Source organism: Helianthus annuus, chromosome 17, assembly GCF_002127325.2.
Source record: "Helianthus annuus cultivar XRQ/B chromosome 17, HanXRQr2.0-SUNRISE, whole genome shotgun sequence".
NCBI lineage: Eukaryota > Viridiplantae > Streptophyta > Magnoliopsida > Asterales > Asteraceae > Helianthus > Helianthus annuus.
Window position 1 is genome coordinate 117,783,469 of NC_035449.2, and position 72,089 is coordinate 117,855,557.

The 72,089-nt window shown below is 39.1% G+C and overlaps 1 protein-coding gene and 1 long non-coding RNA gene across 2 annotated transcripts; both read left to right on the forward strand.

Annotated features, from left to right (window-relative positions):
- Positions 1-1,016: 1,016 nt before the first annotated feature.
- LOC110939771 (LEAF RUST 10 DISEASE-RESISTANCE LOCUS RECEPTOR-LIKE PROTEIN KINASE-like 2.1) lies at positions 1,017-13,167 on the forward strand. Its single transcript, XM_022181336.2, has 3 exons — positions 1,017-2,451; positions 11,601-11,630; positions 11,725-13,167. The coding sequence occupies exons 1-3, from the start codon at positions 1,566-1,568 to the stop codon at positions 12,861-12,863; spliced, it is 2,055 nt and encodes a 684-aa protein (XP_022037028.2). The 5' UTR covers positions 1,017-1,565; the 3' UTR covers positions 12,864-13,167.
- Positions 13,168-16,295: 3,128 nt separating this feature from the next.
- LOC110939772 lies at positions 16,296-19,374 on the forward strand. The gene is made up of 2 exons (XR_002592480.2): positions 16,296-17,993; positions 18,880-19,374. It is a non-coding gene; the product is annotated as an uncharacterized LOC110939772 (long non-coding RNA).
- Positions 19,375-72,089: the final 52,715 nt, after the last annotated feature.

Genomic DNA, 72,089 nt, shown 5'->3' on the forward strand with positions numbered 1-72,089 from the left:
GTGCTTGCAACAAAATGGTGAAAAGGCGTGTTTGACGAATATTAGTAGCGAGCAATCGGTTTTGGACGAATATTCATGCGATCAGGAAGTGGTAACAACAGTGTTCCGTGATGCCATGGACTTGATCTTTGATGTTACGACTAATTTCAGCAGCGCCTTGGAAAAAGTTTCAGGTTAAGGTGGGAACCGACGGAAGAGTGCAAGAAGTGCGAAGAGTCCCGCGGCCAGTGTGGTTGCCGCAATGAGATAGAATTTATATGTTTTTGCTCCCACGGAACCACCAGCAGGGGCGCCTGCAAAGGTATCTTCATTAAAATAAATTTTAACGACAAACTAACGTGATCCAAATTTCCTTACAACTCTCAAAATACAGTTTTACCCCCTAATTTTAGATTCTTAGTTCTAAGGGTGTAAGGGGCACCTTCGGTGACCCCATTCGGTGACCTCATTCACCTAAGGGGAACACCGCCGTCATCACTTAGGTGAGTGGTTTGGGGGAGTGAAATCGGTGGGAAGTCACCGAAGAGAGGGAGGAGAGAGAGAGGAGTGGACCAATGAAAAGTTTTTTTTTTTTTTTTTAATAAAAAACCAAGTCACCTAAGAGGGGAGTGCCGCCATCAATTTAGGGTGTTAGGGAGTTTAAGAGGGTAGTTGACGTGGCACACGAGGATTGGTTATGTATAAGAGAGGGGACTCCCCTCTTAGAGGAGTGCCCCTTACACCCTAAATACATGGTATAGGCAACACGCTTTATGGTTTATGTTGTGACTTTTGATGTTTTTAGTTAGATTTTAGAAAGAAAAAAAAAACAGTTTGTAAGTCGGACCGTTATCGAACTGGCTGCTTTAGCGGACATGGACCGGCTTTAGTTTAACCGATTGGTCTGGTCTAATATGATTTTAAACACCATAGAAAAATAAAAAAACGAACCACAAAATTGTATTGTGTATTAAATGCAACGTATGAACTACAGAAGTTAGAAGTCTCATTATCAGTCGCATTCAAAGAAACTAGTTCAAATTTAAAATTGTAATTGGATATTCAACAACGGCAACAGTCAAAAGTCAAACTATGTGTTTCTCTCTCTGTTTTTTTTTTTTTTTTAGAAAGTTCAAGCTACCACACATCTTCTTCGCTCTGTTATCCCAAGCTCTAGCGTTTGGGTCAAACGAGTCAATGTAGATCAAACTTGCGGGAATGAGCTTCTTTCACGATTGATTAAGTTTGTTAGGATGCGCCTGTTTTGAGGGAGGTGTTTAAACACAGTGAAGCGAAGCCATTTGAGGTGTTGTTGCACGGTATCTCGATACCATATAGGGCGTAGCTTGTCGGAATTTATTCTTGGAAGTGTTGGTCTACTGAAAATTCCTTCTCATACTTTTATATAACTTTACTTGGTCTCTCATACTTTTATCACTTCAAATATTGAATAGTCAAGTATGATGCTAATTTTTCCAAATTTTTTAGTACGGTCATACTTGTAACATATTCAAATAATTATTTATTATATTTTCAGTATCATACAACACATTATTATATATCATCTCTAATACTAGTAAACGCTTATGATATCACCTAATAAAAAAATTGAAGGCAGAGATATGCATACTGGTTCTATACTTGTATGTTATATATATTCAATAGAGTGGTGGACTTGTTCTTTCAACGTTTCCAAAATCATGTCTCACCACATCTATCCTCATCCCTTCTCCTTCCTTCTTCTCCTCCCCTTCTTCTTCATTGCCATGAATGCAGAATCTGATAATTCGACATACCCGAATTGCCGATTAGACCGCTGCGGTGAGGTCAATATCAGCTACCCGTTTTGGAAGATGGACAGTGAATCGACCTCCCAGTTCTGCGGTTATGAAGGCTTCGGAATCAACTGTTCCCAAAATGGTGATCAAAATATTTCCCAGATTGCTTTAGGTGGCGAGTCTTACTACGTCCGGGGTATAGACTATGTACTCAGAAATATCTTCCTTGCCGATTACAACGTTTTTCAGGTCACCAGTCTCTCCAACAGCTGCCCTCGGGTGCGCCATAACATTACCATTGGAACCTTGCCTCTCTATTTCGCGATGTATAGCGTTAATCTTACTTTTCATTTCGATTGCAATGGATGCCCGTCGTTTGCGACTGAGATACCATGCTTGGAAGGAAATGAGGGAAAGGCGTGCATGGTTGCGAATACGAGTATGGATTCGGATTGGGGTGAATACTCATGTGATCATGAAGTGGTAACAACAGTGACCAAGGAGTTTATGGACACGTTCCCTAATCATTCTGTTGAATTCGGCAGGGTCTTGGAAAAAGGTTTCGGACTCCGATGGGGGCAGGTAGACGGTTGCGAGAAGTGCGAATCGTCTGGCGGCCAGTGCGGTCGCCACATTTCGACAGGGTTAATATGTTTTTGCTCCGATGGCACGACCAGAAGAGGCAATTGCAAAGGTACCTTCATGGTTTCTTTAGAATCTACAACTCTTAAATTCCAGTTCCAAATAGGTGGATATACTCACTGGTTAGATTAGCTGACGTGTAGAGTTTCATTGGCTAATATTCCCAACCCCTTTCTAAAGTCAACACGTTTATGCTTTGACATTCATAGGACAGAAACAGCCGTTTAAAAACTGTACCGAATATTGAACCGGCTGCGCTACGGTTACCAGTTTAAGGACCGGAAATGTCTTTCCAGTCCAATTTTCAATATGATGGAAAATAAAAACAAAATTCAAATGTTTTTTAAATGGTTACTTAGGAAAGATAGAAGTTGAAGTCTCATTCTCAATAACTAATTCAAATTAAATTTGTAATTGAATATTCAACAACCCCAAAAACTCAAAGGTCAAACTAAGGTGTTGTTTGTTTTTTCTGCGGGAAAAGGTCTGCGGACCACATCTACAGGCATCTGCAAGAGAAAAGGTGGACCAAAGGTCTGCAGTCTGTAAGGAAAAGAGGGTTTGTTTTTTTTATTTTATAAAAACATCTTCTCACTTAGAAGACACACACAAACACACTTTCACACACAAACCTCCCTCGATCTCTCTCCTCTCTGCCTTCATCATCACCACCAAGCACCACCGCTAACCCACCGCCACCACCGTCACCACAAACCTCCCCCGTCGCAACCACCCACCCCCGTCACACTCTCCTCCCTCGATCTCTCTCTCTCTGCCTTCATCACCACCACCAAGCACCACCGCAAACCCACCGATCACCGATCTCCGATGATGATGATGGTCTCCTGCCGCTCCCTCTCTCTCTCTCTCTCTCTCTCTCTCTAGTCTCTACGGTATCTCTCTCTCATCGATTTGGGGGATTTGTTCGATTTAGGGTTTCGGTTCAAGCACCACCACCGATCTCCGATCTGGTAGCACCACCACCGATCTCTCTCTCTACGGTATCTCTCTCACTCTCTCTCTCTACGGTATCTCTCTCACCGATATTGATTTGGGGGTTTTGGTTCGATTTGGGGTTTTTGGGCAGGGATGTGGTGGTGGAGGTTTGGGCAGGGATGTGGTGGCGGAGGTGGTGGCGAAGGTGGTGGTGGCAGGGATGTGGTGGTGGAAGAAGAGGTCTGCCAAGAAGAGGTTCCAAGAAGACATGGAATCATGTCTGTGTGGTGAAGAGGTCTCGCAGACTTTTTTTAATGAAAGGTCTGCGAGAAAACAAACAAGCTGCGGACTCCAAACCTCTGCGCGCGTTTGCACGACGCAGACATAAGTGGCCAGAAGTGCTTCTGGCCAAAAAACAAACACCACCTATGTGTTTCTTTGTTCTTGCCTCCCTAGAAACTTCAAGCTACCTCATTTCCATTAACTTTTTATTTTACCATACACTTAAAATCGTTAGGAATTGTTCCTGTTTTGATAGAGCTGTTTGATGTGTGTAAACATAGTGAGCAACCCGATTTGAGGTGTTGTTGCCAGAATTTGTTCCGGGGGAGATGTGATTCGATATCAATTCTTTCGTTCTTTCTCGTCTTTCCCTTAGTGGCATTCTCATCTTTTTACGCCCCGGTTTTAAACTTTTTTTACGCCCCCAGTTTTAAGCTTTTTTTACGCCCCCAGTTTTAAACTTTTTTTACGCCCCGGTTTAAATAAACAAACATCATCATCGACTGAAAAATATGAAAACCAACAACAAAACCCCGATTCTCATAGACATCAGAATCAAACAAACATCAGTATCAAACTCCAACCCGACCCGATTTAACGTTTACGAAATTTCAGAATCTTAACAAACAAACTCAACCAAAATCAGGCCTCAGTTAAGTTAATACTTATCATCATCGACTGAAAAATAAAAAAACCAACAACAAAAATCAAAAACCATCGGTGGATCTTGAAAAAAGAGGGTTTGGCTCAAAGTTTCCAAAAATCATGGCTGCAAGTGGGTTGCAGGTCAAAACCTACCTTCCACTATCCTTGCCTCGCCATCCTCATAAAATTTTTTTTCAACTATCACAGCCAAAGAAAAAAACCGATGACAAAAATTTGGTACTAACCACATGCAATCGGTCACCGTCGCAAAAAAAAAAAAAAAAAAAAAAAAAAAAAAAAAAAAAAAAAAAACTCTCAAAGGATTTGAACCCCGGAGATGCCTCGGGTCACCGGACTCATCAAAATGAGTTGCCGGACATTGGTGAAGGTCATCGGTGAAAGTCACCTCAGGTCGCCGGACAACCCCACCATACTGTCAGCTGTGTAGTCATCTATGTTTTGAAACCAAGAAAAAAAGAAGGGATGTATTGATGGTACCAGATGATTCTTTTCATCTTCATTCCCTTTTTTACTCCTTTTCAGAAATTCCATGTCATTTTGGGTTCTGTGTCTCCAACAATAAAACACCCAAAATCGATGTCTTTGACACCACACAAATTTTGCAATTTTGGGGGGTTGAGGTCCACCGTTTTTAGGGTTCGATGGTGAGAATCATGTCTTCTCAGTTCTTCTTAACATTACATCACCATCGCCGACCTCTACCCCCCAACCCCGAACGCCGCCACCAACCCCAACGCCACCACCACCAACACCGTCACCCCACCTCTGCTCCCACACCATCACTACCAGTCACAAAAATACCACCCCCCCGGTCATAGTTTCACCACACCATCACCCACCTTTACCCACCATCACCACCTAGGGTTCCGGTAAGTGAGCAAGAGAGAAAGATCGGAAATTTGTGATATGAGAGAGAGAGAAACAGATCTGATATATAATAGATATGATTTTTGTTTGAGAGAGAAAAAGAGACCTGATATATAACCCTCATAAATGCATATGTCATTTTTGGTTAAATTACAAAAATACCCCTCAAATATACTCACATTTTTTATAAGGTGTGCACTTTTGATTGGTTAATATTGATTTCTACTGTTCTCACAACTGGGGTGGTTTTCATTTGAACCGATTACTATATATATATAACTAAAATTAATTTAAACTCTAAAATAAATATTAACAAGTTATTACAGAAGAAATCAAACTAATAATAAATAAAATTATATTAAATAAATGAATAAATACTTCAAGATAATAAATTACCATTTATCGTTGGCTTCGGTTTGATTTAGTACAACAGCAACACAATATCCATATTCAATATAACTTATATAGAAATGTTAAAAAAAATAAAAGTATTTATGAAGTTAGATTTTTTAAAGAAGCTATCGAACGCAACTTATTACAAAAAATAAACAAATTAAATCATGAATAAAAGTTCATTAAAAAAGACCGTAAAAAACTAAATGCTAAAAAAACAAATAAATATTAAAAAAATAAACAAATACTGTTCATGAAGACTTTTGATTCATATGTATAATGTATAATGTATAATTGTTACATTAAATTAAAAAAAACCTAAACTTAAAAAGAATTAATTAAAAAAACAACTAGTCTTCATCCAGCATGTCGTCATTAGATTCGTTTTGTGCATTGTTCCAAATGTATTCCACAAAGTCCACTTGAAGGTTTTGGTGTGTGTACTCGTTACGTATGGAGATTCCATTTAAATCTGGTTGTTCTACACTTACCGGAACAGAATTCTCGTTAGCCGTGTTTTCGTCGTACTCACAAATCGCTCTACCTTCGTCTTCGATGAGCATGTTATGCAGCAAGATACAAGCATACATAGAGCATCGCAACGTATGTAGTGTAAAAGCACGTGCTGGATGTTCAAGGATATGCCGTTTTTTTTTGTAGAACCCCAAAACACCGTTCAATGACGTTTCTCGCCGGCTCTTGAAACTTGGCAAATTTCTTTCTTTTATCGTCTGTCGGGTGCAGAATAGTTTTAACGATTGTAGAGTACGTTGGGTATATTCCATCCGCAAGGTAGTAACCACGCCTGTATTCCACCCCGAAACCGTAAAACTGGTGTCTGGACCAGTTCCTTCTATGACAGCCTTAAATATCTCTGATTGGTAGATGATGTTAAGGTCGTTAAGTTAACCAGGAACACCAAACAAAGCATGCCAAATCCAGAGATCCTGTGACACAACAGCCTCAAGTATTATAGTTGGATGACCAGATCGCCTCGAGTATATTGACCTCGCCACGCAGTAGGGCAGTTCTGCCACGGCCAGTGCGTGCAATCAATGCTTCCGAGTATTTCTGGAAAACCATGCCTTTTCTTCGTGCGCTTGATATAATTTTTGGACATCATTTGCGTTTGGTTTCCGCATATATTTCTTGCTATATAGCTTCACCATCCATTCGCAAAACTTGTACAAACATTCTCGTGAAGTTCTTTCAGACATCCTTAAATACTCGTCCAACGAATCGGGTGTCGTCCCGTATGCTAGTTGGCTAATGGCCGCCGTATATTTCTGTAAAGTGGTGAATCCCCTATGGCCCCTAGCGTCATATCGAAGTGTGAAAAACGGATCAGACCGCGCCAAGTCGTCTGCTATACGTAAAAATAGTCGATGACTCATACGGAACCGACGCTTAAACATCGCGGCCGTGTACAAAGGTTCGTCGGCAAAATAATCGGCCACTAATCTATTATGGGCACCTAAATATTAACACCGAAAAATAAATTAAATATATTATTAACACCGAAAAATAAATTAAAGATATTCTTTTCACCGAAAAATAAATATAACATTCTCGGTCTCGGTTTAATGCGGCTGCCCTAGTTCGCGGTTGTGATGACGTTTCTTCCTCTTCCTCCATGATCATCAGTGCTGCAAGCATTACGGCGTTCGCAAAAAACAAATCGCCCTCACCCGAAGATGACGAACACCACGATAAAGAAGAGGACATGCCTAAAACTTTATAAAAATTAGGGTGTTGTATAAAAAAGTTAGAGAGATTGGAAAGATTTGGGTTAAAATGGTGGAACAAAGGGTATATATTTATAAAGTGGAAAAGAAAAAAAATATTTTTTTTTAAATAGACATTTGTAATGGCTATAAAATTTGAAAAGTGAAAATGCTTGAACGTCATGGGGAAGACGGTGAAGACGGGGACGAGCCTAGGGGGCGGTTTGCTAGGGCGTAGTCTAAGAGAATGAAAAGAATTTAATTATAGGATTCAAATATAATTTTATTTTTACATTCTAAAGCGTACGTTAATTATCATTTTTTTATTAATGGTTGTACCACACACAGGAATGTTATCAAATATTTTTTTATAAAACTTTAAATGTTATTTTGAAGTTTTATCAAACATTTTTTTTTATAAAACTTTAAACTTGATATTCGAGCTGACTAGAGAGTGTTTGAGGGTTTGAAAAAGTGAAATGGAGGTGTGGGAGGCTTGGTTATATAGTGGTTGATTAGGGTTAGTGTTTAAATGAGGTTGGTAGGTGATTGGAGAAGAATGGATGTGGAAAACGTGACCAACCCGTATGAAGGAAACAACTTTCTGCGGATTAGAGCTGCTCGCGCCCCACGACAAGGATACCCTAAGTTGCTCGCGGGGAGCCGCGTGCTCAATTTCCAACAAAAGTTTGTTTTCTTTTATTTTGGCCCCTGAACTTTGGTTTGTATGATATATGAGTTACAAACTTGTGTTTTTGCTATTTTTCAAGCATGGTAAGGGTATCAAAGTATGATGCAAGTGTGATGTACGTATAAGTGACATTCCAAGAGTAAAATGAGTCTCGGTTTGCACGTAAATGTGTATTCGATAATTGTTTGTGTATAACACAAGTATAGCATGCGTGAGTATAAAAATGAATTTTCCATTTATGATCAAAATCTCAAATTACAAGTTTGGAAATGAAATACGAATACGATACGAATACAAGTTTCCAAAAATAGCAATGTGACTACACTTTCTAAATAAAGAAAGTACAGAAAAGCGAAACGTTACAGTCTCCCATACTTTAGGAACTTTCTAAATGGTGTTTTTCAGCCCTTTACAACAGCTGTAAAAAGGTGATGGAATAAGCATGACATCACTTTTACAGCATTTACAGTTGTCGTAAATGAAAAAAAAAACTATTTTTTTGGAAAACTTGATTTTTTTTAGAATTTTTGGTAAAATTGTTTCTGAAAAGGGATATTGGCCTCTAATAATCCCTACTAGACATCTCGGCTATTCGCAATCCCTCCTTTTTTTATTCCCCCTGTCAGTCACACCTTTCAACTATTTTTCCTTCACCGGTCCTCAGTTAAAAAAACTTAACGGAGTTAAGTTTTTTTTTTCGAATTATAAACTGACGTTTTAGGGCTTTTGATCAGAATGAGGATACGAGTCTATTGATGTAAAACTTACCTCGAAACGGTGCTCTAAAAGACTTGATTTTTGTTAATTGGAAGTTTAAACAACCGAATTGAAGAACCGTTATCGTCATTTGGAGCACAATTTCAAGGTAAGTTTGTATCATTCAACTCGTATCCTCGTTCTGATCAAAAGCCCTAAAACATCAGTTTGTAATTCGGAAGAAAACTTCACTCCGTTAAGTTTTTTTAACTGAGTACCGGTGGAGGAAAAATAGTTGAAAGGTGGGACTGTCAGGGGGAATAAAAAATGGTGAGACTGCCAATGGACAATAACATCTAGTAGGGATTATTAGAGGGTAATATCCCTTTGAAAAAACCTTTGGTGAGGCCAAATTTTCTAAGTTCTCACAACTCGTATAAGTTTTTATTTTACCCTAACCCTATATATATATACACACACACACACATATATATAAAGAAAAGGGGTCAAACTATTTGACCATAACGTTAATGTGTATAACCAAGTTGCAAATTTAATTTTGTAGGCCTTAATCGGTTGCTTGTATTAAGCCTTCTCAGTTTTGTAAGCCCATATGTAAAAAACATAGCCTATTTACACGTTATGCAACAATCATATAATTACCGAATTTAAATACCAAGCCAATGTACAACAACCAAAACCAAATGTAAATCAACGTGAAACTTGTGATTTAATAAAACGTTGCATATACACACACACACATACCCACATTATCAATTAACAACAAATCTGTCAGACATTATGTAGAAAGAGAAAACACCTAAACACCTATTAATGCTTAGAGGCACGACACGACTGCAACAAACATTGCCAAGTGAGATGACAAGCACCATCATAGCCATTATACCCACGCATTACAATGACTCTCAAATGACCATAAAGTCATCTTCATGGAGACCCAATTTCCAAACAATATGACTGTTCATAAAAACAAAAAACACCACCAAAGCCACATGCACAACAACTAAAATCAACGAAATGTTGCTAACTGATAATATATAAATCACAAAGGCATATGCTCATAGCCTTAACATAGTATACAACTCAAAAGCACCCATACCAAATTAGAAACGCCATCATAGCCACTATTCTCAGATGATCAAGAAGCTATCTTCACCAAGACCGAAACTAACAATTTACCTAGAAAATGAGTATGCATTACAAAAAAATTGTCACATCAATACAAAAAAAGAAATCAAATCTGCATTAATAAATATATCTAGATACGATAGTAAACGGATTAGAAACCAATCACCATAACAGAAAGGGTCAAAGACAGCATCACTGGAAAATGGTTACATATGTTAAACCTGAATAACCGGTATCAAAGACACAATCAAAAACCAACGACAAATAACAGCTTCACCGGAGAATTCCAAATGTCAAACAACAACACCAACAGAACAGAAAGCATAACACCATATCCAAAAACGAGTAACAAGAACACCACGGGGGAGGAAGTTGTAACCCATTTACCGTCAAAATGACAACATGCAATCACAAATCCGTCAACGTAGACCACATAGTACATGAAATACCCAAACAAAACAACCCGCCGAAAAAATCGGCTTAAATAAACCGTCGAAACCCTAGAAGTTTTAGGCTTAAACATATAAGAAGGTAAACATTTACTTAAAGGAAATTAAAGGGATGTCCTCGATCAAAAATAACACCGATCGAACCACCATCGGCCATATGATGCGACGAAGAAGGAGGTGGGCGGTGGTGGTCTGAGAATGGGTTGGCATGAAAATGAAGCTGAACACATAACAAATCAACTTTAAATACTTGAAAATGGTACAAACAAATAAGAAATAGGTACAAGTCAAAGAAACATAAAACACCACCAAATCCTTTTGTACAACAAACTAAAGCTACCAAATGTTGCTACTTGATAATATATCTTATCAAATATTTCACCAAATAATTATACCATAAATCTCAACTTGTGAAACTGCATTTAAATCCTTTTAAATGAAAACTTGGCTAATGTTATTTAGTGTAGGACCATTTATGATCATATGTCGATGCAATGTTGTCGTATGTTGTTTGGTGTATTGATTCTACAATCTTTTTCATTCACATAGTCAATCGTGATAGCTCCCATTAAAATTAGTCATCCTTACGTATTATATTTACATCATATGTGTTTTGATTTGCAATTTTACATTGATTTTTGAGTTCCGTCATTGTCAATAGCTGATTCACTATCATAACGTATATAAAGTGCCGACATTGGCTTTGGCCATCTTTGAATATCTTCTACAAATTGAAGTAGCTACTATGCCTCTTCCCTGGACTTATCCATGGCGATAAACTCACATGTCATTGTGGAACTCGCTATAACATTATGCTTGGATGACTACCAAGATATAGTTGCACCTTCAAATGTGAACGCATAATCACTTATTGATTTGTAATCTTTTCTATTCGATATCTAGTTAGTATCATTGTATCCCTTAATTAATAGCAACCAAATAGGATTAAATGCATTCCATACTCCCATGTGCATCTCAAGTATCGAATCGATCTCTTCATACATGTCTCATGTTCTAAAGGGTTTGAGAATTAAACTTCGATTAAAGAGAAATTTTGGCATTATCAATCAAATGGTTAGTTAAGTGATTTTCCCCTTTCAGTGAATTTGGTATCTAAAAGTTGTTACACTATGTTTCTGATCCATTCAGTTAGAGACTACTATTGATGGAGAAACCCATCAACAACTTCTTGATTTGCCTTAAGTTGGTGTACTGAGAGCCCCCACTAATTCTATGTTCGTGGGGAGGCAATATTCACGCTTTTAATTTTTCATATGATTGTTGTATAGTAGAAATATTTTTATAAGGTTTAACATCTTTTCTGCGTATGTTTCTCTGTAATCTATAGGTACCCGTCAAAATTTGAGGATGAAACTTGGTACGTTTTTCTCAGTTAATTTTTTATATCCTCTACTAATTAATGTTTCCAAGCTGTTTTAACATAATCAGTTCACTTTTTTTCTTGATCACAGTTATAGGAGTTGGATCTGCACTACTAGCAGTTGTGGTTATTTTCATTATATATTGTATTTTTAAATCCCCATCGAGCAATTGGGTAGCTTCATTGAAGCATAAAACCGAGGATGACCGAAATGTCGAGGCCTTTATCATGAAGTATGGAGCCTTAAGTACGAAAAGGTACAAGTATTGTGATATCAAGGAAATGACAAACTCGTTTCAAATTAAATTAGGATATGGTGGTTTTGGAACAGTCTTTAAAGGAAAACTATCTGATGGTCGACTTGTGGCTGTTAAAGTTCTAAACTCCTCTAAAGCAAATGGACAAGAATTCATAAATGAAGTTGCAAGTATTGGTAGGACTGCTCATGTTAACATTGTTACTCTCTTGGGCTTTTGTTTCGAAAATAAAAAAAGAGCTCTGGTATACGAGTACATGCCAAATGGATCATTAGAGAAGTTTATACATAGTCATGAACGTATGGAAACAAGTGAACACATAGGAGTAAAAAGGTTGTATGAGATAGCACTTGGAATAGCGAATGGTCTCGATTATATGTATCGGGGGTGCAACACTCGGATTTTGCATCTTGACATAAAGCCACATAACATCCTCCTCGATGAAGACTTTTGTCCCAAGATAGCAGATTTCGGTCTTGCAAAGCTGTACTCAAGGAAAGAGAGTATTGTTTCTATGTTGGAAGCAAGAGGAACAATCGGTTATATAGCCCCCGAAATTTACAATAAAAACTTTGGAGGCGTCTCTCATAAATCTGATGTGTATAGTTATGGTATGTTGATATTAGAAATGGTAGGTGGAAGAAAAAATATAGATGCTGGTGTAGGTTCTGGGAGAACCAGCGAGATATATTTCCCTGACTGGATTTACAGCCGCCTTAACAAGGATGAATTCTTGTTAGATAGTCTAAAGACACCCGAGGAAAATGATTATGCAAGAAAGATGACGATAGTTGGTTTATGGTGCATACAACCCGCACCAAATCAAAGGCCATCCATTGATAAAGTGATAGAAATGTTAGAGGGAAGCATGGAAGCATTGGAGGTTCCACCAAAACCAATCTTTTCTTCTCCTCCACGATCACCTGCTACCATATATAGCAGAACATCAGAAAGCATCACAGAGATAACATAATACAGATTAGAACATGCAAGAGATACCTTATACAGACATTGAATCTAGTCTGGATTTAACCATTGTGTTGGAAGTTTGCTCGCAATTCCGGTGTTGCTACTTTATTCCAAAACTATCAGATTTTTTATGTATTGTGATTCTTATATATTTACTCAGAGGTAATGTTCACTCGATTCTTCTTTTTGGCATTCCTAAAATGATGCGTGAGACTATGGTGTGATGTATCAGAGGCATGCATGTGCCAAGTGCCATGCGACATGTTGAACTTAATTTTATGTTAAATCCCAATTTTTTTCTTTTCCAATTCTAGGTAGCTATTCATTTATTTATTTATTTATTTTTTCCAATTGCCACGATCATGTCCAATTTACAACTCAGTCAACTTCTTATTTAACATATACTCAAGTTTTCTTAGATATCTAGCTGTTTATTTTATAATTTAAAACTAGTTTAGAATCCCTGTATTATACGGGTTGAATAAATGCAATTGTATATACCAAATAAAAAAAAATATTTTTTTAAAAATCTCGTTTATTACACGGGTTGAATAAATGCAATTTTATATACCAAATAATAAAACAATATATATTTAAAAATCTCGTTTATTACATTGGTTGAATAAATGTAATTTTATATATTAAATAATAAAAAAAGTTATATCTTTAAGAACCCCGTGTATTGTACGGGTTGAGTAAATTTAATTTTATATAATAAATAATAAAAAGTTACATTTTTAAAAACCTCATCGAGCTGAGGAGCGAGACTAAGTTCGACCGTTAGGGAGACTAAAGCGAGAGGTTGTGTTATACGGGTTGAACACATGTAATTTTATATACCAAGCAATAAAAAGTTATATCTTTATAAATCCTATGTATTATAAGTATTGAATAAATCTAATTTTATATACTACATAATAAAAAAAGTTATATTTTTAAAACCCCAAGTATTACACGAGTTGCATAAATGTAATTTTGTATAGTAAAAAATAAAAATGTTATATCTTTAAAAAAACTCGTTTATTACACGGGTTGAATGAATCTAATAAAAAATTATATCTTAAAAAATCTAACGGACATACTCGATATTCGATGGATGGGGTGATTGCGGTGATTGTTCTTATAAATGTCACGTAAACATAGTGATTACCGTATTTGAGTTGAGAATTGAACACGAAAATATAAGTATAAAACCAATAAACACCTTTTAAACATTTTTGAAATAGGTTCTACCCTGAACTATTTTAGTTTAATAAAATAAATAAATCATTTAAATTAACTGAGTTAGGGCTAAAGAACATAACTTGCAAGGGTTTGCAAATATCGAGTACGTTTTCTGTAATTATTGAAGACAAAGGACACAGATTGCAATAAGTGAGATACATAAAGGACGATTTTTGTAATTTACTCTATTTTAAAATATTATATATATTATCTCCTATATGAATTGTTTAAAGTTATATTAAATTTAATTGTATAATTATCTTTTAATTGATATTAATTTTCTATAAAAACAGATGACTTCAATGAATGACACGTGTCTAAAACTTGGTTTCTTTTATTATAGTAGATAGATAATGTTATTCGACTAGTGTTTAACGCCCGCAACAATAAAATGTTATTATTTGCGGGCGTGAGTCCTTTTGTCGTACTAAGTAGTAAGCAAACGACGTAGACAAGACAAACATGAATTATACCGCTGACGTAAGACGTAGATAAACACAAATAATAAAACACAAGGCACAAACAATAAAAACTCAAAAAAAATCGCTACCGGGAAGAAAACTAAATGGTATCGATTTGATGGATTTCCAATTTAATTTGCAATATTTCAAAAGAATAGAGATAAATAGATGGGCTTTGATTCGAAGAAAGTTGACCATCCACTCATACTCATGGGCTTTAATGGAGACATACAGGTTGTGCCGCGGTGATGGTAAACAAAGGCTCATGGCAGTACTTTAAATAGGATTCTAAGATTTTCTAATTACTATACGGTCCATAAGAACTATTTGAATTGTATATAGTATATAATATATATGTCATTACGTAATAACTCATACGAATTCAATAACCTCTATTGACTAAACATAACCTATTAACCATAAACTAGCAGTGGCGAAGCTTGAGATTCCCGACCGTGGGGGGGGGGGGTGCGGAAGTTACCGGACCTAAAAATTTCTATAAAACCGGGGGGTCGAAAACGTATATACCAAAAATTTTCTATACGAAAACTACATACTCTCAACTACTTAGCGAAAAGTTCAGGGGGTTGGCCGCCCCCTCCCGCCCCTTAAAAGCTTCGCCTATGCTAGCATGGAAGTGTGTGACAATTAGGTATTTTAGATAACAACGTATTATTGGTTTTTTTTTTCGAACCATGCTATCGGTAATTTCATGCTAAATTACGATATAAATTAGTAGATGTGAAGTACGTGCATGTATAAATGTCAATTAAACTCTCATACTCTAAAATGCGTCTAAACTAGAACTTTTACCCATGTCGCGCGTTACGGCGGCAACATTGCGTTTGTGACTTCGTTACACGTTTAATGGTGATGACATTAACATGTGGAGCCTGCACATGATGTTAAGTGTTTTTTACTTTGTTACACACATTACGTTCGTGACATTAATGTTATTAAACATAAATAAAAAAAAAGTATAATGTCTTAAACGTTACGGTATAAAGTTGTAATAGTAATTTAGAGATTGGTGTAAAGTCGTAAAAGTAGTTAGACATTAATGTGGTTAGGCATGGATAAAAAAGTATGTCAAAATACTAATATAATATTAAAATTAGGAGAAGAGTTTGAAGCCGACACGTGACAGTTCGTTAGAATCATTAATATAAGAACTATTATCATATAATCAGGGGCGGTTCTTAGAAGAGCCTTGGCAGGGCCACGGCCCGGTCAAGTTTTTCGGCCGTAGTGCTAATTTTCCGCATTTCGATCGAATTTTATATATACTATGTTTGGCCCGGGCTTGTCCGGGCTTTTTTTAGTGCCCGTATCTTTCGGCCCTGGCATGTTCAACGGGCAAGATCCGCCACTGCATATAATTATAAGATTTAAGAGTATAATTATAAAAAAATATCTATAAGATATCAAGCAAAACATTTTGAAAACAAAACAATTTTTTGCTTCTTGAGTACTTTTTGAGTTTTTAGGATTCGTGTGTTCTAACATGACTGTTAAAATGGAAAAAATAGATATAAAAACACTAAACTACGCATGAGAGTCATGACGTGTTAACTCGTTGAATACGAATTGAAACGTAAAATATTCCTAGAATATTTGTTTTCATAAAGCGTTGTTCCAAATTATTAATATCTTATCATAGGGACTTGGATTATATACATTACCTGCTAGACAAATTTTTAAGTCAAGTAAAGAACCATAAACTTATTACATGGACTATTCTGGCCCAATTAATCTCTTTTTCAAGTTTTTAATAAAGTCTGATCCAGTAAGATTTGGTAAGTTGAATTAACAGCTTACAAACAATATTTGTCAGCTTAATTTAGAATGAAATTTTTGGTCTCAGACACCACACCACTTCCCCCACCGCCACCATCGAACTGAGTCGGAGAAAATGGTGGATCCTCTCTCTGTTGCCATCGTCACTCGTCACGACTGTTATCATGAAATCGTCGCCGATTTGTTGCCTCATCGCCGCCTTTTTGATCGCTTTTGACGCGGCAACGGCGGTTTTCCGGCCTACAGATCTTGCGGCGGTGATGGAGTATAGCCGCATCGTCCGGGTACGGGATCTTTCTCTCTGTCTCTCTATTTTTTTTACCATTAAACCCTAAATCATGTAATCCCGATTCGATTGCCGACCCGTATTCGTTAGAGATCCGTGACCGGCAGGATTTCGTTGTGTTTTTGGGTCGCCGCCGACAAGTACCGTATCGGAATCGCAACCTCTACATTAGCCGCCGTCGATCTGATGAGTCCGTCTCAGATCTGGCACATGCATTGCTGGAAGACCGGTTAGCCAACGATTGACCGTAACCCTAGACTGTCGAGCAGCGCAACCACCACACACCGTCAGTTCACGAAGCAGTAACCCTCGTGGTTGTTAGGGTTGAAACCACCTTCACCGGAAAACCATTTTGAGTCCCGGAGTGTTTCATGCGAGAAAGGGCAAACCGGTCAATTCGTAGTCAGTTTGCAAGTTCGTCATTTCACAATATACAAAGGGCATATTGTTAATTTTGTCGGTGCACTGTAGCACCGACTTTCTTCTTTAAGATGTTATAGAATAGAATACCAAGATTGAAGTTTTTGTTTGGTAAAAGGATTGTCACAAGTAACTTCTCACGGTTTGATGTTGTTAGAGACCAATTCGAGATAATCAATCTCCCAAAGGGGAAGGATAAAACAAAAACTCACTTGAGTAAAAAAAAAAACCCATAGAAAACCTTATGTAACATTTTTAATAAAAAAATCTGGGAATGTAATATAAATATTTTTGAACATTTTTATAAAAAACATAAAAAGCGCCGACTAATTTTTTTTAAATGTTCAAAATCTATATGTTATATTTTCTGGACATATATATTATGTAGCATGAAATTCGCAACATGTTTAAATATTATTGTTACATTCCCAGTATCTTTTAAATGTTATATAAGGTTTTTATAAAGATTTTTTGAGTTTTTTTTTTAATTAAAGTGAGTTTTCTTTTTATACTTTACGTATGTATATATATATATATATATATATATATATATATATATATAGGGTAGGGTTCTAGAGTGAACAACCTCCCATTTGTGAACCGTGTGAACTTATCCGGACCCTTGATTTTCATCATCTTGAGATTTTAAAAGAATAGCATGATGGTAATTACTTGGTTAAACATATCCATTTAATTAAATGAATAAGGGTATTTATGTAATTACATATTGAAACATTTCAAATCCCGGAAACCAAACAGTTTCCATACTTCCCCAAATCTATCAACTCCTAAAGTATCGCAATTTTTGTTTTAAGAATCCCTAATCTTCATCTTTTATTCAACTTTCTTTCTATCTCTCTATCAATAACGTTTTCAAGAAAACCCAGAGGAGCCCCGTCGGAGTTCTTGAGATGCCGAAAAAAACATACGATATTTATCAACAAAGGTACACAATGCTCAATTCCAAAAGTTTATATGATTCAGTAAGTTGCTGTGTACGTATGCTAATGCTTTTAAATACATCAAATCGGAACTAGGGTTTCTTTCACCTACTGTAATAGTTGTTTATTCATGGGGTTTTGCTCCGAGGATGTGTTTTGATCCACCATTGTTTGATTAGATGAGTAAATGTTTTGGAGAATAGGCTTAATTTAACAATATTGTTGATTTTACTCTGTTTTTTAGGCATTATATGTGTAGCGATGTTAGGTTGAGAGTTTGGTTAATGTGTTGTAATCTCGGAGATGTACACCTGTGTTTGTCGTTTAATGGAGATTCTAATACATTGGGTGTACACATGTGAAGAGTATTAGTTTGTTTGATATTAAAAAACTTTTGTGTAATGGTTTTGTAAATTGGGTGTACACATGTGTATTTTGGAGATTGTTTAAGATTAGGGTAAACATGTGATTTTTTTGGTTAATAATGATTCGGTACAAGTCATGAGAATGAGAAGTACAACTTCTTTTTAAAACCCAAAAAGAATAAGTTCTGTTTGAGTTGATTAATACACAAGTGTATGTTTTTTTAAACCTGCTTAGAATGTTGTTTTACTTTGTGTTTAATATACACTTGTATATTAATAATGTTTTTTATGAAAAAATTATGGGATAATTTAAGAGGATAGTTGTTTATACTCCGTTTTTAGGCATTATTTGTTACATCTTGCTATTAGGTTTTTGGAAATCTTAAATGATTTATGATTAGTTGATGTACACATGTGTATGCGGTTCATTAGCGTTTCTTGTTCATTTATGTACACATGCGTATTTTGAGAATACAGCTGTGTAATATGGAGAAATATTATGGAACCCTACTTTTTGAAAATGCAGTGCCGCATAGGTTGGACTTTGATTGGAAGACGTACGGAAACAAGGTTGATTGTGGCGTGTTCGTTATGCGTCATATGGAAAGTTGGTTCGACGTAACAGTTGATAAATGGGATAGTGGCTTCCCACTTGCACATTGGCCCAAGAAAGCAACCTTGACACAATTAAGGAAGAAATACACGGTGAAGTTGGTAACTTCAAGTATTAACAAGCGTCGGGATCGCATAATGGCTGAAGTAGTCGAGTACGGGAAGGCTTTCAAATTGGGTTAATTAGTACGTTTGATGAAGTGTTGTTTCGTATTTTGACATTACTTGATATTCGTACTGTTGGTTTCTTTTGGATAGATGTTTCGTTTTGACTTTGGTAACTTAACTTTGTTTCGTTTTGACTGGGACTTTTATTTTGTTTGTAAGCAACATAAACATATGTAAATATGTTTATTGTACACATGTAACTGGTAACATATACATATGTATGCATCATAAACATATGTAACTGGTAGGCGTGTTATACAACCATGTACACATGTGTACAGGTCTGTTCATATTTAGTACATTTGGGTACGTTTCATTAGTTAATATTTTCAATTACATAGTACACCTACTATGTACACGTGTGTACAGTTCAATCAACATATCCGTACATGTATACAAAAAACAATGGTTGATAGTTTTGTTTCAAATTCTGAACGACGACGTTTGCATATTGTCTAATATTATACGCTACATATAACTATGAACACATGAACGAATTAGTTGATGTACAAGTATGGTGACAATATATGGGCAGTTAAAAAAGGTATCAAAATTGAACCTAAAAAATAGTGAATGGAAGGTTCTGCTTGTTGTGTTGCGTCCTGGCAATTATAATCGTTGTTACTGTTATCATCCACCATCCACCATATTGATGGTCGTAATAAGAAAAAATTGGATTATTAACAATAACTTCGAATACACTGTATGAAGATATAATATAATATTTGAAATAATCAATTGAGATATTCTAATTGATCTACGTAGATTAGCAAAAAAATATAAGAAGTTAGTAACAAAAATGTCAAATACACTGGATTGATAGAGATCATATGAAATCTCTTAAAAATTCCAAAAAAACAGGAGATTGTAACTGCTATTCATTAAAGAAATTGAATTTAAAAAAATATGGAATTACGATCATACCCTTTGCATCTTCTAATCAAATGAATGGCTGAGATTGATTCACACAGTTCACAAACAATGATGTTGTTCACTCATGATCCTCATCCTATATATATATATATATATATATATATATAGGTGTGAGATCATATAGGAAGTATGGTTTTGATGAATAGGCTAAGAAGCAATAATAGGGTTACATGTAGCAAACAATACAAAACATAGGGGTAGTCCACCACAAATTAGTCTCCAAAAATCCTAGATCTAGAAAAAACAAGCACCACTCCACCACCACCACCTCCTCACAACCTTTTATGTAAACTCCTCATCATCTCCTGCCACTGATTACCATTATTTTTCATTTCCGTCGCCGTTAATACCACTGTGATCATCACTACCCTTCGTAATCGAGTCCACCACTGTCATCGTGATGCTTCATTGCACAGGTATCAATGTTGTAAGATGAGGTGGCCGGCAAGAGATCATGGCCTATACCTCAGTCGCCATCTATATATCTCTCTAATCTCTAGCTTATTCTCTATATCTCACTCTTTCTCTAGAACCTTTCTGGAAATAGAAAGGATGTTTTTGTGTGTTTATTTTAGAGTGAAACTTATGTGTATTATTTTGGTATGTGTGTTTATGTTTGACATATATATGTGTGTTATGTGTGTGCCAATTGTGCTTAACAATGAAGTACAAAGCCACAATTGTGTTTTGAAAAAACATAATGAAAAATGCAATGAAATAAATCCGTGCACGCCTTTATTTAAAAATCAAAATGGTAAAACGTAATGCTAAAAGACTATGTAATCATGTTTTGGTTTAAAACACAATGCTAAAGCATAATAAACTACGAATGGTAAAACACAATGCTAAAAACCTGTGTAATCAAGCTTTGGTTTAAAACATAATACTAAAATACAATGAAGTAGGGGCGTCCATGAACTGGGCATACCCTAGTTCAGTCCAGTTCATTGTGTTTTATTTAAAAAAAAATACCTTTATATGGTTCAAAATTTTTTAAATAACATTTTATGAAAGAGCTATTAACGTTTAAAAAAATGATGGGAATGGAAGAGAGATAAGATAATCTTGAATGGACCATAACACCCCTTAAAATTGAGTCGCCTCTTTTGCATTTGATTAATTCCAGCTCTTTAATCTTTGTTAGGACCGGTTTTGACTCCGAAACGATTGCGAACCGAACGTGTGACGTGCAGAATCCGTACACGAACGTGACCGAACACACGTGACGTAATACAAACGTGATTCTTTGATTGATTTGATAACGTACAGTACCTGAATCACTTGGAATGAGCTTTCTCTCTCTAGACTCTCTCTCTCTATATCTCAAGCTCTCCAAAACACAAATGAGCCAAAAGTCCCTAAACTAACTATAACTCTCCTATTTATAGGCCAAGGATTATAAGCGCTTTTCCTCTTATTTACAATATTGCCACCTTGCCTTTTCTATCTAATTATAACAAAATAAGCCTAGAATTCTTCTGTTTCTGCTACGAACGAAATTGACGGAGGCGATAGACACAAATGCACCAACAGACTCCCCATTGGATATTGCCGCAGTCAATCCGTAGTCAAACTCGTAGCGTCTTATCTTTCTTTCTCTCTTTGAGTCTTTTTGAAAATTTGACGTCTTCAGCAAACACAGACTCCCTCTTTCTCAAACAGAATCCCGGTGGATCTGTCTTGAGCTTCAGCTCCCCCTTACAGTAGATTCTTTTCTTCATCAGGCTCCCCCTTTTGACAAGCTTCCGTGCTTTTGGGATCGACACCTGGCTTTCCGTATACAAGCTCTTCTGGGATAGTTTCCTGACACCTTGAATGCACGCTTCCTCTTGCGTTGAGCTCGTCTTCAGACTCCCCCTTAGACTCGGCTATCGGGATCGTAGTCTGGAATAACATCTGCAATCACTCAACGTTTATAAGTAACAATGTTTTGAATTTGTCCAGGAATCGTACCCCTGGCTCTATTAAACTTTCTAAATCAAGATTCTGGCTCAAAGATATAATAATATAGATATATCCAGGAATACTTGATTCACTCTCCCTATCAACAATCTTCTTTGATTTGGCAGTATTAAGTATCCAAAATCGAAAACTGGCTCTTTTATAGATTTTAACAATATGAGCATCCAAATCCTTCACGGTTAATCACCCAAGTCCAATTTAATGACCTTGGAGATATCACAAACTGTTTTTGATTTTTGATTAAAACTTCAAGTTTCAAATTAATGAACTTGTTTTATTTTCAGAAACACAATCAGCATACTTATATTTTGAAACTCAGCACTCAGACATCGGTTGTCAAAATAAAGTGGAAATCAAAATCTTTTTGTATTTTTCTTAAGTGTAAAGCAGTAAAGAAATATTTACAAACATATTTACAGACAATATTTTTGTTTGAGTTCGTGTTAGAGGATCATATCAGTTTATGACAAATCACTAGTACCGTGGAGCTTTTAACACTTTAGGTTCTAAACGATTCACTTAGATTGTCAGTATACTGATCCACTTAAATTTTCACACAAACTTCAATTGATTCGAGATACGATTTAGTGATTTAAGAACTTAACTTATTCGCGTGTCCCACCTCAGAATATACTCTCGTATCCAGATCCCAATATTCAGTCTTACAGGTGAGTATACCTAGATGATATCTGTAAAGGGTTAAATGTGAGGGCCATGAGAGCTCAGGTCAGAACTTCCGTTCAACAAAGAGATGATGGCTTCGACTTTAGGTGTGTTCCCTTTAGAGAATCTTTTCTTCAACAACACATGATTAGCATTTTGCAATGTTTCATCATTTTTTATGCTAAGGGCGATGCTATTATTTCAAGCAAGTGAAAAGTATTATACGGGGACTAGGCCATTGCTTCCGTAAAATCAGAAGTCCCAGGATAATACCCCAGATATCACTAAGCATAAAGACCTAGTATCTCAGAAAGAGGGGTCTTTCAAACAAGATTTCGGGGGTTACCCATATATCCAAGAGATGTTCCCCATGAGATAAGTAAGTATTTGATATATAGGTTTATAGCTCGAAAACAATCTACTAAGCGTGTAAAAATCTACTGGCATATCGTCAGTGAGATCGTTTATCACATTTCACTTTTCAAATCTTTAGCGTGCTGTGATTGTCTACTGATGTACTATCATTTCCTCTTTTTACATAAAAACTCAATTTTTGAATTTTATCATGTTTTTGGATTTTTCAAATTTTCTAATGTTTTTGTATTTTCTGAAAATTCCTTACTCCCCCTAAAATGCAAAATCATTTAAAGAAAATTTGACAAATCGACACTGATAGCTTTGTCTCGCCATCCATTTTCTGCTTCACATGCTCTGTTTTACAGAAAACGATAACGTTCCCCCATGATTTACAACACATTGATCTTTTACAGTTTGAAAACCGTTTTTCAATCTTGTGAAATTAATCATGTTTGTTTCGCCGTGAGGGTTTCGGCATATTCAAGTAACAAATATTTTATTTTTAATTTTTTTTTTCGAATTTTTGACAAATTTAAAAACAAACATATTTTTTATTTTTCAAAATTTTGACAAACTAAAAACATATTTTTGGTTTTTAAATTTTCAAATTTTTAGGGTTTTTGAAATATTGTTTATTTATGTACAGAAAAACGATAAACCCCTGTTTAACCAAACCAGGGTTCAGCAGCCTTCTCCTCCTATGCCAGGCTGCTCCGACACTCCTCTCGTTGACATTCAAATTTCTTCGGAAGCACCTGGACATTCAAATTACTCAATTACTTGAACAATTTAGCCCAGGTCTGTTTGACCTTAGGCATTTCAACACAATATGCTTCATTTAATTTCGGAAAATCTTTATCATTCTGAACAAAGACTTTGTCAACTTTGGTTTCAACTTTTTCATCTTTTACCGAAGTCAGTTGTTTTTTAACACTCCATATTTGACCTTTAGGAGTACCTCGTTTGTAAAAATGTGACTCTTTTTGAACATTTTCATTCTGAACAACAGTTGGTTTCCAAAATTGTTGTGGTTTTGTTGCATCGACAATTGTTTTCCAACTTGTGGTGTTCTTAATCTGGGTGTGTGAGAATTCCAGGTCTGTCTTGAATCAAACCTATTCGGGTTTGATTTCCAAGTTTGATTCGAAGCAAACTTGTTTGTGTTGTATCTCCAAGTTTGTTTTGAATCAAATCTGGATGACCTTCGTTTCACATCCTCAGATCTCTGTTTCGCCTCAACCTCATCAGACTTCTTTTTCGTTTCAACATCAACAGGTTTCAGATTTGGACACTTGCGAGCAAGATGTCCAGTTTGATCACATTTGAAACATGTTCTTTTGGACACATCTTTCACCTGTTGTTGTTGCTTTTTCTTTTGAGCACCGAACTCTTCATTAGACTATCGTCTAAATTGGAGTTCTTTCTCTTCTTTTAAACTTATTCCTTGAACAAAATTCATTTTTTCTTGATAATTTGGTGTTTGATTTTTCTTCCAATTTTGTTTATTTTTATAACCCAAACCAGCCTTCATGTTTTTCTTTTTGTAACCAGGTTTGTTATAAAAAGTTTTGTGACCTTTTCCAGCAAACTTTGGAATCTCTGACTTTTCAATTTCAACCATTTTAAAAAATTTATCAATCTTTTCTGAAATCACATTCTGAATCGAGAATACAATATCTAAGAATAATTTGTCTGATCCAGTCATGGTATAAACCAATCATTTTGAATCATCATTCAAATTTTTCTCAAATTTTGAGTTTTTCAGATATTCTTCATGAAAACTACCTTCATTTTCATCCTGCGATTCAGATTTACCTGTATCAACCGACTCTTCTTTCAACACACTTTCAACGACCTTACCTACCACCCCTGAATCACTTGAATCATCAGATTTGGAATAGGTTACGTCAATGTTATCTGGCAATTGAACAACCATGTTGAAAGCTTTTTCGACCTTTTCATCATCATAAAATGCAAACTTTTCTGGTGGTGGAACTTGATGAAACTCTGAGCCAATACCTTTCTTGTTTTTCTCAGAATCATCATCACCCGGTTTTATGTTTGAAGGGGTATGGTCCCAGATCTCGCGTCAGCATGGACCGCGAGTGACCATTACCCTTCAAAACCCCCACTAACTAACAACCTACTTGTGCCCATGCGGGAACGCGTCGACACAAGGGTTGAATCCAATCTATCTAGTAACAAAGAAGGACTTACATGGAACATGAGAACGGTAGAGTGATGCGACATAGCATCACATCTGGTGTATGAAAACGGAAGTATTCACAGCGATGCGGCATCGCACCGCATCCAGTGAACACTTCTATCAATACAGGAAAGCCTTACCTTAGGCATAGAAGAAGATGAACGTAGCGGTACGGCTGACACCGCACCATACGGACATTTTCGTCACGACAAGGGATGCAGGCAAGACGACGATGCGACTAGCACCGCATCTCGCGTATTCCTTGATCACAAGTAGGAGACGCGGTAACTTCAGATGTTACCGCACGTAGCGATGCGGCTTGCACCGCATCCTATGTACTCAAGCAAGTGGTACTGACACCACAGTGCAAGTGGCACCAATGGCAGTTACCTGTCAGAGCTACGTAAGCAATGGACTGACGTGGCGTAACCTCCATAACCGACGAGCCTGACACACCTGAAAGGGTGCAGCACGTCGTCAGTCCATCCATCATCATCCTCCTTCACTCCTCGGCTATAAATACCAACCCCAAACCAGGTTTGAGGTATCTTCTCACAACTCTCTCACTACTACTATCTTACTTTGCTTCCCAAGCAAACTACTGATTCTCACGCCGGAGAGTGGTAACAAGGAGCACCCCCCACCCCATCCTCCTTGTTACGAGTCACGGCTTGTTTCCTTGTGCAGGAGATCAACCACCGGTGATCCAGCCAGCGATCCTCGAGAGGAAGGGATTAACCCTTCTTGACGGGACCAGTGTGTTAACCCTGCCCGGTTAACCATTGTTTCATCATTGGCGCCCACCGCTACTCTTAGCATTTTCTAAACCATCCCTCTTTCCTCTCTCACGATCATGACTGATCACCAAAACAACACTTCGGATAACCAAAATCCTCCAATCCCAAACCCGGTAGGGGTCAATGCCTCGACCTCCCAACCCGGACACATTGGCACGTCCACACAAAGGAGCCCCTCCTTTATGTTCGGACATGACTTATCACAGTTCCCATCTGTGATCCCACCAGGCACGACCATTCATGCCTGGTACGAGCAGCAGGCAGCCACGATGACTGCAGCATACAACCGCGCTTGTACTGAAGCGAATATACGAGCTGGGCTTCCCCCAGCACCGCACACCCCTGTTGAGCGTATTTTACAATACGACGGCAGGATACATTCACGCCCGGCTTCAAGAAGCCGGCGGGAAGAACGGGGATCGTCTTACTGTTCGGTCCACACCCTCAACGAGGATGATTCCTCATACGGGTCCCACACCAGAGGACCGGTACATACCCGCCTTGGCCCCCATGGCGAGGACAGGAGGCGATCAACCTCCAGACGCGGCCCAGGCATTCATAGCCGATTGGGCCCACAACCATACACCGAAGGGTACGGTCATACCGACCCTGACGACCACAGCTACCGCGGTGATTCGCATGACACCAGTAGCAGACTGGGAGGACGCAACTATGTTCCTCCCAGTCATCCCCGCAACACATACCTCAGGGCGGCAAAGCGCCCTGCGAACGAACCATAGAGGCCAAAGGCAGCGGCCGAAAATTCCAAGTTCGGCACGCGGATTGCCAACGCCCATGTCACCACGACAAAGTTCCCATTCAACGTTGGGAAATACAGTGGTTCGACCGACCCGGACGACCACATGAACGTCTTCATGGGCGCGGGCATCAACGGCCAGTGGGATGAACCCACTTGGTGCAATTTTTTCCCCCAGACCCTTACGGGCCTGGCCAGGGCATGGTTCGATTCTTTGCCAGTGGGATCACTGGATTCATTCGAGGACTTGCGTACCAAGTTCCTCGCACATTTTTGCCAGCAGCGACGCCACGAACGAGATTCGTGTGACGTCATGAACATCTGGCGAAGGAACGACGAATCACTCGAAGCATTCGTCGTCCGATATAATAAAGAGTGCCTGGAGATAGGTGACGTGGCAGACCAGATGGCACGAAACCACTTCATCCGGGCCGTTAAAGATAGAGAGATGATCATGACCATCTCTGGCAAAGAGGGCTTGCCCAAAAAATGGGAAGATGTCATGACTGCGGTCAAGAAATACGCCCAGACACAACGGTCACTCGAACCGCATGTGACAAAGGCAAAACCCCAAGCCGAAACATCCCAACAAGGGTCCAAGCGTAACAATAAACGCAACCGGGACGTTGGAAATCGCGATATTTCCAAACCATACTTCCCGCAAACCAACGCGTCCGACCCTAAGAACTACAACCCCGCCCGAGACAGTCGGGCGTCAAAAAAAGAATCTCGGGACCGCAACTGGACCGAGATCACCATGTCGCCAAGTGAGGTCCTCCTTGCAGACCCACAGTTCTTACGACCGGCCCAACCAATGAAGTCCAAGAAAAATCAGGACCTCACACTCTACTGTGAGTACCACAAGGACTCGGGCCACACCACCAACAGCTGCATCAGTCTCCGACTGGAGATTGAGCGCGCCTTAAAGGAGGGGAAACTGCAACATCTTTTGCCAGGTGGGCAAAAACCCACCAAGCGCATTACCCCTCATGGCGAAGGTACCTCCTCCGGGAAGAGAACCATGCACGTGGCTTCCACCCACATGATCCACGGAGGCAAGGGCAGGCCACGAAAAGCGGCAAGAAGGCCGGAATGTGACTGGAAGGACGAGCAAGTCGTCTTTCCAAAAGTCCGAGGCGGACCGCGCGATAGGCGCGCCGTCGTCATTTCAGGCCAACTGGCACACTACTGCACCGAGCGTCTATTCATCGACCCGGGCAGTACATCTGATATAATCTACGAACAATGCTTCAACCAGTTCGACCAGGAGGACAAAGATCGGTTGCAAGCAGTAGATTACCCGTTAACCGGGTTCGCAGGGGAAACTGTCTTTCCCCTAGGCCAGATTACTTTCCCTGTGCGTCTTTCCAGCGGAAACCGCACAAGGACAGAAGAGGTAAACTTCATGGTTTTACCTCACACCTCCAGATATGACGTACTCCTCGGGAGAGAATCCCAAGGAGATTTCAATATGATTACGTCGGTCCCCCACTCTGCGGTTGGTTTCCCAACCGAATCGGGGGTCGCGATAATCTATGCCCGCAGGGACGTCATGATGTCGGACGAAGTACGTCCGACCAAGGTCGCAAGGCCCACCCCCAATGACCAGCCAGAAAAATGGGTTCTCAACGCGAGATACCCAGAACAAAAGGTCACATTGGGTCACGCCTTGTCCCCGACCACCAAAGCGCAACTGAAGCAGCTCCTCTTCAGGAACCAAGACATCTTCGCGTGGACACCCGCAGACATGACCGGGGTCCCACGTGATATTGCGCAACATCACTTGAATATCATGCCAGGTATCAAGCCAGTGATCCAAGGCCAACGCCACCTTGGGTTAGCTAAAAATCAGGCGATGCAAGAGCAGATCGAAGAACTGCTCTCCGCAGGCATCCTGCGGGAAGTTAAATACCAGACTTGGTTGTCCAACCCAGTCATGGTAGAAAAACCGTCCGGGGGCTGGCGCATGTGCGTCGATTACAAAGACCTTAACAAAGCCTGCCCCAAGGATTGTTACGCGCTTCCAGAAATCGACGAAAAGGTCGATAATCTCGCACCATTCAGGTGGAAGTGTTTCCTCGATTGCTACAAAGGATACCATCAAGTACAAATGGCAATCGAGGATGAAGACAAAACGGCATTCCGGACTCCCACCGGAAATTACTGCTATACAAAAATGTCGTTTGGGTTGCGCAACGCGGGCTCAACCTACCAAAAGTTGATGAACGACACTTTCCGCGGCCAAATAAGCAAAAGTGTCGAAATCTACATGGACGACCTGGTCGTCATGAGCATGGAAGAAGATACCATGCTCACAGATATTGAAAGAACATTCCAAACTCTGCGAAGCGTTAACATAAAGCTCAATCCAGGGAAATGCTCGTTTGGAATGGAAGAAGGCAAATTCCTTGGGTTCATCGTGACTAAAGATGGATTTAAGGTAAACCCGGAGAAAGTCCAGGCGATCGAGCGCATGCCATCGCCTTCATCGATGAAGGATATGCAACGGCTAGCCGGCAGGCTAGCGGCACTCAACAGATTCTTAGCCAACCACGCAGCTAAGTCTTATCCGTTCATCAAGACCCTGCGGAGCTGTTCAAAGAAAGAACAATTCCAGTGGACCGCAGAGGCTGAACAGGCCTTCCGGGAAATGAAGGAGTGTTTGATACAACTCCCAACTTTAACCGCACCACGCAAGGATGAGCCACTCATACTATACCTATCCGCCGCGGACAACGCGGTGGGTGCGGTACTAATTGTGGAGCGAAAGGGGGTTCAAACACCCATCTACTACATCAGCAAGATGCTCAACGACCCAGAGACGAGGTACTCAATAATGGAGAAATTGGTGCTAGCATTAGTGCACGCTTCAAGACGGTTGCGACGCTACTTCGTAAACCACGTCATTACAGTGCTAACCAATTACAGGATCGGCCCGATCCTCTCCAAACCCGACATCTCTGGGCGATTAGCGAAATGGGCCATCGAGCTGGGCGCGCACACGATACATTATAAACCGTGCCCCGCGATTAAAGGCCAGATCTTAGCTGATTTCGCCGCCGAAGTACCGGTGAATCGCATCCAAGAATGCGAAGAAGCACAAACTCCTGCACCAACGCCACCCTCCTCAGAGACATGGGCACTCTTCACAGATGGTGCCTCCAACGACGAAGGGGCGGGTGCAGGTCTGCGAATCGTCAGCCCCGACGGCCAAGAACTTACATATGCAATCCGCCTCGAATTCAAAAGCACAAACAACGAGGCAGAATACGAGGCTCTGTTAGCAGGGCTACGTTTAGCAGTCAAAATCGGCGTGCAACATCTGGAAGCCCACGTCGACTCTTTGTTAGTTGCAGGCCAAGTACGCGGCGACTATGCCGCAAAGGGGGATATCATGATCCTCTACCTCGAGCAAGTCCTGCAACTAAAATCCAAATTCGCTTCGTTCAATATTCGCCATATTAATCGAAGCGAAAACAAGTCCGCAGATGCACTGTCAAAACTTGCATCTACCAGCTTCCAACACTTGGCAAAGGAGATACGCATCGAAATCCTGCAAAATCCTTCGGTACCCCTGCGCCAAGTCAACGTCATTCAATACGGTTCAACATCATGGATGACACCTATTATCGCATATCTACAATCAGGTGTGACTCCCGAAAGCAAATCAGAAGCACGCAAACTACAATACAAAGCGTGCCATTATCAAATGGGAGACGGTATCTTATACCGCAAATCATACCTCGGGCCACTACTACGATGCGTCAACCCCCAGGATGCCACATACCTCATTCGAGAGATACACGAGGGCATATGTGGCATACACGCTGGACCACGCATGGTAGTGGCCAAAATCATGAATGCCGGGTATTACTGGCCCGGCATGCACCTGGACGCCGTCAAAGAGTTGCGCAAGTGCATCGACTGTCAACGTCATGCTCCAAAAACCTTGCGGCCAAAAAACAACTTAGTCCCCGTCACAACCGCATGGCCCTTTCAGAAATGGGCAATTGACGTTGTGGGACCTTTCCCTGACGCTCTAGGTGCGGTTAAATTTATCATAGTGGCGGTTGATTACTTCACCAAATGGGTAGAAGCAAAACCACTCGCCTCAACCACTGCTATGATAACAAGAAAGTTCATTTGGGAACACATCATCTGCCGTTTCGGATTACCAATGTGCATTGTCACCGATAACGGCACCAACTTCGCTGCCGACGAATTTCAAAAATGGCTAGAAGAACTACATATTGAGCACATATTCTCATCAGTCGCACACCCGCAAGGGAACGGCCAAGTCGAGAGTATCAATAAAAGCCTAGTCGAAGGGATCAAGGCACGGTTGGGAACGGCCAGGCGTGGTTGGGTCGATGAACTCCCAAGTATCTTATGGGCTCACCGCACAAGCCCAAAAACAAGCAATGGGGAAACACCCTTCAGCCTAGTCTACGGTTCAGAAGCGGTGATCCCCGCAGAAGTAGGTCTCCCCTCTCCTAGAATGTTGGCTATTGAAAAACTAGACAACAACATGGAACGCAGGATCGATTTGGACCTCTTGGAAGAAAGGCGCGAAAACGCTGCCATCAATGAGGCCAAATATAAATCCAAACTTGAAAAGTACTACAACGCGCGCGTCCACGTTTGTACTTTCAACCCAGGAGACTACGTCCTACGCGACAATGAGGCATCTAATGCCGAGCGCCCAGGCAAACTCGCCCCCAAGTGGGAAGGACCCTACCTCATCAAAGAGGTCTTAGGGAAAGGCGCGTACAGATTGCAAACACTAGAAGGCGAACCTATCGCACGCACATGGAATGCACAACAGCTTCGACGTTGTTATATGTAAGCCATGTTCTTACATTTCTCTATGTAACCTATCGGGCCGCAGGCCATTTGCAAATAAATAAATAAGCAATTTTATACATTATTGTTTGTTATTACTATTACAAATGCGTGTTCCACTTTACGGTATCCCAAAAACAGATTGGCAAAATCTTTATTCGAGATACCCATACAAAGTGGTAACCACACACAAATATTGTAATAGGCCAGCAAAAGGCAAAAAGACTTGCATGTTCATCCGGCCGGATAAACAAGTTTTTGTTAAACACTTGACACAATTCCTGAGCCCAAAAAGGCAAACAGTGGAATTGACGCGGACTCATACGACAAAGGTATGGAGTACACTTGACCCCATTCACAAATGGGTAGAGTTCCGGTAATATAAGCTTTCACAAAGCTTAAGCAATTCTAAAACCCTCACCCGGTAAATAACAGAATTGATGCATACTCATACAACAAAAGTATGGAGTATACTTGACCCCGTTCATAAATGGGTAAAGTTACGCATACATACGTTCAGACATGCAAGAATTAAAAACACTTGTACAAACTGAACAAAGAAACTTTATATCAAAAAAATTCAAGTATCCACACGATGCTTAGTAAATTTACATAAAGTTCCTATTCTATACAAGAGGAATACAAAAAGGAGGCACACTCGCCAACCTAAACCCTATTTTGTACCGCTGGTCCCCGCATCTCCTCCGGCACCACCAGCGGGTTCTTCCTCTTCCACATCAGGATAAAGCATCCGCAAGCGGTCAACATAGTCCGCAACCTCCAAACAATCGTCCAGCTCCCCTACACAGGAAAGGGGCGTATCATAAAAGGAGGTTACGGCCGCTTTCAGCCGACCTTCGGTATCCACATCACGGAACCCGGAGGCCTGATCAGTATAACCGCCTGTGGACAATACATTGATATGCCCAATGCAGCGGTTATAACCAACCTTGAAGCCAGCATCGCGCGCACGTTCCTTAACCAGGTCCAAACCAGATGCGGTCTCAGGGGCATTCATTATAGCCTCAACAATCTGCAATAAAGGGATCATAAGTCTTGGATACTAACCCAAGCAAATGCAAAGACAACGGATTCTTACACGCGCGATGCCGTGAGTCCGCAACCACTCACGGTCAGCTTCCAGCTGGTTAAAAGAGGACACCAAGGCATCCTTGGCCTCAGCAGCGGCGTCAGCCCGCTTCTCCGCAGCAGACACGCGGGCAGAAAGGTCTGCAACCGCGACCTCCCGGGCCTGAACCTCAGCCTGTTACAAAAACAGCAAACAGTTCACTCGATAAATATTTTCAAAACAATAAAGGATGAAAGCAACAAAGTTAAAGAAACGTACCTGCAGACTTTCAACAACTTTGCCTAAACGAATGCGCTCCGCATTCGCCTCTTCAAGAGCCTTGGAAGAACGGCTCTCCTTCTCTGCGGCCTCTTCAAGGGCCTTTGAGGCACGAACCCCGGCTTCTTTGGCCTCTCCAAGCGCCTTCAGGGCGTCGGCCTTCGCCTGCAGTGCTTTAACAGATATGGCCTCAGCCGCAGCCTTCTCCTGGCTCAAGGTAGCATTCGCTGCCTTGGCATTTGTCAGCTCCTGCCGAGCATGAAACAGAATGTCATTCTGCTTAGCCCACGATGCATTCCACTTCTTGCGCTCATTGGACATTTTTTCATTCCAACTCTTGCGCTCATCAGCAAGAAGTTTAGCAAGGGTACGCACCTGTTTCAGCTGGGCAGCGGCAGCCCATTCAGAAGTCTGCTTCTGCTTCTCAAAAGCAGCCTTGTCCTTCTCGAGCTGCTCCGCACCCGCACGAGCAGCCTTAACCAACTTCTCCGCCTCGGCCCGCATGCGAGCAGTTTCTTCCTCGCGGCGACCCAGCACCTTATAATCTTCCAAAATGGCACTTGCCACAATGGAAGTCCCTACCAGCATTGATGAAAGCTGGTTAATACGCAGCTCTCGGGGCGCGGTGCGGGCTCGCTCAACCTCAAAAGGGGTGCCCAGACCACCCAAAATCTCCCTACATGCCGCAGGGTCGTTAGAAATATCGCCCCCCTGCATAACAGTCCAGGGGGGTCGGTGATACACCATACTGCGACCCGGGGAGTATGTGCGGTAGTAATACTCCAATTCAGACTCCCCAGGCTGAATTGGAGTCCCGTCATAACCCGCGCCACCAGCAGACGAGCCGCTACCCTTCTCCCCAGCAGGAGACTTCTGCGGCTCAGCATCCTGCTGCCGCACCTCTGCATCAGACTTCTGCTTACCGGCATCTGAAAACCTCAAGTTCAATCCATCACCCTCATCAGGAGAGATCAGATTGTCCGAGGAATCCACAGTGTCAAAAATCCGGTCAGCAGTCGTCTCCACCGTCTTCTCCAAGGGGGGATCGCGAACTGGCCCAACAAAAGGGGCCGTAGGCTCCTTGGGCGCAACCGTCTCCTTCGATACACCCGCATCCGCAGCAGCGGTATGCGGAGGAGACGCAGGGAAGTCGAAGAAAGAATACCCCGCATCTCGGGATTCTGCAATACAAAGAGCATTTAATGAGTTTCCCACCCGTTGTACATACAAAACAAGGAAAAGGGATATACTTACCAGCAGCAACGGCAGGTTTCTTCTGCACCGGAGCAACTCTCCTGGTCTGCAGTCTCCGCCTTTTCGGTTCACCACCACCAGCAGCTTTCTGCTCTGGTCCCCTTTTCTCTCCAACAACGGGGGGAACCACAGCAGTTCCACCCGCAGCCGCACCACTACCTATAACACCCAAACCCTCAAGGGTGTCAGATACTACGACGTAATCGGTATATCCCCGAGAACAAGATTGATAGGTACCTGCGGCTTCAAAAACTGAAGAAGGGGCAGCTGCGCCTTCAACACTCCCCTTGCCACGACCCCGCACGGTTTTCTTCACCGTTTTCTTCTCCACAGTCTTTTTGGGGACGCGTTTCTCAAACTTCCCCAAATCCGCAAGGACACCTGGATTAACACAATCAACAGAACCAGTCAAAAAGATAAACTGAAAAAACTAATGCCACGTAAGACGTACCTCTTGCGTCTCCCGGAACCGGGGCATCCAGCACCGCTTTCGACGGCACGCGGAAGTTCTTCAGAATTTCAAGGTTGAAACCTTTCTTCAGCTCAACCGCAATCAGTTCAACCTGGCCCTTGAAATCGGGCTCAAACATCCTCCACAAGCCAACCGCATCCGCTGATACATGCATGCAGGTTATTACAAAGGCTTAGGAAATAAGGAAAATAACAAAGGGTAACGAGCTTACCACCACCCTGTTCCCGCAACACGGGCCTTTCCTTCCTATCCGGTCTGGAGAGCATCATCCGCAATATCCACAGTTGATCATTATCCAACTTCTTGAGTTCAATAGGCCGCAGCCTAGAGAACCAGTCCACGGTCTTTGCGGAAGCAACAGGAATATCTTCATCAGAAACGCCAACGTTGACATTCCTGAAAGACATGCTAGCATAGACCGCACAGGCTTTCACGTAGAAGAACCTCTTCTTCCAGCCTGTCACACCCTTGGGGGGTGTCATCAACTTCAGACTCCCATACCTTTGAGTAAACGAGAAAAAACCGGTGTTCACCGTCAACTGGTAGAACCGCTGGAAATTCTCCACTGTAATTGGCAGGCCATGGGCACGGAATGTGTACTCAAAATTCCGAATTCGGAACATTCCGAAAGGACTAAGTTGGGAGATATGGAGGTGATAATATTCCAATACCTCCGCCACAAACACCGTCACCGGCAACCTAAGGTTGCCGTCGTTGAAAAAATCCGCCCACAGGGTTATATAACCGGCCGGAGCATCGGCACCGGTGTCCCCCACTTGTGGGTAAGTAGCATTCCAGTCTTTGGCCATGCGCACAGTGGCCATCAGGGTTTTAAAACCACCCTTTGACCATTTCAACACCGGTAACCCACCACCGGGAACGTCAACGTCATCATCTTCGTCTTCATCAGCCGATACTACCGGCTGTTCAGGGTTTTCACCCTCCACATTGTGTGGATTTGACGGTTCAGCCATCAGAAAATATCAAAAATATGGAGGAACGTGAGTCGAAAAAACCAAAACCCTCACTGGAACTTCAAGAAATTTCGTCGGAGAAGACAAAGAACAAAGTTTCTCTCACCGGCAAATTTTTGAAAATTTCAAACAAGTGAGGGGAAACCACGAACGGTTTCCCCTTATATACCCATCGCAATTAATGCGGAGGGAGAAATCAAATGATCACGTTCAAAAAGGGCGAATCATATGACACCACGTGTCGAGCGCCGTTTCCGCTGACGGTTATCACGCGCGCGTGGCCGCCCACGCGCCTGACACAAGAGACGTTTACACTCTTCGCTACAGTGCATTTAATGCCTCGGGCAGTGCAAACGTCCTTTCATTTCAGCACATGCCAGGAAGATCTCACCAACTTCCACCAACTCACACGTGCGTCCAGCCACGTATGCAACAAAAAGCGACTACATTATCCAATTATAAGCGGCATGCGGTTTCTCTGGTATACCGCACCATAACCCATACCGCATGTCGTTTTTTAACATACCCCTAAAAATAGGTAAAAATATATATCTCTACACTATAAGGGGGTATAATACCTATCCGCACTACCCACGAGCACACGTGGAATATGCGGACATGCCACACACGAGCCCGTTCAAGTGTGTCAGATGCTCAGAACCAGCGCTGGCCGTTGGACTGAACCGCATCTCAGACACAGGGAAACCGCATTACCTTCATTCTCTTCAAGCTTCAAATCCCTCCTGTCCGGTTCACAACCGCAGAGGGTACATGAACACCTTCTTTAACAAAAGGAAGGAAGGGAATGCACGCGAACGCACATCAGCAACCCTGTCTCCTGAACCTTCAAGAGCTACATCCGAGCCACACCCGCTTTGAGAAAATGTGGTAATGCAAAACCACAGACACTCACGAGGAGCTACGGACATAACCATAGCTTCCGCAGAGTGGTTGCTACGGAAGAGCCAAACTCACTCCACATCACCGAACAATGCTACCACAAAGCAAACTCGGTATTGGAGCGGGAAGGTAAGTGGCTCCAAAACGAACGCAGAACAGCGCTCTAAATAAACCCTCGTCGAACAACAAGCGTCCGAACAGCGGTAACAAGTCTGCTTATGACTTTGTTAGCCCGACTATGGGCCGCATAGAATAAACAATGGTGGGCATACCCTTGCCTATGACCATGTTTATTTACCCATAGTACGAATATACATTGTTCGACCAAACATGGCCAACAATGACGCAACGAGGTAACCGCAAAGAACGTGCGGTTACTAGAGAGCTATGACGATAAACACGAAAACCCAACAAAAAAAGGGATCGTCGTCTCATAACTCGATGCTGAACATAGAGCTTGAGCAAAGCACTTGCAAGCATCAACAACTTTTGATCCCAGTCTCGAAGATTGGTCCAAAAGTTTCTTTTCTTCTTCATGCACCAATTCAACAATTGGTATGAAGAAAAGACCACCTTTAAAGGATGGGAAACCTCCACATACCTTCGAACCACCATCTCAGAGGTTGGTTCGAAGTTTGTGCAGCATTACTAACAAGGTCTCCAAGAGACCTTCGGCACAACAACAGGTGGCAGGCCACCTGGTGACATAAATCGGCTGAGAATCTCGCCTCAGACGAGTTTCCTTCACCGATACGGAAGAGGCGTCAGATGACCCTTCCGGACCTCCAGCTTCATTTACATACAGAAAAGACCACACATGGTCTAGGATCTTCTCCAGACTCCAAACTACCTTCCAAACACCATAGTCCAGTACTCCTCCCACATACACCTTGTATGTGGCAGCAACACTAGACTGGGGGGACTTGAAGGGGTATGGTCCCAGATCTCGCGTCAGCATGGACCGCGAGTGACCATTACCCTTATCAAAACCCCCACTAACTAACAACCTACTTGTGCCCATGCGGGAACGCGTCGACACAAGGGTTGAATCCAATCTATCTAGTAACAAAGAAGGACTTACATGGAACATGAGAACGGTAGAGTGATGCGACATAGCATCACATCTGGTGTATGAAAACGGAAGTATTCACAGCGATGCGGCATCGCACCGCATCCAGTGAACACTTCTATCAATACAGGAAAGCCTTACCTTAGGCATAGAAGAAGATGAACGTAGCGGTACGGCTGACACCGCACCATACGGACATTTTCGTCACGACAAGGGATGCAGGCAAGACGACGATGCGGCTAGCACCGCATCTCGCGTATTCCTTGATCACAAGTAGGAGACGCGGTAACTTCAGATGTTACCGCATGTAGCGATGCGGCTTGCACCGCATCCTATGTACTCAAGCAAGTGGTACTGACACCACAGTGCAAGTGGCACCAATGGCAGTTACCTGTCAGAGCTACGTAAGCAATGGACTGACGTGGCGTAACCTCCATAACCGACGAGCCTGACACACCTGAAAGGGTGCAGCACGTCGTCAGTCCATCCATCATCATCCTCCTTCACTCCTCGGCTATAAATACCAACCCCAAACCAGGTTTGAGGTATCTTCTCACAACTCTCTCACTACTACTATCTTACTTTGCTTCCCAAGCAAACTACTGATTCTCACGCCGGAGAGTGGTAACAAGGAGCACCCCCCACCCCATCCTCCTTGTTACGAGTCACGGCTTGTTTCCTTGTGCAGGAGATCAACCACCGGTGATCCAGCCAGCGATCCTCGAGAGGAAAGGATTAACCCTTCTTGACGAGACCAGTGTGTTAACCCTGCCCGGTTAACCATTGTTTCATCAATGTTGAAAATTCTTTCAAGCACATATGATGATGCATGATAACTATGTAACTTGTTGTTATCCTGTTCTAAATCAGCTATTTGACGCTTTAGCTTAGCAAAATCCTCAATGTAAGAATTGACAACTTGTTGCTTTATTGAATATTGTCGCTTAAGCGTATCAGTTGTTTCAGAACAACATCTCAGTTTGGATTGAACAAGTTTCATTTGATTTTTCACATCTTCATATGACTCTTTTGTAATGTGATAAGCCAATTTTATTGAATCGTATTCCTTTTTCATTTCTTGGCATGCATTTTTTTTGAACACATTCTTCTGTCTTTTTCAAAACATTTTCTTTCAAAGCTTCATTTTCTTTTTCTAACTTTTTACATTTTTCTGAAAGTTTTTCATCATTATCTTTTAAAATCTTCTCATTTTCTAACATTTCTTTGCATTTATTTTTGAAAATTTCTTCAATTTTATTGAATTCAAGATCTCTTGTTCTGAATTTTTCGTCTTTTTCAGTACAAGCACTGCATGTTTCCATGCATTTCTTGCACTGTTCAACAGTTTTTACGATTTCAGATTCAGTTGGAGTATTTACATTAGTGATTGGCACTTCAATTTTCGCTTCCGTCTGTGTCTGATCAGTTTCTTTCTTTTTCTCATCACCAGCACCAGCATCACTCTTCACTTCACCCGAACTTTCTAGCTTCTCCTCAGTTTCTTCAACTTGTTGTTCTTCTGTAACAGCTTCTTTTTCAACAACTCTTTCTTCTACCTTATCTTCCTCTTCTATCTTCGCATCCTCCACTTTCACAGCTTCGTCTTTAGCTTCTTTAGCAACTTTCTTCAAATTGTTCACCATCTCATCAACATTCTTCTTCATTCTCTCTTCATCCCTCTTCCTCAGACTTGAAGTCATAACATCTCTAAGATGTTTTCAAACTTTTTCACATATGTTTTATCCTTTCCAACATTTGTATAGTACTCAACGGATCGAGGGATTGCTAAAAGAACATTCTCAAAAACTATGTCCTTTTTGGGAACAACAGGTTCACCCTCTCTGTTGACATAGCACTCTCGCTTCTTGTCCCATCTTTTATTTCTTATAGCATTTTCATACTCTTCCTACATTTCATTAATTCTGTTTCCTGCAATGTTTCTTTCTCTGTATGTTTTTTTCATTCAGAATTTCTTCTCTGGTTTTCTCCTTGATTTCAGCCATGATGTTGTCTCCTCGAATCACCTGAATCACGCAAACAAATGATCAGTTCAAAAACTTATCAAATAACTTGAATCGGACGGGTATCCGATCTAGTAAGTCAACAAAAATTAATAGTGAAAATAATCAGTGTTGTCTGATCGGGTGGGAAAGCTGGTCGATCGGACGGAAAAGCTGTTTGATCAGGTGGATGTTGATCAATCGGACAGAATGTTGATCGATCGGACATGATGCTGTTCAATCGGACGGGAAAGCTGTTCGATCGGACAGGGTGCTGATCAAGTGAGTTAACAAAAGTCAACTTGTTGTCCGATCGGGTGGTAAAGCTGTCCGATCGGCTGGGATTGTATATTGAATCGGTTGGTTGTCCGTTCGGCCCTCTGTTCGATCGGTTGACACTACACGACAAATATGTTGTCCGATCGGCTAGCTTGTTCAATTGATGGCACAAAATGACAAAAAGCTTGACCGATCAGGTGACGTTTGTCACTTTGACTTAAACAATGAAATTTGACATTCAATGCACAATCACATGCAACATGACAAATGACAAAATGACAATTACAATTAATTGAATCTTGAAATGCCAAAAAAACTTTGAATTGATTGGGCCGCAATAAGATGTAATATATGAATTCAGAGGATCACGTGAATTATTATGCACTAATCAATGTCTGATGTACTTTTATCAATTCATGCAATGTATTAATCAATGGCCGACAATATTAATGCATGACTCAATATTATTGGACCTTTTATAACTAGTGGGCTGAAGCATTACACATGATTGGGCCGATAATCTTTAATGGATCTGATATTCAATCAATTACATCACATGCATACTGTTATTGTTATTAATGAAGACCGTTGATAAAGTTGAATAAATGCTGGTCGATAGGACAGGAGGTTGATCGATCGGACATGATGTTGTTCGATCGGTCAGGGGTGCTATTCGATCGATCAGGGTGCTGTTCGATCGATCGAGTTGACAGTCAACCAAAGTCAACAACTTTAGTGAATGGCAGTAATGTGATTGTAAAGTGATGCAATGATTCGGCTTGCTGACCGATCGGTTGGCAAGTCAACAATAGTCAACTACTTTAAATGAAATGCAAAGTATGGTGCAGTGGATCGGATAGCTGATCGATCGAACAGCTGTTCGATCAAGTGTAATGCTGTTCGATCGGATAACATACATGAACAACCATGACGAACATTTCAGCTAAGTCGGCCAGAAAAACTCAGATTTCTCCCAAACGGCTTGGAATTTTGACCTGAAAATTTGTAGGGTTATAGATCAGTTAATTTCGCACAACATTTCAAAAAATCAGCAATTTTGAACCGTAAAATCTTGTGTAATTTGGCGATTTTCAATTAAAAACGTGAAGATATGAAAAAGTGAAGAAATTTTGACAAATCTGTATAAATTTGACTATGAATCTGATGAATTTCTATGAGGAATTGTGTGTTTGATCCGTGCAATCGAGCTCCTGCTCTGATACCACTTGTTAGGACCGGTTTTGACTCCGAAACGATTGCGAACCGAAAGTGTGACGTGCGGAATCCGTACACGAACGTGACCGAACACACGTGACGTAATACAAATGTGATTCTTTGATTGATTTGATAACGTACAGTACCTGAATCACTTGGAATGAGCTTTCTTTCTCTAGACTCTCTCTCTCTCTCTAGATCTCAAGCTCTCCAAAACACAAATGAGCCAAAAGTCCCTAAACTAACTATAACTCTCCTATTTATAGGCCAAGGCTTATAAGAGCTTTTTCTCTTATTTACAATATTGCGACCTTGCCTTTTCTATCTAATTATAACAAAATAAGTCTAGAATCCTTCTGTTTCTGCTACGAACGGAATTAACGGAGGCGATAGACATAAACGCACCAACAATCTTAACCATTCATTATCCAATCTAGAAGTTAGGATGACTTCTTAGGTTTCTTACCAAAACACAGCTTCTTATTATATATATATATATATATATATATATATATATATATATAGTATTATATGCAAAAGCTCTGAAAGAATATTTTAAATTTGATTTTAACACGTTAAGTTAAATTTTTAACATGTTAAATACACTACTACCCGGTTCCCCACTTTTTTAGTGTTCCCTATTGAACCCCACACTATATATATAAACAAGATCTGGAGAAAACGGTGGAGAGTGTAAAAACGGCGAGAACGATTTCAATTCAAACATGGGTTAGATTCACACTCCATGTTCTGAGAAATATTTACCATCCGAAAAGAGGAAAAAACGGAGTCTTTGTCTAAAGAAATGCGTTGAGAAGGGGAGTGTCAAATTCTTTTATGGTAAAAAATTCATTTATTTCCATTATTTTGAAAGAACAAGAAGAAAACAAAGAAAACAGAGGATCTGTTGAATTTCAAGTAGTAAGTTTCACCAATAAGATACGAAGACTTACTTCACAGTTGGAATTGCACAAAAAAGACTATTTATCTCTGAGAGGTCAGCGGAAAATTCTGGGAAAACGTCAACGGTTGCTGTCTCAGGGTGACACGTGTCCATGGTGCTAAATAATATGTGGGGGTAGGTTTGTCATTCAATGTTAATTTTTGAACATTCCCTTATTTGTCAGGGCGTTTTTATTCCTTTTTGAAACAAAACTCAAAAATTTTCGTGTTAGTTGTTACCGCCTCTCCAAGTTTCCGAGATTTATGGCATTTGATATGGATTGCGAGTTACAGGGTAATCTGTTAGATTTTTGTTTGAGCAAATCAAGTAAAATTGATGGCCTATTTTTATTATTCATCATGTGTTGTTCGAGCAAATCATGCAGAAGCAAATGGCGTTCTGTTTATTGAATATATTATAATGACGTTTATTTTGGTGTTAATATAATTTAAAGTAGCATTGGCGTTTATTTTGTTTCTTTATTCACGTTTTGACATGTTTAATGGCGTTTCAATTCCAATAACATAAAAGTGATGACTTTTTTTTATTATTCGTGTTTGTTTTTTTTTCGAGCTAATCATTTAAATGTTATTGCGTTTTTCGCTTATTGTATGTATTATGATGGCATTTATGTTTGTATTTATATCTTCTTTATTAACCTTGTGTTTATTTTGTATTTTTCATTCATGATTTTTATAGGATCATTGATACGACCAAATAAGTCGATCAGAAGAGTTCTCGATCAAAACGAGAGGCGGAATCAGACGTTTTGATGGTGAATCAGCTTGATTTGCACTAAGAAGTAGTTTAAATGTCTTCTGTATTGATTTGACACGATTACAGACCGTTTGACACCTCGGCAGAGCTTCGCTACCGGAATTACAAAGTTACAAATGAAAGAATCAAGACACCTATTTATAGGCCTGCCACTTCCTATGAACTGGACACGCCACTTCGTATGAACTGGACACGCCACTTCCTATGAACTGGACATCCCAGTTCTTGTGAACTGGCTTGTTTTGACCTTTTTCTCGATTATCTCATACTACGTGTCTTGTTCTATCTAACCTATTACAAGACTCGATACAAGACGAAGTCGACAGACATATGCACCAACAGACTCCCCCTTGGATGTTGACGAAGTCTTCGGTACGAGTCTTCAGTATGTCAAATCTTCAGTCTTTATCAGTTTTCTCGCTCTCTCCAAAGTATCTGACATTGTAAGCATCCTCAATCTCTATCTTTCTCTCGCTCATCAGCATTAGCAGCTTCTATCTGGCTTTTAATGTCTTCAGACTCCCCCTCTCGATAAGCTGCGATCGCAGTCTGGAATTCACAATCTACAGGCTTTGGATCGGAAACCTGGCTCAAACTCTGCTCATGCTTTGCAACTTTCACAGATTCAGGAACGTTGCTTGGCTCTCCGTAGCCACAGGATCTGGAACCTAGCTCAAATCTGCATATTCTCAGGAGTCGAAATCTGGCTGCTTCTGCCTGCACAAACTCTACCCAAAAGTAAATTTTATTTAAAACAATTTTAATCTTTGATTACCACTTGTAAGATCAATTTCAAAATATCAGTTGCTAGATTATGACATTTCTCAACTTATCTCAAACTATTATCTTCATTTTTCATTTCAAACAAACTCTCCCAACCCTATTGTTCATCATGTTTTGCACTCGGAATTTTGAAAACCAGCTTTTCAACATCAGTTGTCGAAAATAAGATGAAATAAATTTTGAATTTTCAAAATTTTTATGCTAAAACACTCCTAAAGTCTTTTTTGGATTTTTATTTTTAATGAAAAACAGTAAAGAAATATTTACAGAAAATATTTTTGCGAGTTTGCGTAAGAGGATCATATCAGTTTATGAGACAAATTGTGACAACTGTGCTCTGTAATCGATGTATAATGTAAAACAATGTTAATTATCAATAAAACAATGTGCTTTGGTGTTATTATATGTGTTTTGGTGTTATTATGTGTGTATTTATGTTTGAGGATTTTTCAATTTGATTCGACTCCGATTTCAAGCTTTAAATCGCTTTCTGGAAGGTTATATGCAAACTGGTGCGTAAACGCAGTCAGTGTAATGCGACAAACACTCCGGAATGGTGACATAGGCTTAACATACCTTAAATAACCTCCACATAACTTAGAAATAAGTTTTGGATGGTTTGGTGTGTTGAAATCAAGTTTGTTCGATTGTAGGGACTATTTGTGTCAAACTGCGAAACTATACCGATTTGTATAGTAACGAACATTCCGGAACTTGATCATAAGTTAAACATACCCTAAATATCCTTTACATAGCTTAGAAATAGGCTTTTAGAGGTTCGGTATGCTAAAATAAACTTTATTGATCAATAGGGACTAAAAGCGTCAAAAAGTGCATAAGTTTGCATTTTCGCCCATATCTTACGTTCTGAATATATCTGGACATCCAAAAATTTATGTAAGCATTAAAATATTTTATTTTAGTGTTTGGCATAAGAAAATTCCACTCGTCGCTTAATTTGGATCGTTTTTGCGTTCGTTACGACTTCCGTCGTAATTAACCGAACAACGCAATCATACAACCAAACGAACCGACATCCGAGATATTTTTTTAACACATTTTAAGTTCCCTATACTTTAACTTCATTTTAGAGCTTTGAAATGGGGTTAACGGGGCTTAAACGTGTCAAAAATGCATCGAAAATCAAGTTTGGAGATGTATGGGCCTATTCTGCCAAAATTCAAAACTTGCTGACCTGCAGGGTCCTTACGGACCATATGCACTTCTCCTTACGGTCCGTAAGCAGGTTCCAGATAGCAGAAACTTGTTTCCAGCTTGTTCCAGCTGTTACACACAATTGCACATGGTTTTGGGCAATCTATGGGCTGGTTTGAAGGCTCCCATGGTATTCAAATCAGTGGGCACGAGGTGTACGACCTAGATTAAAGCTCAATCTTCAAGAAACGATCCTAACGGTTCTTGAATTCCTATAAATACCCAACCCACTTCACTCCTAACCCACATTTGATCTGATTTTGGCCCTCTAAATTGGAGTACACACATCATACCTGAGGGTAAATCGAATTAAAGCTTGCGGGGACCCTTTGTAAGTATTCCTTCGTTCTTTTTATTCGTTTTTATCGTAAAAGTCAAACTACGTTTGACTTTCTGCATTAGCCAGTTTATGGTCAATGCGAAGTTTGTTTGAACTTCATAACATGAGCGTAATCACGATGGCTATAGTCCGTAGTGACTATACCTACTGATTACCACGTTATATAGGCTCAGTGACGAGTCGTAGTTTCGGCCAAAATGCGTATTCTCGCGTATTTTGTAACCAAACTACTCTTGGGGTATCAAAACCATTTGTTTTGATACCAAAACCTGTTTTCTAACTTAACTAAACATGTTTTAGCATGTTTAGCTCGTCACTTTTTAGATTAGTGCTTGTGTAGAGTCGTAAGTCAAGCGGACTAAACACCCGCTTAGACTTTCGAACACGACCCGTTTGGTCGATCATTAGGATCTGACTAAACATGCTTAATGACCATAGTTGCATAAGCAATTAGCTTCCGAGGTTATACCTTATGGTCACTTAGGTTTAATTAGTTGCATGATAGGTAGTTTATATGCCTTTGGTAAATGACCAAAATGCCCTTTTCCTACATAATTGGTAAATAAGCATATGTAACATAAATTTTTGTCACATAACTGATTATGTAACATATCTAAACATGTTTAGGCATATAATACTTGTCATAGGACTAGTTAGACGTCTCGAACGCGCATTTGCGCGCACGACGTGTTAAAGTAGCATAAGCTACCCTAATGGGTCGCAATGGGTCGAAAGCACTTAGGTTAAGTTTCATCTTAGGATGTAGGCTTTGTTAAACCATATCACATGAGTTCCAATACTCATTTGGTTTACAAGACCTCATTCTGTCCGATATTCCGATTTAGTCGTCTATTGTTTGACTAGTGATTCGATTACTAGGTGGTGCTTGACTTCTCTGGTTTACTTGAGTTTGTTGAAGTTTTATTGATTGAGGGTACTTTGCACTTCATGTGAGTACATAGTTCCCCTATTTTACTGTTTTCAATTGTTTTGGGGTGATTCATATGTATAAAATGATTTTCAAGGTTTACACGATGTTTTTTTTTCAAAAACGAATAAGATGGTTTATACTAAATTAATAACAATTTCAATAAAGTGAACAAACTTGTTGGTTGTAGTTACATAACAAATGACATTCATTAGCATTGATCAAGCCGACCAGTATTAGGTTATGGTACCATAGGATCTGACAAATCCCGTTATCTTACTGCACCCATGGTTATGTGTGGGGGTTGTGGGTAACGACTGAATCTGATGATAGTTAACTTACCCTTTGGTGGTTTGTTAAAGCGAGAAGCGAGAAAGTTAGTCGAGTCATGAAGGTTTGAATGTTATTAGCGAGACGACCAAGAATAGTTTTTACAATTAAAATGAGGATGATTTAAACGATTTAAACGAGTTAACGATTTTGAAACGATTTGAACAAGATAAACGAATTGGATAAACGATTGGTTTTTGGTTAAGTGTTTAGATAACGGGACGGGTGTAATGTGGTGAAAACATGGTAGATACGCCGCTGGTACTTCTTATATATAAGTGTTTTCAACATACTACATACCGTGGCGTTATTTAGTTCTCTTGGGTAAACGATTTTGAAACGATGTCACACAACGATGTTTTCTAAAAGATATAAACCATACAAGTTTTATAAACGAGTTTTTACGGGATGTTTTACAAATTGGTTTTCTAAAACAAATGTTTTCTGGTTAAGAATCATGGCTACGAGATTTTATAAACTATAACCAAGTTGATTTGAGTTGATTATGTTATGTTGCGTTACACTTTTCAAAACGTGGTTTGTATTTTGACTTTTGAAGTCTAATAAAGTACTGCAACATATAAACGAGCCATGATTCCAATACTCTTATAAAACCTATATACTCGCCAGCATTTCTTTGCTGACTTTGTTTTTACATATGTTTCAGGTGTTGTTGCTTGATTGATTTCTAGGATGCATGCGTCACATAGGATCTGGACGAGGCCTTGGTGACATAATAACAGTGATAGTCGATATGTAAATTCTTTGTTATGTGTTAAGACAATGTTAATGTTTAATATTATCAATAACACGAAACTCTTTTTGAATCCATTGTTATGAAACAATAATTCTGTTGCAACACTCCCCGACGTTTCCGCCACGATTTGTTGTTTTATGTGGTCGGGGTGTGACAGAAGAAGTTGGTATCAGAGCCAATGGTTATAGGGAATTAGGTTATTAGTAATGCTTTGACCTAGACTATAACTTCTAGGACCCTAACGCAACTTTACTTGTGTTTAGATTTTTAAAACAATACCGTCACCTACCCTTAGGTGATAACCACAATAAGGACACAAATTTCAAAACCGCCTTGAAAACCAATCATCTGCTCTAGGATGATTTATTATAAGGTTTTGAACCCTTTAAGTTTTCAAAATCTCGTCAAAGTTTGGGTCTAAATAGTGTGAACACGTGCAAACTGGAAGGGTGAGTGCCTGTACCCTGAGTTTTCTGTCTAAGGCTAGAGTGTTCGTACAAATCCACATAATCGGACCAGTCACTCTTACCTGGGAACTCTTGGGGTGAGTTGTTGGTGCAGTTGTTTGTCGACTACATCTTAGTTCGAGTCTTAGGCTAGGGCTGATTGTATAGTAAACGGAAATTGAGTAATCATGTAATAGATAGGTCCGCTTATAAGTCATATCAGGAGGTCCGCTTTTTTGTCACCATATAGGTTCGCTTATCTGTCAAGATGAGAGGTCCGCTTATATGGACATGTCCATATAAGCGAACCCATGTGCCTATATATAGGGGTGTCATATGAGCGGTTCAGTAGTTGTGTGTGCATGTAAAGGCGAAGCCCTGCCATTTTGTCTCCGGAGCTTGTATTTTGTCAATAGATCAATAAACGAGATGTTAAATAGTGAAATCAAGCTACACGAAGACAGAATCCATGAATTCCGCCTCTGATTCTGTCTAAGCACTCTTCTGATCGACTCGTCAGGTCGTATAACGATCCTACAAGTGGTATCAGAGCTCAGGAGGAAGAGTTCTTACCGTTTAGCTCGATTTTTGCTCAAAATTCTGATTTCTACACCTTCTTTTATCAGTTCAGGGAGTTTTACCAGTTAAAATTGGATCAAAATCTCACAGGTTGTGTGTTACTGGACATAGACAAACCCTTGAAAGTTTTGGACTAAATTACAGACTAAAAATGGGTGAAAACATGTTCGAAATGAGATCCGCTTGTATGAACAGTCAATAGATTCGCTTATTGGACTGATTCAGGTTCGCTTTTTGAACATATTGTTAGCAGGTTCGCTCCAAATTTCAGTAAAGATCTGCTCTAAACTGCATTTTAGGTTCGCTTTTTGAACAAACAGGTTCGCTTTTGGGTTCATTTAAGTGGTTCGCTCTTAGGATTGTAATCAGGTTCGCTCTTGAGATTGTTTTCTGGTTCGCTCAAAGTGATTAATTCTGGTTCGCTTATTGGGCATTGGTCTGGTTTGCTCATAGTTGTTGATCTGGTCCGCTCATTGGACTAATTGTGTTTTGCTTTTTGAACATAAGTTGGTCCGCTTTTGTTGATTTGACTAGATTCGCTTCTGTGAACAATAAAGACGTGTCGGGATTTTTGTTGACAGATGGACAAAATGTTTGATGAAGAAGAGAATAAGTTTGTTGAAAGTTTAAATAGATTTGGAAGGCATCGTACAAGTCTGTATGATCAAGATGATAAGAGGATTTGGATTCTTAGACTTGAAAACTTTGCTTGTCAACAGAATGAAAGCTTGAAAGAGATGGAAAAAAGATTTGATTACTTGATGGACAAGTTAAAATCGTTTGGAATAAATTTGAGAGATACTGAAAAGATATCAAAGTTGGAAGCTGCTTTATCTGCCGAATGGGATGATGTTCTAAAGAAATTAAAACAAAAGCCTAAATTCTCGAAATTACATCCATCTGATTTCATCAGTAAACTTCAAAAGCGTCATTATGAAAATTTTGAAAAGAAGAAAATATTGATGAATAAAATCAAAGAGAATCTAGATAAACTGAATCTGGGAAATCTGGATAAAATCAACTTGGATGTAATTACTGAGATTAATAAAAGAATTTGTATATGTTTTGGTGCAAAACAAAACATGAAGTATGATTATAAAAGAGGATGTTATATTGATGAAAATTTAAAACCTCTTGACTTTGTTAAAATTGTTTGTGCAGAAACATACAAGGCAGAAATAAATGAAACGTCAATGACTGAAGAATCTGTGAAATATGAAACTTCAAATTCTGCAGCAGTGTGCTTCAAATGTGACAGCTTCAAGACTGATAATGACAAACTCTTGAAGGATGCGGAAAGTTTGACATTGAAAGTTAAGAAGTTGGAAGACGAGAAGCAAGCTGATATTAAACAGATTCTTATGTTGCAGGAAAATTGTGAGAAACTAAAAGCTGAAAATGACAAACTGTTGGATGGTTTGAACAATTTGAAATCTGAAAACAAGTTTTTGAAAGAAAAAGAAAAAGAGTTTGAAAGCAACAAGAAATCCTCAGAAAATGAAGATTTCTGGATAAAGCTTGAGAACAAAAACTTGAAAGCAAATGAAATGAAATTTCAGGAACAGATAAAAGATTTGGAAAGTGAAAAGTCTGTTCTTGAAAACTTGAAGAATGTGAATGAAAAATCAATCAAGTCTCATCTTGAAAGAATATCTCAGCTTGAACATGAAGCTGAGAATGCAAGAAACAAGATAGATGAACTTGAAAAGAAATTGATAGGTTTTGTGACTACATCAGACAGTGTGAATTTTCCCTGTCCAAAACCAATCAATTCAGTTCCAATAAGTGACGATGTCACAAACTTTGACAATGTCAAAGTTGAAGATTGCGATGAAAAATCTGATGATGTAAATGAAAAATTAGAAAAACAAAAATTGTTTTTGAAATTAAAAGAAAAATTTCAGAAAACTGTTCTGCAATCGACTGAAAAGGGAGAATGCTCTAAGCAAAAACCTTTGAAGAAGAAAGTGGAACAAAAACAAAAAATTAAAACTGAGAAAATTGTACAAAAAGAAAATAAAAGTTCATCAGATCGATCATCCAATCGCAATGAAAAATTACAAAAAGTAAAAAATGAAAACTCAAAAATTGTTGGTAATAAGTGGTGCAGGTTGGACCACAGTGCTCAAAAGCAAAATCCAGCAACCATGAGGAAGGAATATCACCAAGCCAGACAATGTTATGATCTGAGCGTTTGGTGTAAAGGTGGTATACGGTACGATAACAGAGTGTGTTACCAATGCGGTTATCAAGGACACATTGCTGTTAACTGCCATAGAAGAAATTTTGAGACGAGAAGATGCTTTAACTGTCAAATTAGAGGTCACATTGCCAGAGAGTGCCCAAGAAGATCGAATGACAGATTGAGGGCTAAATCTCAGAAATTGGCAACAACTCCAGTCAAAGTCAAGCCTCATGAACAGAAGGTTCTGAAACCTAAACTTCAAGATCAGACAAGTCAAGAAAAGAAAGTTAAACTTTCACAGGGGCAAAAAGACAGACTGTGAAAGAAGAGGAAGAAGGCAAGATAGTATCTAGAGAAGATTTTGTCTTCGGGTTCATCCGTTGAAAAGAATAAGAGTTCTGATGAATCAACTTCCTCGACTGCAAAGTCTAGCAAGATGAGTTCATCAGATACAAATCTGAGGACGAAAGAGGAAAAGAGGAAGAAGAAAATGGTCGGCGATGAATCTGACAAGTCAAAGTCAGACAAGCCACCTGCGGGCAATGATTCTGGTTCGTCAAAACCAGAGGAGCCATTGGTTGAGGTAAAAAAGGAGAATTCAGATTTAACAATGGATGATGCAAATTTTCCACCATTGTTGAATAAGACTTCGAAATCACCCAAGGACCGTCAGGCTTGGGTGAATCTGTTCAAATAGAAAAACCTGACTTGCCGGAGTTCCCAGGTTGGTAAGCGTGGAACATGAATCGGCATATTTCTTGAGAAATTTCACAAATGTGGTAAATCAGAGACATTAAGTTGTACTTGATTTTCTACAAATGTTGTTTGGGTTTTGAAACTGAAATTGTAAAATCTGTCATGCGTGTATAGAAAACAATGTGATGAGTAACCCCGAACCTACAAATGTTTGGTAAGCAAACTAATTTTTCCGGAAAAACCATTTTGATTAAAATAAACTTAAGTGTTTTGAGATCATAATGGGAAAATAGTTTGTTGAGAGGGGGAGTTCTGATTGTTTACGTCAAGTGGATGGCGAATCGAAGCAATTCGATATCATGTTGTCAAGCTTTGTATAGTTTGTTTTAAATTTTCCCAGAAAATCAAAATTGAAACATATTTTTGGATTTTAGGGGGAGTAAAATTTAAAAAAAAAATTAGAAAATTTGAAAATGTCAAAAACATTGAAAATTTAAAAATGAGTTTTGGTGCAAATAGGGGAAATGATAGTACATCAGCTAGACTGGCACAGTACGCTAAAGATTTGTAGTGATTAAAATGCAATTAAGCAGTCTCGCTAAAGATGTGCCGGTAGGTTTTCACAGAATTAGTAGATCAGTTTGGGATATAAACATAAATTTCACTTGCGTCTACGTGGGGAACACCTCCAGGATATATAGGTAACCCCTGAAATCCTGTTTGAAGGGTCCCGTATTCTGAGATACTAGGTCTTTATGCTCAGTGATATCTGGGGTATTATCCCGGGACTTCTGCTGTATGGAAATACTGACCTAGTCCCCGGATAATACTTTCTGCAAAAAGATTTGAAATATAAGCTAGCCCTCAGCAATCTGATTAAACAATAAAATTGATAATCTTTGCTGTTGTAATAAAAGATCCTCTAAAGGGGACCCACCTTAAAGTCGAAGCCGTCATCTCTCTGCGTATACGGAAGTATTGACCTGAGCTCTCACGGCCCTCGCACATTACCCCTTAACAGATATCAGCTGTGGTATACTCACCTGTAAGATTGAATACTGGGGTCTGGATACGGGAGTATATACTGAGGTGGGACACATGTAGATGTTTAAGTTCTAAAACACTAAATCTGTATCCCGAACAGGTTGAACATTTTGTGAGAATTTAAGTGGATAAATATATCGACAATCAACGCGAACTGTCTAAAAGCTTAAAATGAATTAACAGCTTAACGGTGCTAGTGTCTAATCGATAGCTGATATGATCTTCTTGCACGAACTCACAAAAATATGTTTGTATATATTTCCTTTCTGCATTTTAATTGATATTATTGCATTTGTGTTTCATATTTGAAAAATCCAAAAAGATTTTCGACAACTGATGTTGGAGAGCTGAAATTCAAAATCTCAAAGGCTAAACAAGATGAACAGTTGGTTTGGTTAAAGTGATTTGAAATGATTAATCAGATTTTGGAAAATTTAATAAATTGTTAAATGTGAAAAATTCTTGAATATTCTTAAATGATTAGTTGATTCATTAAGTTGAATCACAATTGTGTTTGTTTGTGATAGATTGTTTGAGTTGTGCATGTTTCTGATCCTGTTGTTAGGGAAAGCCAGGAGATACATCAGAACCTGAGAAGAAGTTTAAACTGATAAAGCCAGGAGTTGATTTCAATGGGGATAACGTTTTCCAGACGGCGATCCCAGCATGATGATAGGGGGAGTCTGATGAAAGTTAGAGCCAGAGAAAGATTCAGGTACTTTATTCCAGGAAGAGTTCCTTTAGAAGACCGATCAAGATTGAAGAGCTGTCAATGTTTGAAGACTCTCACTGAAGATTCCGTCAACATTCAAGGGGGAGTTTGTTGGTGCAGTTGTCTGTCGACTACATCTTAGTTCGAGTCTTAGGCTAGGGCTGATTGTATAGTAAGCGGAAATTGAGTAATCATGTAATAGATAGGTCCGCTTATAGGTCATATCAGGAGGTCCGCTTATTTGTCACCATATAGGTTCGCTTATCTGTCAAGATGAGAGGTCCGCTTATATGGACATGTCCATATAAGCGAACCCATGTGCCTATATATAGGGGTGTCATATGAGCGGTTCAGTAGTTGTGTGTGCATGTAAAGGTGAAGCCCTGCCATTTTGTCTCCAGAGCTTGTATTTTGTCAATAGATCAATAAACGAGACGTTAAATAGTGAAATCAAGCTACACGAAGACAGAATCAATGAATTCCGCCTTTGATTCTGTCTAAACACTCTTCTGATCGACTCGTCAGGTCGTATAACGATCCTACATGAGTGTTCACTTATAGGCGAGCATGTCTTCGGCGATACATTATAATAACCCATTTACTTTGATTAGTCACTGCGTGTCGATTATTTGTTCGAGGTATCGAACAAATGATCGCCTTTCTTGTGTTTTATCGGTATTTTTAATACCTCTTTTGCTTTTTAACCTCACTTGTTTCCTCTGTTTCCTTGTTAGACAATGCCTCCTCGACGTGAAGCACAATCTTTTACTGCTGAAGAAATCGCAGCCCTTGTCTCTCAGCAAATGGCTGCTCTGCTTCCAGGCGTTGTGACCTAAATCCATGAGTTATACAACAACAACAACAATAACACACCGTGTAATTTCAAGAATTTCAATTCTGCTAAGCCGCTAAAGTTTTCTGGGTCGCAAGGAGCAACTGCGCTCCTGCAATGGTTCGAGAGTATCGAGAGCACATTCAGACATGTGCAGTGTCCGAATGCGTGTAAGGTTGAATTTGCATCAAGCGTGTTTGAGAAGCGAGCGCTTACGTGGTGGAACAGTATTATGCGCGATAGGGGTACCGAAGTGGCATTGGCACAAACATGGGAAGAGCATCGAGCTCTCATGATGAAAGAGTTTTGTCCCCGTCATGAAATTCGAGCTTTGGAACGAGAGTTTGACGATTTAAAGCAAGATGGGGGTGAACACCGTGCGTATACGGATCGTTTTGAGGAACTCAGTTTGTTGTGTCCCACTATGGTTACCCCTCTGGAGAAAGCAATCGAGAGATATATCGATGGTTTACCCGATTCCATACAGGATATTGTGACCGGCGCTAATCCTACTACCGTCCGTCACACAATCGAGTTATCTGCTACCCTGACTGAGTCTCAAGTCAGGAGGGGTAAACTCACCCGCAAGGGTGATAAAAAGAAGTTGACCGATTCTGATAAGGAAAAGGGTAAGGGTAAGAAAGGTGAGTCATCAAAGAAGTCGAGGAAGCGAAAGGGTGCTCAGAATTTTGCTGTTACAACACAGACTGCTTAGAACCCACCGACTCAACCTCCTGCAAAGAAAGCGTATGCTGGTACTGCACCTCATTGTGCTCGCTGCAACGGTCATCATGTTGCACAACAAGCTTGCAAGCAATGCACAACGTGTGGTAAACTTGGGCATTTGGCCAATATTTGTCGTTTGGGATAGAATCAGGTTGCCCAGGTTCAAGCTCCGGTTCAGGGGAATGCTTCGAATTCCCACCGGGTTCATGTTTCAATTGTGGAGAGTTTGGTCACTTCCGCAACAACTGTCCGAGGCTGGTGAATGCAAACGCGAATGCTAATGCAAACCCGAATGTGAATATCAATGCTAATGTGAATCCCGCCCGTGGACGAGTGTATAATCTGAATGCAAATGAAGCGAGGGCTGACAACGAGGTTGTCAATGGTACGTTTCTTGTTAACAATCGACCTGCATCTATTCTTTTTGATTCTGGCGCCGATAGAAGTTTTGTTTCATTATCTTTTGAACCTTTGCTTGCGATACCTAGAACTAAACTGAGGAAACCCTTATCTGTCGAAGTTGCTACTGGTAAACCTCTTATTCTCGATTCTGTTATTCGTGGTTGTCAATTGAACCTTGATAACCATCTTTTTGCTATTGACCTCACACCGATGCAACTTGGGAGCTTCGATATTATCGTTGGAATGGATTGGTTAACCAAACATCATGCTGAGGTGGTTTGTTTTAATACGATTGTTCGTATTCCCTTATCTTCTGGTGATGTTCTGGAAGTTCGTGGTGAGAAACCTTCAGGTGGATTGAAGCTTATGTCGTGTACAAAAGCCCAAAGTTATTTGAGAAAAGGAAATGTTGCTTTTCTAGCACATGTCACCGAGGAGAAAGGCAAGAGTAAGAGTATTCAGGATATCCCGATTGTTCGGGATTATCCAGAGGTGTTTCCTAATGAACTGCCTGGTTTGCCTCCAGTTCATCAAGTCGAGTTTCATATTGACCTTGTACCCAATGCCAACCCGATTGCGAAAGCACCTTATCATCTTGCACCGTCGGACATGCAAGAGTTATCGAAATAGCTTCAAGAGTTATCTGATAAAGGATTTATCCGTCCGAGTCATTCACCCTGGGGAGCTCCTGACCTCTTCGTGAAAAAGAAAGATGGATCTTTTCGAATGTGTATTGATTAGCGTGAGCTTAATAAGCTCACCATCAAGAATCGATATCCCCTACCTCGAATTGATGATCTCTTTGACCAGCTGCAAGGTGCTTCATGCTTTTCCAAGATCGATCTGCGTTCTGGGTATCATCAACTTCGTGTTCTCGAAGAAGATATTCCTAAAACTGCTTTCCGCACAAGATATGGGCATTATGAGTTCACTGTCATGCCTTTTGGTTTGACGAAGGCTCCCACTATCTTTATGGACTTAATGAATAGGGTCTGTAAACCTTATTTGGACAAGTTCATTATTGTGTTCATCGACGATATTCTCATTTATTCAAAGTCTCATGCCGATCACGAGCAACACCTTCGTTTTACTTTGGAACTCCTGAAGAAGGAACAACATTTTGCTAAATTCTCCAAATGTGAATTTTGGCTTAAAGAAGTTCAGTTTCTGGGTCATATAGTCAACAAGCAGGGTATTCATGTGGATCCCTCTAAAATTGCTGCTATTAAGGATTGGAATACACCGACGACACCTACAGAGATTCGATCATTTCTTGGTCTTGCTGGATATTATCGTCGATTCATTTCAAATTTCTCTAAGATTGCGGTTCCACTCACTACTTTGACTCAGAAGAATAAACCTTTTGAGTGGGGACCCAAGCGAAGAAGAAGCGTTCCAAACGCTAAAACAGAAGTTATGTAATGCTCCTGTTCTATCTTTGCCCGAGGGAAATGATGATTTCGTTGTCTATTGTGACGCGTCGAATCTAGGACTTGGTTGCGTTCTTATGCAACGAGGTAAAGTCCTTGCATATGCGTCAAGACAGCTGAAAATTCATGAAAAGAAATACACAACTCATGATCTTGAATTGGGAGCTGTGGTTTTCGCGCTTAAAATCTGGAGACACTACCTCTACGGAACGAAGTGTTTGGTTTTCACAGACCACAAAAGTCTCCAGCATATTCTTAATCAGAAAGAGCTGAACATGAGGCAACGACGTTGGGTTGAGCTCTTAAGTGATTACGATTACGAGATTCGCTACCATCCTGGTAAGGCGAATGTTGTAGCCGATGCGCTTAGTCAAAAAGAGCAAGTCAAGCTTCATTCTGTTCGAACTCTATCTGATCTTCAAACTTGTATCCTTCAAGCTCAACAATTTTGTGTTTCACAAAATTTGATAAGTAAGGAATTACCACGTCAACTTGAGCTTAAACTTGAAGCGAAGGACGATGGGTTGCTCTATTTCAAGGATCGTTTGTGGATTCCGAAACAAGACGATCTTCGCACCTTGGTAATGGACGAATCTCATAAATCTCGATATTCTATCCACCCTGGTGCTGATAAAATGTACAAGGATCTTCGTACTCAGTGTTGGTGGCCTGGTATGAAAAAGGATGTGGCCTTGTATGTATCAAAATGCCTAACTTGTCTCAAGGTCAAGGCTGAACATCAACGACCTTCCGGGTTGCTTGTACAACCAGAGATACCGGTTTGGAAATGGGAGAACATTGCAATGGATCTCATCACTAATTATCGCGTACATCTAAAGGTCATGATGCTATTTGGGTTGTTATCAATCGATTAACGAAATCAGCTCATTTTATTCCGATTCGCGAGTATCCATCTGCTGATAAACTTGCAAAGATTTATGTTGATGAGATTGTATTACAACATGGTGTTCCTTTGGATATCATTTCTGATCGTGATGCTCGATTTTCATCTCATTTCTGGAAGACCATGCAATCTGCTTTGGGAACCCAACTAAATCTAAGCACTGCTTATCATCCCCAAACAGATGGTCAATTTGAGAGGACGATTCAAACTTTGGAGGATATGCTTAGAGCATGCGTGATAGACTTTGGTGGTAATTAGGATTCTCATCTGCCATTGATCGAGTTCTCTTACAACAATAGTTATCATGCTAGTATTAATATGGCACCATTCGAAGCTCTCTACGGTCGAAAATGCCGTTCACCTGATGATGAAACAGTGATTAACCAAGAGAGGTTAATTCACTGGTCTTGTCAAGTAGGGTTAATCCCTTCTTTCCGAGTATCGGTGGCTTGACCGTCAGCTGGGTTGTCTCCTGCACAAGGAAAACACACCGTGACTCGTAACAAGGAGAATGGGGTGGGGGGTGCTCCTTGTTACCACTCTTCGGTGTGAGAATCAGTAATTTGCTTGAGAAGCAAAGTGTGTGATAGTAGTAGTTGTGAGTTTGTTGCGAAGCGATACCTCAAACCTGGTTTGGGATGGGTATTTATAGCCGAGGAGTGAAGGAGGCTGGTTGATGGGACAGACTGACGATGCGCCGCCTTTATGCAGGTGTGTCAGGCTTGTCGGTTGTGGAGGTGAAGCCACGTCCTACTGCGATCTCAATCTATTGCTTACATATGGGTTGACAGGCGACTGTCATTGGTGCCACTTGCTCTGTAATGTCAGTCCCACTTACCTCGTGGGCAGGATGCGGTGCCGCGCCGCATCGCTGCGTGCGGTAACTGCCGTTGTTTCCGCGTTGTTGCTTTGGCAAAGACTGTGGGATGCGGTGCCAGGCCGCATCGCCACTTGTGGTGACTGTCGCTGTTGTCCAGATCCCTTGTATTGATGAAAACGTTCACAGGATGCGGTGCCAAGCCGCATCGCTATGTGTACACCCGTTTTCATACACCAGATGCGGTGCCAAGCCGCATCGCTATACCGTTTTCATAGACCAGGTAAGGAGATATTCATAGGATGCGGTGCCAGGCCGCATCGCTTATGACTATCTTTATTCTCCCATCTTTTGACAGATTGGATTCGACATCTGTGTTCGCGCATGCCCGCACGGACACAGATAAGTTCTTGCTGGTGGGGTTTTTTGATAAGGGTAATGGTCACTCGCGGTCATGCTGAAGCGAGATCTGGGACCATACCCCTTCACCTGTCTGTTGGAATGAGATCGGTGAAGCTCAGCTTACTGGACCTGAGCTCATTCTAGAAACAACAGACAAAATTAAGAAAATTTACGATAATCTTGTGACAGCTCGAAGCCGTCAAAAGAGTTATGAGGATATGCGACGCAAGCCCTTAGAATTTCAAGTTGGAGACCGTGTCCTACTCAAGGTTTCACCTTGGAAAGGAGTGGTGAGATTTGGAAAGAAAGGAAAACATGCACCTCGATATGTGGGACCATTTAAGATTGTGGAAAGAATTGGGAAGGTTTTCACGTGTCCAATTTGCGAAAGTGTTTAGCTGACACTGATCTTCACATTCCTCTCGACGAAATCCGAATCGATGAAACGATGCACTTTGTCGAGAAACCCATGGAGATCGTGGACCGTGCTTTCAAATAGTTGAAGAACAAACGGATTCGATTGGTCAAAGTTCGTTGGGAGTCCAAATGTGGCCCAGAGTTTACTTGGGAACGTGAGGACCAGATGAAGACAAAGTATCCGCATTTGTTTTCACAAGCTTCCTCTAGTTAAAATTTCAGGACGAAATTTCCTGAAGTAGGGGAGACTGTGACAATTGTGTTCTGTAATCGATGTATAATGTAAAACAATGTTAATTATCAATAAAACAATGTGCTTTGGTGTTATTATATGTGTTTTGGTGTTATTATGTGTGTATTTATGTTTGAGGATTTTTCAATTTGATTCGACTCCGATTTCAAGCTTTAAATCGCTTTCTAGAAGGTTATACGTAAACTGGAGCGTAAACGCAGTCAGTGTAATGCGACAAACACTCCGGAATGGTGACATAGGCTTAACATACCTTAAATAACCTCCACATAACTTAGAAATAAGTTTTGGATGGTTTGGTGTGTTGAAATCAAGTTTGTTCGATCGTAGGGATTATTTGTGTCAAACTGCGAAACTATACCGATTTGTATAGTAACGAACATTCTGGAACTTGATCATAAGTTAAACATACCCTATATCCTTTGCATAGCTTAGAAATAGGTTTTGAGAGGTTCGGTATGCTAAAATAAACTTTATTGATCAATAGGGACTAAATGCGTCAAAAAGTGCATAAGTTTGCATTTTCGCCCATATCTTACGTTCTGAATATATCCGGACATCCAAAAATTTATGTAAGCATTAAAATATTTTATTTTAGTGTTTGGCATAAGAAAATTCCACTTATCGCTTAATTTGGATCATTTTTGCGTTCGTTACGACTTCCGTCATAATTAACCGAACAACGCAATCGCACGACCAAACGAGCCGACATCCGAGATATTTTTGAACATATTTTAAGTTCCCTATACTTTAACTTCACTTTAGAGCTTTGAAATGGGGTTAACGGGGCTTAAACGTGTCAAAAATGCATCGAAAATCAAGTTTGGAGATGCAGGGGCCTGTTCTGCCAAAATTCAAAACTTGCTGACCTGCAGGGTCCTTACGGACCGTATGCACTTCTCCTTACGGTCTGTAAGCAGGTGCCAGATAGCAGAAACTTGTTTCCAGCTTGTTCCAGCTGTTACACACAATTGCACATGGTTTTGGGCAATCTATGGGCTGGTTTGAAGGCTCCCATGGTATTCAAATCAGTGGGCACGAGGTGTACGACCTAGATTAAAGCTCAATCTTCGAGAAACGATCCTAACAGTTCTTGAATTCCTATAAATACCCAACTCACTTCACTCCCAACCCACATTTGATCTAATTTTGGCCCTCTAAGTTGGAGTACACACTTCATACCTGAGGGTAAATCGAATCAAAGCATGCGGGGACCCTTTGTAAGTATTCCTTCGTTCTTTTTATTCGTTTTTATCGTAAAAATCAAACTGCGTTTGACTTTCTGCATTAACCAGTTTATGGTCAATGCGAAGTTCGTTTGAACTTCATAACGTGAGCGTAATCACGATGGTTATAGTCCCTAGTGACTATACCTACTAATTACCACGTTATCTAGGCTCAGTGACGAGTCGTAGTTTCGGCCAAAATGCGTATTCTCGCGTATTTTGTAACCAAACTACTCTTGGGTATCAAAACCGTTTGTTTTGATACCAAAACCTGTTTTCTAACTTAACTAAACATGTTTTAGCATGTTTAGCTCGTCACTTTTTAGATTAGTGCTTGTGTAGAGTCGTAAGTCAAGCGGACTAAACACCCGCTTAGACTTTCGAACACGACCCGTTTGGTCGATCATTAGGATCCGACCAAACATGCTTAGTGACCATAGTTGCATAGGGAATAACCTTCCGAGGTTATACCTTATGGTCACTTAGGTTTAATTAGTCGCATGATAGGTAGTTTATATGCCTTTGGTAAATGACCAAAATGCCCTTTTCCTACATAATTGGTAAATAAGCATATGTAACATAAATTTTTGTCACATAACTGATTATGTAACATATCTAAACATGATTAGGCATATAATACTTGTCATAGGACTAGTTAGACGTCTCGAACGCGCATTTGCGCGCACGACGCGTTAAAGTAGCATAAGCAACCCTAATGGGTCGCAATGGGTCGAAAGCACTTAGGTTAAGTTTCATTTTAGGATGTAGGCTTTGTTAAACCATATCACATGAGTTCCAATACTCATTTGGTTTACAAGACCTCATTCTGTCCGATCTTCCGATTTCGGCGTCTATTGTTTGACTAGTGATTCGTTTAGTAGGTGTTGCTTGACTTCTCTGGTTTACTTGAGTTTGTTGAAGTTTTATTGATTGAGGATACTTTGCACTTCATATGAGTACATAGTTCCCCTATTTCACTGTTTTCAATTGTTTTGGGGTGATTCATATGTAGAAAATGATTTTCAAGGTTTAAACGATGTTTTCTTTCAAAAACGAATAAGATGGTTTATACTAAATTAATAACAATTTCAATAAAGTGAACAAACTTGTTGGTTGTAATTACATAACAAATGGCATTCATTAGCATTGATCAAGCCGACCAGTATTAGGTTATGGTACCATAGGATCTGACAAATCCCGTTAAACGAGTTAACGATTTTGAAACGATTTGAACAAGATAAACGAATTGGATAAACGATTGGTTTTTGGTTAAGTGTTTAGATAACGGGACGGGTGTAATGTGGTGAAAACATGGTAGATACGTTGCTGGTACTTCTTATATATAAGTGCTTTCAACATACTACATACCATGGCCTTATTTAGTTCACTTGGGTAAACGATTTTGAAATGATGTCACACAACGATGTTTTCCAAAAGATATAAACCATACGAGTTTTATAAATGAGTTTTTATGGGATGTTTTACAAATTGGTTTTCTAAAACAAATGTTTTTGGGTTAAGAATCATGGCTACGAGATTTAAAAACTATAACCAACTTGATTTGAGTTGATTATGTTACGTTGCATTACACTTTTCAAAACGTGGTTTGTATTTTGACTTTTGAAGTTTAATAAAGTACTGCAACATATAAACGAGCCATGATTCCAATACTCTTATAAAACCTATGTACTCGCCAGCATTTCTTTGCTGACTTTGTTTTTACATATGTTTCAGGTGTTGTTGCTTGATTGATTTCTAGGATGCATGCGTCACATAGGATCTGGACGAGGCCTTAGTGACATAATAACAGTGATAGTCGATATGTAAATTGTTTGTTATGTGTTAAGACAATGTTAATGTTTAATATTATCAGTAGAACGAAACTCTTTTTGAATCCATGGTTATGAAACAATAATTCTGTTGCAACACTCCCCGATGTTTCCGCCACGATTTGTTGTTTTACGTGGTCAGGGTGTGACACAAATCACTAACACCATTGACCTTTTTAGACTTTAAGTTCTAAACGATTCACGTCGATTATCAGTTTACCGATCCACTTAAATTTTCACACAAAGTTCAACTGTTTCGAGATACAAGATTAGTGTTTTAAGGACTTAAACTTATTCACGTGTCCCACCTCAGAATATACTCTCGTATCCAGACTTCTATATTCAGTCTTACAGGTGAATGTACACTAATGATATCTGTAAACGGGTAATGCGAGACCATGAGAGCTCAGGTAAGAACTTCCGTTCAGACAAAGAGATGATGGATCGACTTTAGGTGTGTCCCGTTTGGGGATCTTTTTTTCAACAACACATGATTAGCATTTTTCAATGTTTCATCATTTCTTATGCTGAGGGTGAGCTTTATGATTAAAGCAGTGCAGCGTATTATACGAGGACTAGGCTATTGCTCCCGCAAAATCAAAAGTCCTGGTATAATACCCCAGATATCACCACACACATAGACCTAGTATGTTAGAAATAGAAAATCTTTCAAACAAGATTTCGGGGGTTACCCATATATCCTAGAGATAATCCCCACGAGATAAGTAAGTTATTCGTATTTAGGTTTATATCTCGAAGAAAATCTACTGAATGAGTAAAAACCTGCTGGCATATCTTCAGTGAGACCGTTTATCACATATTTAACTTTTCAATTCTTTAGCATGCTGTGATTGTCCACTGATGTACTATCATTTCCTCTATTTCACAACAAAACTCATTTTTGTCTTTTTTAATGTTTTTGGATTTTGAAATTTTATCATGTTTTTGGATTTTGGATTTTATCATGTTTTTGGCTTTTTCAAATTTTCTAATGTTTTTGGATTTTCTAAAATTTCTTACTCCCCCTAAAATTCAAAACCATTTAAAGAAAATTTGACAAACCGATGTTCAAGCAATTCACATCAATTCACTTGGCATAAACAATCAGAACTCCCCCTGACAACAAACTATTTTCCCATTATGATTTCAAAACACTTAAGCTTGTTTTAATCAAAATGGTTTTTCCGGAAAATTAGTTTTGTTGATACCACTAGTAAAATCGGGGATTAAATTCATCACTTTGTTCTTTCAACCATTTGCATGAAAGTTAAATCAAGTTCAACTTAATGACCTTGATTAACCACTTGTAGGTTCTTATCAACAATAACCACTTGTAAATCGAAATATGACAATTTGCCAATTTCTCAAGAAAGATGCCGATTCATGCTCCACGATTACCAACTTGGGAGCTCCGGCAAGTCAGGTTTTTCAGATATAGAGATTCTCCCAAGCCTGACGGTCCTTGGGAGTTTCCGAGTCATCGGCACTCGGTTTCTTACCTTTCTTTTTCTTTTCATAAAATTCCTTTACCCCTTTGACCTTCCCGTCAATCATTTTTCCAAAAATATTTTGAACTGTAGGATTAAAGGCTTTTTCAACATCAAATTCTTTCTTTTCAGAAAAAAATTGATTTGAAATCTCAACTTTGCCAACTTTTTGTTTATAATTTTCAGTCCGCAATGGTGGAAAGTTTGCGTCATCCATTGGCGGAACAGAATTTTCACTTTTTAGCTCAACTTATGGCTCCTCTGACTTTGACGAGTCAGATTTATCGCCAGAAAGTAGCTCCTCTGATTTTGACGAATCAGAATCATTGCCAGAACTATTATCTGATTTCTTAACAACCCACTTTTGGTTGTTAAGCTTCTCTTTTCTTTTGTAAAATCTTTTTGAACTCTCACCAACCTCAAATTTTGAATTTTTGAACACTATAAATTGTTCGGTTGGTGATTCATTATCAATCATCTTTTCTTTCAGTTTTTCAGAAACTCTCTGTTTTGTGTTGGTTGCCTTTGGACAGTTCAAGCCAATGTGAGCAACTTCTTGGCATTGATAACAGGTTCTCGTCTCCTTTTTCTGAACAGCATCATTCTTCATTCCTTCTTGCTTCTTAGCAAGGAATTCTTTGTTTGATTGCTTCCAGAATGAGCTTTTTTCCACTTCCTCTAAACTTGACCCTGAAACAAATACAGTTTTTGGTTTATAAATTTTCTCATTTTTATGATTTTCTGGTGGAATAAAACCTAAACCTTTCTTTTTGAAATTACCGTTATGGTTTGGTTTCTTTTGATAACCAGAACCAGAACTGTAACCTTTTTTTCTTGTTTAACCTTTGTTGAACTCTTGAGGTGTACTTTTTAGGTTTTTCAGTAAGATTTACATCTTTTATTTCAAAAATATTAATTTCTGTTAATTTGAAAACCTTATTAATCATTTCAGTTTTAACACCTCTTATTGGAAATTCTTCATCATAATATACTTTGTCAGAATCATTCAAAGTATATGCTACTTTGAATGTTTCATCATTCAAATTATTTTGTGATAAATAAATTCTTTATTGTAAACCCTTTTGCCCTTTTTGACTGTTGGACTTGAAGTGTCAGACTTTGACTCTGACATTGACTCCTCGGTTTCATCTTTATCCAACACCTGATCGACTACTTTCTTTATTAACTCAGACTCATGATCAGTGTCGGACGATGTGAATGTGACGTCAATGTTATCTGGAAATCCATCTGAAGGTTCATTTTCCCACTTTAAATTGGTTGCCTTTTTGACTCTTTCTGAATTAGGATTTCTTGGAGAGTATCCATTTTCAAGCGGGGGTGGACACTTTGTATAATTGACACTTTGTTTCTTACCAGAATTCTTTACTTCAGTATCCTCTTCTTCAAACGCTTTCATGCCTTCCACTGTATGATAAATCCTGTCAATCACATAAAAAGCACATGAGTAATTTCTCACTAATCTATTTACTCTCTCAGTTTCTATCCTCTGAGTTTCCAATTTTCATTCAAGTTCAGCACATCTCTCAATGTAGTTATTGATGATTTTCTGCTTCGTCATGAACGCTCCATTGAGTGTCTTCATAGCTAACGCTTGTTCACTGCTTGTCTTGTTATATTGATTCATAGCTTTGTTTAAAACACCATAAGATTCTTTCAATCTGTTCATGTTATGAATCAACTTGTTGTTGTGCCTTTTCATAGTATCACAATTTTCACATTTTTCAGGCATCTTTTCTGCATCAGCTTCCTTTTCAACCTTGAAAGCTGGAATTTTTCACCTGCTTCTTTATCACTCGAACATCTGCGTCATCACTGTCATCTTGTTTTTTAACCTGCTTCTTTTTCACTCGAACATTTTCATCATCACTGTCATCTTTTGCAGCTTGTAATTTTTCGTACTCTTTCATTTTACCAGCATAATACGAATTATCATGATCACTATCATCTTTTTCTTTAACATTTGCTGCTTTATCTGCAAAAAACTTGTTTTTCTTTGATCTTTTCCGTTTTACCTGCAAAAAACAAATCATCATCATCACTATCAGTTGAAAATTTTCTTGCATAATTTTCAAGTTTTCGAATTTCTTCAGCATCATCATCACTATCTTCAATGATTGGTGCTTTTCTTGAATCTTTCTTTGTTGAAACTGGTTCTTCTTCTTTCTTTTTCAGATTTTTTTCTTCTTCAGCAGTTAAATCATCCAAAATTTGAGCAACAAATGCATTAGTCTTTAAGATACTTTTATCCGGACAGTATTTGTCCCAGCTAAATCCCTCTGGCAATCTTTCATCCTCTTGATCTATTATACCATAACAAGCTTTCCTTGATGGCTCCTCGATCATCTTCTTAGCATGTGCAGTTTGTGGTTGTTGTTGTTGATGCGACTGTTGAGCAACTTGATGATAAATCGCTTTTCGATAATAATCATTGTTGCCGAATGGATTTTGAGCTCCACTTGATTCGCGGTTTGTGCATTCTCGCTTAAAGTGCCCTTTTTCCCTGCAACGAAAACAAGTAACTTTAGATTTATCAAAACCTAAAGGTGAAGTTGCAGCATCACGGAAATCATCTCTTCCCGTAATCTGTTTAAACTTCTCAGCTCTTCTCAACACACTAGCCAAACACCACTTTATATCAATTAACTCCATTTCCTCAGCATCAATTTGATTGTAATCCTCTTTTGTCAACATTGGATTTCCGATCCTTCCTGCAACTAAACTTTCATAAGATTCTAACATGGTCACCAACAAAGACATATGACCTTTGGCAACCTCTTCTGAGAAATTTTGACCATTCTCAAGATTTAATGCAATGTTGCATCGTAGTACTTTTCCATTCTTGGTTGCTGAAAAATTTGGATCGAATGATGGATATGAAGAGAATCCAGTTTTGTTGTTTGATCCTTGAGATGATTCTCCAAAAGAACTTTTTGCATTAAATGCAGTTTCGATCTTTGGTGCAATGTTGGTCCTATCACTAGTACCTCCTTTGTAATATAGACCAGTGTCTTGTTCACCATTAAAATCCTTCATTCTCGCCATCTTCCGTTGTTCCATCTCTTGAACTTCGAGTTTTTCAATAAACTGGCTCAACGTTAGATTTCCAAATTCATCATCATTTTTCAACATCATAAGATACGTGCCCCAAACATCTTGTGGCAACGCATCGACCAACTTTTCAATCCATTCTTCTTTATCTTTCTTGATGTCTAATCTCTTCATGTTCATCACCAAATCGCAATATCTTTCAATAATCTGCTTGGTGTTTTTAGTTTTTAATCCACGAAATAGATCAAATTCTTTCTTCAAAAGTGACTTTTTGTTCTTGATCATGTCTTTACTTCCAACAAACTTCGCTTTTAGTGCTTTCCATATTGAATGTGCACTTCCGTTGTGTTGTAATAAAATCAAGATTTCTTCTTTAATGGCTTGTTGCAATATACTCATCATCATCTTTTCACTTTTGTATTTCTTTTTCTGTTCATCACTTAGATCTTAAATCGCAACATTTTCTCCGTCATCATCAGTCGGTCTAATATATCGTTGTTTAACACATTCCCATGCATCTAAGTAATTTGCTTGAACCCAATTTTCAAAACGCTCCTCCCATCCACTATACTCCTCAATATTCATGAGCTTAGGAGGTTTTGCATGGTTCCCATTTCATTTTCTAAGATCGTGTTCTGAGCTACAGTGATTGGGGTAGCAAATGCGTTATAGAATTCGTTTTCCATGTTTCGGTTTTTCAAATTTCACAAAATCAGATTATTCAAATGAACTGATGATGTTTCACACGATCTGGGATTGGTACGAACTGAATACTTGAAACAAACTGGAAATCTCAAGCGATCTGACACTCTGTGCGAACTGGAAGTAAATTTCACACGAATTGGACCTTTTTATGCAAACTGGAAGTCAATTTCACACGAACTGGACCTTTTCATGCGAACTGGAAGTCAGTTTCACACGAACTGGACCTTTTCATGCGAACTGGAAGTCAATTTCACACGAACTGGACCTTTTCATGCGAACTGGACTTCAGGTCGTGCGAACTGGGTATACTTTCAAACGACCTGAACCATCTTCGAACGATATGATGAGTTTTCAGTTGATTTTTGTCAAAATTGATCACGTTTTAGGTTGAATTAAGGTCTGATTCTTTCAAGGATTGTTTAAAACAGTGTTTCGCGTGTTATATTACAAAATCGATCCATTTTATCTGTAAAATCTTGGTTAATTCGATGAAAACTTGTAAAAGAAGGAGTAGAAATCAGAATTTTTGATGAAATCAAGCTGAAATGGTAAGAACTCTTCCTCCTGAGCTTTGATACCACTTGTAGGATCGTTGATACGACCAAATGAGTCGATCAGAAGAGTTCTCGATCAAAACGAGAGGCGAAATCAGACGTTTTGATGTTGAATCAGCTTGATTTGCACTAAGAAGTAGTTTAAATGTCTTCTCTATTGATTTGACACGATTACAGACCGTTTGACACCTCGGCAGAGCTTCGTTACCGGAATTGCAAAGTTACAAATGAAAGAATCAAGACACCTATTTATAGGCCTGCCACTTCCTATGAACTGGACACGCCACTTCCTATGAACTGGACACGCCACTTCCTATGAACTGGACATCCCAGTTCGTGTGAACTGGCTTGTTTTGACCTTTTTGTCGATTATCTCATACTACGTGTCTTGTTCTATCTAACCTATTACAAGACTCGATACAAGACGAAGTCGACATACATATGCACCAACAATTTTGATGTGTTTAATAGCGTTTGAATCCAAACAACTTGTTAAGGAATGGCGCCGAACATCAACTCTTTTTAAATCATTAATGATTTCACAAATGGCGTTATCATTTATTTATGGTGTTTTCATTTATATATAACTAGAATTGAGACCCGTCGTAATGCGGCCGGGATTCTTTAGTTATAACTAAGTCGATTTAGGACCTACACGTTATGTTAAACCTGTCAAACGGGAAAAAAATAGACGATGTAAAAACGTTCACCCCACACGCACGTTGCGTCATGTTAACTCGTAAAAATTAGAACGAAACGTAAAAACGTTAAACCAAAGACGCACGTTGCGTTGTGTTAAGTCACAAAATTTAGAACCAAGCATAAAACGAAAAATTTGCGGAAAATGTTATAACTAAGTTGATTTAGGACCTATACGTTATGTTAAACCTGTCAAACAGGAAAAAAAATAGACGATGTAAAAACGTTCACCCACACAAGCACGTTGCGTCGTGTTAACTCGCAAAAATTAGAACAAAACGTAAAAACGTTAAACCAAAGACGCACGTTGCGATGTGTTAAGTCACAAAATTTAGAACCAAGCATAAAACGAAAAATTTGCGGAAAATGAAAACTATAAAGGACCAAAGTTGAAAGTAAAAAGTTGCGAGGATAGATTGCAAAAGATAAAAAGTTTTGGGTTAAAAGTAAAAAAAATAGTTTTGGGTTAAAAGTAATTTATTAAATACTTTTCGGTGAAAAGTAAAAAAAATCAATCTTTTTTGGAAAACCCCCAAAGCCAAGGTCACGACAACCATATGCATAACCATTTTTTCTTTAGAAAACCCCCAAAGCACACCCCATGTTGCGGCGGGGCGTAAAACGGTGTCAAATAGTACTAATGTCACACAACCGTCATCGACCACCAACACTGACTCGACTTAGGATCTGCGTGTTGCGACGAACCTGTCAAACAGGAAAAAATAGAGGTAAAAAACGTTGAACCACACATGCACGTTGTGCCGTGTTTACTTGCAAAATTTTAAACAAAACATAAAAAAGTTGAACCACACTCGTACGTTGCGTTGTATTAAGTCGAAAAATTTAGAGGTATACGTAAAACGAAAATTTGCCAAAGATGAAAAGTATAAGTGACAAAAGTTGTGAAGTTAAATAGCAAATAATGAAAAGTTTGGGTTATAGTTAAAAAAACAAATTATGTAAGGTTAAAATTGCAAAAGCTAAAAACCTTTGGGTTAAAAGTAAAAAATCAAGTTTAGTTTTGGGTTAAAGTTAAAAAAAACAAATTATATAGGGTTAAAATTACAAAAGCTAAAAACCTTTGGGTTAAAAGTAAAAAATCAAGTTTTTTTTTTTTTTTGAAAAACTCCCAAAACACAAGGTACAAGTGGTTATGCACAAAAAAGTTGCTTATTTATATATGGAATAATACTTATTTAATTTCTAATTATTCTATCGTTGTAGATCATATATGATTGTACATTATCAACGATTAATGGCGTGTAGATCATATATGATTAAATGATAATAGTGGCTTTATTTTATGCATGGCGCGTATTTTTCCAGTGTCAAGGTTGTTGAATCATCTCGCGTTTTCTTTTTTCGACTGTTAACTTTATCACTCATTATTTTTCATGGCGTTTTTGTTTTGTTGTTTTTTCAGAAGAGAGTGTTGTGTTAAATGAAAGGATTATGACTTGTGTATTATACGGATTTGTTTTAGACCATGAGATCAATCTTTAAATGAAAAAAATCATAAGTCCATAATCCTATAAGTTTTATTCATTAATCTATACAAATACAAAATGGCATATGGGGAACATTATGAATTTGCTCGCAATATTACAACAATAATCATTAATGGATAAAAATACAAAATAATTACGGATTAATTGTAATTATCAGATATACATTTTGTTTAATATTTAGAAAGTTTACTTTTTTTGTCAGTTATTTACCTTTGCTAATTGAACATATAATACAACCAAAATTGTAAAATATGTTACCTATAAATCTATTAAAAACTATTTGTTTAACAAAATCTTATCTATTAATTTATTAATTATTAACATAACATATAAATTTACTATTAAATAAGAAAATGTTATGTATTAATTGTTTATTATAAACCAAATAAATAAAAAGTTACATACAACAATCCCAATATTATTTGTTTATAATAAACAAAGTAAATAAAATATTACATACTTAACAAAAAGTTTTAACAATCCCAAAAAAAAACTTTCTTATACTTTTCTCCTTCTCCGGCGTAGGACTCTTCACTTTCTTCTCCGGCCTTGGCGATCAGAAGTTTCAAGGTTTCGATCAAGTATTTTTTTTTTTTTTTTTGCTTTCTTCTGTATTTTACAATTATGTTTTTACATGTTCGTTTTTGTTTCTTGATTTCAATTCATTCCATCTAATGTTAAATAGAGAAATTTATATGAACTTGTTTTGTTTGTTTTTATAATAAGATTTATAAGAACCCGTTTTGTTTGATTTTGATGCATTCCATCTAAATTAGAATCTGACATAATGTTGTTTCATATATATTTGGTTGTATATTTTCTGATTGGTTTTAGATTTATTGTATGAAATGTGATGTAGTATTGATATATTTGTTGTGTCAAAGTAAATTTTCATAAAATACAAATTTTATGGGAAACAATTCTGCAATCGGTTTATAGTATTGATATATCTGTTTTGTCAGCGAATATAGTGTTGGTTGTTGGAAAAAATTGAAGTTTGAAGTTGGGACCAACCTGGATCTTTGGAAAGTTTAGTGTCATATTGTTGGTTGTAGGTAGGGGTATAAACAAGCCCAGAGGCTCGAGAGCTACTCGTGATCGGCTCGGTTAATAGCTCGAACGAGCCGAGCCTTAACGAGCCCGAGCCCGAGCTCGAGCCTGAAATAGAGCTCGTTTTGTTATTGAGCCCGAGCTCGAGCCTGAAATACAAAGCTTGTTTAGGCTCGCGAGCCTAAATGAGCCGATACAAAATTTTAATTTTTATATATATAATATATTAATAATGATGATAACATTGATTAGCCGAGCTAGAGCCGAGCTTTAACTCGTTTAAGTGATGTTGAAGTGGGCTCGAGCCGAGCTTTTAGCTCGTTTAAGGTTGTTCTCAAAATAGTTCGAGCCGAGTTGAGCCGACCTCGAGCTTTGGATTTTACTCGCGAGCCGAGTTCGAGCTCAAAGAAGTAGGCTCGAACCGAGCCGAGCTCGAGCTCGAGCTTCATATAAACCTAACGAACCGAGCTCGAGCCTGGTCGAGCTCGGGCTCGGCCTGGCTCGTTTACACCCCTAGTTGTAGGCACCAAGTTGAAGTAGACAACATATAACTTTGGTCCTACAGAGTATTACATATTTTTAGGGCTTCCATAGCATGCTTTCAGCTACAACTGATTTTATGTTTTAAGTATTTTTTTATACTTTCAGATGGATTTTATGATAATAATCAATTTGACTCAATTCCCAAAGCTTAAAGAAGGATTGGTAAGCTCCCTTCTTAGAACAACATAACTGAAATGACAATTGTATGCTAAAAAATGTGTTTACAATGAAAAAATAAAGTTAAATGTCACTAACGTATTGTATATATAGGTACTTCTAAAATTATTAATTAACCAATTACCAAGAAAATGTGAAGTCATAAAGCTTGTGGATTATATGGGGT

What these genes read in the sequence shown, in the direction of transcription:
- LOC110939771 (XM_022181336.2), top strand. Translation starts at nt 1,566, where the DNA reads ATGATATCACCTAATAAAAAAATTGAAGGCAGAGATATGCATACTGGT. An exon ending in CAGAAGAGGCAATTGCAAAG is followed by an intron (nt 2,452 to 11,600) that starts GTACCTTCATGG and finishes TGTAATCTATAG; the next exon opens with GTACCCGTCAAAATTTGAGG. An exon ending in AAATTTGAGGATGAAACTTG is followed by an intron (nt 11,631 to 11,724) that starts GTACGTTTTTCT and finishes TCTTGATCACAG; the next exon opens with TTATAGGAGTTGGATCTGCA.